This window comes from Rutilus rutilus, assembly GCF_951802725.1.
Source record: "Rutilus rutilus genome assembly, chromosome: 10".
Taxonomy (NCBI): domain Eukaryota; kingdom Metazoa; phylum Chordata; class Actinopteri; order Cypriniformes; family Leuciscidae; genus Rutilus; species Rutilus rutilus.
In genome coordinates, this window is record NC_140215.1 from 38,461,106 (window position 1) to 38,533,194 (window position 72,089).

Below are 72,089 nucleotides of genomic sequence, written 5' to 3' on the forward strand. Positions count from 1 at the left end.
AATATCCAAGGAGGAATAGCAAACGATGAAAGCTTGAATAAACTGGGCTTATATAGGCAGAGTTAACAAGGTTAATGATACACAGCTGACAGCAATCAGATATGATGAGTAGTGAGTTCTGGGAAATATAGTCCATGTTAGAATGACAATGAACAAGAGGGAAGTGCCTTCTGGTGGATATCAAGGGCACTTCAGCTGGTGGTTGTGACAACAATACTCCACTAGATGGCATTGGAATGTCACCGGCAAAACTTCTTATGGGAACAAGGTTGAAAACCAAACTGCAAACTTCTAACAAAATTAAGTCTAAAAGGAAGAGGAAAAATTAAGAAAAAACAAAAACAAAACCTCAAACAGAGACAGTCAAATCAAAAAAATGTTACTATGACAAAAACACCAGACAGTTGTCGGAAATATCGCCAGAAGACAAAGAGAGAGTGCAGCCAGGACTAACCTGAAACCCTGCACCCGTTCTGAAGAAACAGGATTCGTCAAGATCACACATTCTTTGCACACCAGATGGAAATCTCAACAGAAGGAACAGAAAGCATCTGTTAAAGACAAAAGAACAAGAATTTCCATTAACAAGTGATCAAGATGACTTAAACACTGAGTCAAACACAAGTGCAACACTGGAGAGAGAAATGAACCCAGACTCACCTGTTGTGGTAAAGCAAACATGTCAAGAAGAGTCAGAGCAAGCCAGTCATCATCACCACAAGATCAGGAAGAGAGGTTCAAATTCCCTCAAGATTTAGAGACTATACAATGCACTAGAATAGTTACTGAGTAAAATGCATCAGAGTAAGTGTTTATTGACATAGTTGAGTAATAATGCTTATGTTGGTGAATGCATTATAGAATGTTGAGATAATAGTTGAATTTAAAAAAAAAAAAAAAAAAAGGGGGATGCATGTATTCTAGTGTAATGTGTATTATGAGATGATCTAAGCTGTACGTTGTACAGAAGTATGTAACTAGATGTACCGCATCGCGGTACAAAATATGACCGCCGCTCAGGCCTGCACTGGCTTTCCACAAAAATAAATGACGTGGAGTAATTTGGCTGTATTGCGTGTTTATGTATATACCTAAAAAAAGTAATAGTATGTGCATGTCTGTCTGTGTGTGTGTGTGTGTGTGTGTGTGTGTATGTGTGTGTGTTTGTGTATGTGTGTGTCTGTGTGTGTGTGTGTGTGTCTGTGCGTGTATGTATGTGTGCGTACATGTGTGCGCGTGTGTGTTTGTGTGTGTGTGTCTGTGCATGTGGATTTGTATGTGTGTGTATGGGTGTGTGTCTGTGCGTGTGGATGTCAGTGTGTGTGCATGATTGCGTTTGTTTGTATTCCTGCATGTGTGTGTGTGACAGTATCATCCTAAACCAGCAACCCTTCGCTCAACAGCACCATCTACAGGCCGATGAGTGTACAGTCACTAAATGTGCACATAAATGAATTTATTTAATACCCCCCCATGGATGAAATTCTACAAAACTTAGCAGAGGATACCCCCAGAGGATGTCAAGTTAATCATACACATGAAATATGGTGCAGTTCTGAACATCTCCACTGAAGATAGGGGCGATTAAAGCAGAATAATATTGCATTTTCATTTTTTATGGGAGGGGCGCAAATCACAAATGAGTGATTATGGGCTAGGTTGATGTGGGCCCTTAAGAGCAACATACCATAAACATTTCTTCATCCTCGGTGCCACGGTTCAGGTAGTTATTTAGGAAAAACTGAATTTTTTGGGGTTTGGGGGGGCCCAGCGCGGGGGGGAGTGGCCCCCGGGGACCAAACGAAATTTTTCCGTAGAAGTCTAGTGGGGCTACATGCCCACCAAATTTCATGTTCCCCGGTGCTTCGCTTCATGTTCCCCTGGTATCGTTGACGAAAAATTTACGGGGGCCCCAGCGCGGGGGGGGAAGTGGCCCCCGGGGACCAAACGAAATTTTTCCGTAAAAGTCTAGTAGACCAACATACCATAAAAATGTCTTCATCCTCGGTGCCACGGTTCAGGTAGTTATTTAGGAAAAACTGCTTTTTTTTGGTTTTGGGGGGGCCCAGCGCGGGGGGGGAGTGGCCCCCGGGGACCAAACGAAATTTTTCCGTAGAAGTCTAGTGGGGCTACATGCCCACCAAATTTCATGTTCCCCGGTGCTTCGGTGTCCCTGGTATCGTTGACGAAAAATTTACGGGGGCCCCAGCGCGGGGGGGGGGGAGTGGCCCCCGGGGACCAAACGAAATTTTTCCTTAAAAGTCTAGTAGACGAACATACCATAAAAATTTCTTCATCCTCGGTGCCACGGTTCAGGTAGTTATTTAGGAAAAACTGAATTTTTTTGGGTTAAGGGGGGCCCAGCGCGGGGGGGGGAGTGGCCCCCGGGGACCAAACGAAATTTTTCCGTAGAAGTCTAGTGGGGCTACATGCCCACCAAATTTCATGTTCCCCGGTGTTTCAGTGTCCCTGGTATCGTTGACGAAAAATTTACGGGGGCCCCAGCGCGGGGGGGGAAGTGGCCTCCGGGGACCAAACAAAATTTTTCCGTAAAAGTCTAGTAGACCAACATACCATAAAAATTTCTTCATCCTCGGTGCCACGGTTCAGGTAGTTATTTAGGAAAAACTGCATTTTTTGGGGTTTGGGGGGGCCCAGCGCGGGGGGGGAGTGGCCCCCGGGGACCAAACGAAATTTTTCCTTAGAAGTCTAGTGGAGCTACATACCACAAAAATTTCTTCATCCTCTGTGTTTCGGTGTCCCTGGTATGGTTGACGAAAAATTTACGGGGGCCCCAGCGCGGGAGGGGAGTGGCCCCCGGGGACCAAACGAAATTTTTCCTTAGAAGTCTAGTGGGGCTACATGCCCACCAAATTTCATGTTCCCCGGTGTTTCGGTGTCCCTGGTATCGTTGACGAAAAATTTACGGGGGCCCCAGCGCGGGGGGGGAAGTGGCCCCCGCGGACCAAACGAAATTTTTCCGTAAAAGTCTAGTAGACCAACATACCATAAAAATGTCTTCATCCTCGGTGCCACGGTTCAGGTAGTTATTTAGGAAAAACTGAATTTTTTGGGGTTTGGGGGGGCCCAGCGCGGGGGGGGAGTGGCCCCCGGGGACCAAACGAATTTTTTCCTTAGAAGTCTAGTGGGGCTACATGCCCACCAAATTTCATGTTCCCCGGTGTTTCGGTGTCCCTGGTATCGTTGACGAAAAATTTAAGGGGGCCCCAGCGCGGGGGGGGAAGTGGCCCCCGGGGACCAAATGAAATTTTCCGTAAAAGTCTAGTAGACCAACATACCATAAAAATTTCTTCATCCTCGGTGCCACGGTTCAGGTAGTTATTTAGGAAAAACTGCATTTTTGGGGGTTTGGGGGGGCCCAGCGCGGGGGGGGAGTGGCCCCCGGGGACCAAACGAAATTTTTCCTTAGAAGTCTAGTGGGGCTACATGCCCACCAAATTTCATGTTCCCCGGTGCTTCGGTGTCCCTGGTATCGTTGATGAAAAATTCAGTAAGGTGACGAAAAAAAAAAAAAAAAAAACTTTGACAATCCCTATATGATCATGATCATAATAAGGAAGTACGTGATATACACGTGTTGAGTGACTGCTAGATAAAGCATGTCAGTCCAGTAACCTCCTGTGTGTCATCTGACTTATTCATGATAAAAACACAACAATACAGATATCAGGCACAGGTACACCGGCCCTCAGGTGGGTACAGTTGTTGCAGGACCCTTGAGGATTTTCTCCTCAGCGTAAAGGTTAAGAGGACCATCTATCACTGTTTTACAGTACATGTTCGTAGAGTTAGTTTCTGGAGTAAATGTATAGGCTATAATCTGTGTGTTTACACAGCTATTTTAAAATGGCTGGTGCTGGTGTTTCACGTGCGTTCGGCCAATCAGCGAACACTGGCGCCACTGTAGTGCCTATAGTGCTGGTTTAGACCCTACTCTGAAGTAGTAAAAAATCCTGCACCCACCTCTTCTAGCTCTTCACCTTGAGGAAGCCGAACAACTTTTCTTAGAGGCCGAGGACAGATTCCTATAAGCCTGTGGACTGAGAGATGTCAAAGGGTGAAGCGACCATCCTGTAGGATGCAGCATGGGCCGGCCAGTAGATGAACAATAGCACCTCTCTTTCTTTTGACCATCCCTGTTGAACCTCATTGGGGATTGCAGTTATCAGGTGCAGTGTGGATGCGCTGCTGAGATGCAGATCAGGAGGTCAGACTCCCCATCAAAATACTGCCTCAGGATGAGGACAGTGCCATTAACCTGAGAGTCTGATGTTGGGTTTCCACTCTACAAAACCACCAATAAACAATACAGTGTCATTCAAGTGCCCTCTCGCTTGCTGATGTACGATGTTTAATTAAACTAATGAATTATTTTACAGTGTCTTTGTTATACATATTACATGTAGTTACTATAATATATATAAATGATGCATAATTACATGCAACTGATCCTACAGCAATACGGAAAAGTGTAGTCTGGAATTGGCTATTTAGTCCATAACAATAAAAGTCAATGAGAGTTAAATCAGTGATATATGCAATGTCCAAGAAGTGTCCAGTATCCTCAAGCTGGTGGTCAGGTCTTCTGTAATGCTGGGTGAAACTCTGACACAAGGAGAGCAGGATCCAGAAGCAGTAAAAGTTTTATTCAAAATAAAAATAAAGATAATTCAAATCAGGAACATAATCCAAACAGGGGAACCAGGAAACCAGAAACACAAAAACAAAACATCTTTGTCATGCTGTTGATTACCACAGAAAATGTGTACTTGTATTAAAAAAACCTGTTTATCTGGAACAAATGCTGTTGTAATTTGTCATCTGTAAGCTCTAAAGAAACTTATGACAGAAAACTACATGACTATTGGCCAGTCAAACACACTACACACCAGCTCTAACACTGATAATCCCTCGTGAAAAAGAAGTTTACTTTAGCATACTTTTGAAAATAATACTTACAATAAGAACAACCTTGTGTAAACTGGAGTTAAGGTTTTATACACTTAATTGAAATTAAATTAAAATCTTTTATTGTTTAATTTTATATTAAATGCAATTAGCTGAACTTTAGAGTGTGTTTTGACCCAATTAAGCAGGACTTAAGTACATATGTATATGATATATAATATGTAAATCATTTCATAATTATTTTGTCTTTAAAATATGCTTAAAGTGTGCTGCCAAATGTTACAGCTGACAAAAAGTAGACAGTAATGAAAAGGTATTAGCGTATGCCGTGTGGTTGATGTTCTCGCTAGTTGAGCAGAAATACATAATCATGCTTCTCTTGGTTTCCCTTAAAGTTGTGTTGGATTTTCTCCTCAGCGTAACGGTTAAGAGGACCATATATCACTGTTTTACATGTTCATAGAGTTAGTTTCTGGAGTAAATATATAGGCTATAATCTGTGTGTTTACACAGCTATTTTAAAATGGCTGGTGCTGGTGTTTCGCGTGCGTTCAGCCAAATATAGTGCTGGTTAAGACCCGACTCTGAAGTAGGAGTAAATTAGTTCCTCCAAAAGGAGTTCCTAGAACTGAAATCGCTCCTAGTTCCTGCAGTGCGAACACGCCAAAAACCGGGAACTTACACCAATAGTTCTAGGCACTATGAAAAAGTTCCTCCGGTGTGAAAGCTCCTAATGGCTCCGACTGCCGCACTGAAAACAGGAGATTCTCTCAGCCTGACAAATCCTGCACCCACCTCTTCTAGCTCTTCACCTTGAGGAAGCCGAACAACTTTTCTTAGAGGCCGAGGACAGATTCCTATTAAGCCTGTGGACTGAGAGATGTCAAAGGGTGAAGCGACCATCCTGTAGGATGCAGCCTGGGCCGGCCAGTAGATGAACAATAGCACCTCTCTTTCTTTTGACCATCCCTGTTGAACCTCATTGGGGATTGCAGTTATCAGGTGCAGTATGGATGCCCTGCTGAGATGCAGATCAGGAGGTCAGACTCCCCATCAAAATACTGCCTCAGGATGAGGACAGTGCCATTAACCTGAGAGTCTGATGATGGGTTTCCACTCTACAAAACCACCAATAAACAATACAGTGTCATGCAAGTGCCCTCTCTTTCCTTGCTGATGTACAATGTTTAATTAAAATTATGAAATATTTTACAGTGTCTTTGTTGTACATATTACTTGTAGTTACTATAATATATATAAATGATGCATAGTTACATGCAACTAATCATACAACAATATGGAAAAGTGTAGTCTGGAATTGGCTATTTAGTCCATAACAATAAAAGTCACTGAGAGTGAAGTCAGTGATATATGCAATGTCCAAGAAGTGTCCAGTATCCTCAAGCTGGTGGTCAGGTCTTCTGTAATGCTGGGTGAAACTCTGACACAAGGAGAGCAGGATCCAGAAGCAGTAAAAGTTTTATTCAAAATAAAAATAAAGATAATTCAAATCAGGAACATAATCCAAACAGGGGAACCAGGAACCAGGAAACCAGAAACACACCAACAAAACATCTTTGTCATGCTGTTGATTACCACAGACAATGTGTACTTGTATTAAAATACCTGTTTATCTGGAACAAATGCTGTTGTAATTTGTCATCTGTAAGCTCTAAAGAAACTTATGACAGAAAACTACATGACTATTGGCCAGTCAAACACACTACACACCAGCTGTAACACTGATAATCCCTCGTGAAAAAGAAGTATACTTTAGCATACAAATAATACTTCAAAACAACCTAGTGTAAACTGAATGTAATGTTTTTGGACACTTAATTTAAATTAAATGAAAATCTTTTATTGTTTAATTTTTATATTAAATGCAATTAGCTGAACTTTAGAATGTGTTTTGACCCAATTAAACTGGACTTAAGTATACATGTATATGATATATAATATATTAATAATTTTATTATTATTTTGTCTTTAAAATATGGTTAAAGTCTGCTGCCAAATGTTACAGCTGACAGAGTCAAATGTTAGAAAGAGTTACACAGATGAATTTAAGTTGCATGTGAAATAGATTTGTTGTTGGCGAGAAACTGGTGAGACTTGATGTAATCTGGGCGAATCAGAAACACTTTCCACATGTCACAAATGCTGTTGATCAAGCTTCACTTAATAACTGGAAGCATTCTTTAAGACTTCCTTAAGATTGTGTCTTCAGTATGAATATCTTTCCGTATAAAATTTGACATTTGTTTCACTGGTAGATTTTGTATTTGGTTTATTTTTCCAACAGCCATATTCTGATATGCATATATGAAGAGTTCAGATGCAAAAGCCTCTAAGTGCCATCTGAAATTTTCTTCTAGAATGATCATTTTTATCAAGCTCGTATATTTAAGTTCAGTAATTTCACTTAAATTACAATTAATAGGTTATTTTCATTGCCATTTAAGTGAAATTACTGAACTTAAATATACGAGCTTGATAAAAATTATCATTCTAGAAGAAAATTTCAGATGGCACTTAGAGGCTTTTGCATCTGAACTCTTCATATGTAGATATGCTGCTTTTACTACATAAATACCAGTTGTATGCGGTGGTGTTTTAAAATGAGGAGGAAAAGTCTGCACAGTTTTTATATACTGTATATCAAAAGTAAATTTATGTCAGTTACACTTAATTTTCCTGGTTAAATAATCATTACAAATCTTTTTTTTTTTTTTTTTTTGCAATTAATATTCTATTTATTAAAACCAAGTATAAATTTCATCAAGTTTTATTTACGCATTTTACATTTATTCCAAAATAATAACAAAAATGTAAACAATATATTATTTGTGAACTAATGTTCAGCTTTTCTTTTTAATAGTCATCTTACTTTCAGCAGTCGTCAAGCTTGAAGACTCAACACACTGCTCACAGACACGAAGATGTAACTTTAATTTCCCTAAGCTGATTGCTCACTAAAAACCCCCACAGTCATCATGTTTTCAGGCAGTGGCGGCACTGGGAATCATAGAATATCATAGAAGCTCCTCATCAACAACGATCATATTGGAGAGCTATGAAATATGAAGAAAAAGACTGCAGACTTCAGACACATCTCTGAATAGTTCAGAAGATAAATGAGATATTGTCCTCTTGTAATCTGCTCTTGTAATCCATGAGTAACTACCCTCTTTTTGAACATTCACTCACATTATAAACGGAAAATAATATAGATTTGAATATAAAGTCTTGCACTTTGTTCGCCCTAACTAGCCTAATGATGAAAAAATAAAGAGAAAAGTATTGCCTGTGTATTTAAGTCCCTGTGTTTTTAGTTTCAGTTCAATTTGAATGCCCAAGAAAAAAATACTAGAGCCGCCACTGTTTTCAGGCTATTTCAAGTTTGATTTTGACATGAAATAATACGGTGATATCTGAGTGGCTGAGTTGTTTACTAACTTTTTAATTAGTCTTCCCATTAAAGGCATCATTGTCTTCATTCAGGTCGATTCGAGAACGCCCATGAAAACAAGAGGCAGGATTTATTGCATGAACCAATCATACCCAATCATAACCGATCATATCCAATCAAAGTGCAATGGAGGCATAGCCCCCTCTCATGTGACTTTCCCCCATTCATTATCAATTACCCCCGACTAAAACCACTGCACGCTTCACAGCCTGTGGTGAAAATCCAGGTTTTAATGTTGTTTATATGTCTGTGTTGTTTTATAAATCTTTAAAGTTTCTGACGTCACAAACTACCTTGTAACCAATCAGATCAACGTGTGATCGTCAACGAGTGGATCTCTGAGCTGTGAGTGAGTGGAGGCGGGGCTCATTTGCATATTTATAGAACCGCGTATACTAAATGAGGGAAGGGTTACATTCGAGTTACATTCAAGCTATTTTAAGGCATGAAGACTTTTAGTTTTCAAGGAAAACTTTTTTAAATATGTAATTTGGGTGATAAAAGATGATTTTTAAGGGATAAAATTATTGACTACAGGGTGACTTTAAGTCAATGGAGCTCAGAGAAGGCAAGAGAGACGCCTCCCGTTGTAACTTCACCTGCGGGTGTCGCCGTTGGACACAGTTACTTTATAAATACAAGTGACTTTTACACTTTTTAATGTCACATTTAATAATATTTGTGTTGTTTTATTTTTTGTAATGTCAATTATTTTCTCATCAATGGGCAAAGGACCGCCTGATGCCAAAAGCAGGATCCAGACATAAAATGTGTAATGCATTTCATTTCACAGCATTACCTTAAATATTTTCATATTTGGTTGACACAGCTTTGGACTTCTGTTAATATTTCTTAATAAAAAACATGCTTTTAAATGATTTACATTGAAATTTTAATTCTAATGTCAATTATATTGCACATTTTGCAGACATGTTTATCTAAAGTAACTTACATTGCATTCAAGAAATACATTAATGTAATGCTTTCCCTGGGAATCAAACCCATTACATCAGCATTGCTCTACTGTTTGCTACAAGAATGTCCAGTATACAATAATATAAATGCTAAATATAACAGTAAGCAAGAAGAGAAGCAGACTTAGAATTATCAAAACATGATTACAAAGAGTTAAGAACTCTGCATGGTAGCAGTACTAAACAGATAAAAAGATCAGCATTGTTACTTGAAAAGATCCTCATGATTGTCTCAGAGGAACATAGTCTGTAATTTTAAGCTACTTCAAGAAATGTATTCTTCTATTTTTTCTAAAAGCTTTGTTGCAATATCCAGTGCACTTCTAGCATTATCGAAGCTGAACTGCTTGTTTGGAATGTGAGGAAATGGGTGATAGTTCGGATACTGAGTTTTTTTGCCATCAACACCAAGTTCAGTCAGTTGCCTCACAGTGTTTGGTAAAGAAGTCAACTGTGGGCTGTAATGGGACACCTGCTGAGCAAGGCTAGTTATTGAGCTGTTGTTGGGATGCTCTCCACTTCTCCTGTACATTGCTGCTATCAGGGCTTTTTCCACAGCCTGATGCACCTTAAACAGACACCACTCTGAGCAATCTCCTCCAGTGTTATTGTGAGCTGCTCTGATGTCACATTGAGCCTGTTCATACCAGCGCTTTGCCTCTCCTGTGTTTGGCCTTGGTGTTTCTCTGTGGTATGACCAAAAGTTATAGTGTCTTCTAGAGTAGTTCTGATGGAACCTCTCGCGTCCCCTCCTGTGGCTTCGTGCCTCTGTGTTCCACGTGTCATAGAAATCTCGAAAGTCTCTCCAGGTTGAGGATGTGCTATGTGCAGTTTTCCCTTGTTGTAGTTCCTCAATTCTGTTTTGCAGGTATTTGAAAGCCTCATTGGCAAGTTCTTTATTGTCTGGGTTTTTGTCTGGATGCCACTGGAGGTAGAGACGTTTAAGGGCTTTTTTTTTGTCCTCACTTGACATATTCCAGATTTCATTTAAGCTTTGGTCAATTTCTTTTCTGATCTCTTCAAATGTCCCTGGAAAGACTCTTTTGGGTGGAGGCTTGGATGTCAAAAGACGTTCTATATCTGTACAAGTGGACCCTGTTGACACAGTTGCCTTCTTTTCCCGTTTAAATTGGTAAAGGTCAAGAGAGCTTACTTCAATGAAGTCATCACTACCAACTTGTATTTTATATCTGGCAGGAAATTGTCTCATTTGTCCCAGTGGATCATCCAGTCGGTTGATAATAATGGCATAGAAATATTCACTGGATTCGTCCTTGCTGAAGCCAACATACTCTCCACTTTCAAAGTTGTTGAGGAAGTTCATATCAAGGCAGTCATGCCATTCTTCAGGTATGAGACATCCAGGTTTCGGTAAGGCATTGTGTCCTTCCTCGTGGCCACTGTTATGAATGCCATGTTTTGCCAAGGTTTTCTCAACATCCTCCATGTTATCACACAGCAGAAGTTGCCCAAGGACTGGAAAGCTTGAGGTGGTCAGACAGTTCTTTAGAAGAGCATTGATTTCTTTAGTAAGACACATATTAACTTCATTTACTACTTTGGGGACCATGTCATTACTGTGTTTCAAGTAGAAACTGCATCTATCTTGCTGTTTTTCCACATAAACATCTGTCTCAGCCTTACTACCTTCAAGTGGCTCATGGTTTAACAGAAGTTCAGTCTGAAGAGTTTTGCAACAGATAATCTGAATCTTGGAAAAGATTTCTTCACACTTTCCTACAGCTTCAGACTGTGAAACCCCACCTTTGCTGTCTTCTCTGATAAGACAGACTAGTCCATGAATAAATGCAGCAGAAGACAAGTGTTTGTCAAACCAGCCACTAAATTCACATTCCCCTTCATCACAATATTGGACACTTGCTCCCTCCAGATTTTCAGAAACTACATCCGAGAGAAGTTTGGGGCGAACTTGCTGAGGAAGGAACTGCAACAATGTTTGATGTTCATAGTGATCATTTCCAAGATGACAGCAGTTTAATTTTTCCAGCAGTTTCAACTTGGTTTCCAAAGGACCCTCAAGTCTTGCAGGCTGGAAGACTGTGTCGTTGAAAAACAAAGTGATGGATTCATAGAGTCTTCCATCTGTTGATGGAAGATAAAGTGGGTCATTTTGGAAAGAGGTTTTGTTCTGTTCCTCTTTCAGCAGGCAAAACAGCTGTTGTACAACACGCTTCACAGTTATCTGCTGGTTTGCCTGAAGGCTGTCTTTGTCAGAACTATCAGAATAGATTTCTTGAAGAACAGTGATATATTGATTGACGGTGGGCCTCTCCTTTACACAGATCTTCTTAAAGAAATCTTCAAATTTCGTATAGTTTGATGGAATGCGGTACAAATAAGGCCTAAACTCAAGTGCATCATGTAGCACAAGTGCTGTCTGTTTGGCCTTCACAAGTTTTGTCCCTTTTTCCACCAAGATAATGGGGAGGTCTGAGAACAGAGAGGCATCAAAATTTATTGACTGCAGGTATGCGTATGATTTGCCAAATACTTTTTCTCTTGTTTCCAACAATCTGTCACTGTGGCACTGAGATATACAGATGTTTTTCAAATTAGCAGCTATTTGTCCAGGGGGTGGCGTCTCCAAGGCTCCGACATCTGTCATTTTCCTTATGAGATGTGAAGAGCAGAGTTCTGAAGGTAGAATTGGCATAGATGTCCATATCAGATAATGGTGATCATTGTCTCTGTCAATCAATGATCCACTTATTGCAACAACCTCCCTCTCTTGAGCAAATGCCTTGTGATAATCACAAAGTGTTTGGTGAATTTGCACTGGGAAGATGAATTTAATGTTAGCAATTCTTTTTAGTAAATTTGAATTTTTGTCATTACCCATGAACAAAACAGTCTTGAGCAAAAGTTTTGATCTTTTCTTAAGAACATCTAGAGGAGTGTTGCCTGTAGTTTCATATTCAATTTGTTTTGCAAACTGAATGATTTCCTCATCAGACACTTCATGTTTCGATCCAAGGTCCTTTAAGAGACGATGTGCTTTAGTTTGTTTACCTTGGAAATTGTCCCAAAACTTTTCTGGCACAAATCTCTCTTTTGGAAGCATTGCACTGTAAAGGGATACACTGTCATCATAGAAGTATGAAGCCACCTGAAGAGAGCCATGGATGTCTCTAATAAATCGGACGTCTCTCAATGCAGAGACAGTTCTGGGGTCCACTGGTCCAAGTTCTACTAAAAAACGCATTAAATCAAGAAGCTTGGCCTCTGTCATCATGTGCACAGAAGGAAGGATAAACTGTACACAGAACTCCAAGTCATTTAGAATCTTAATGTTTAGATGTTCTGCCAATTCTTGGTTCACCCAGGTGTACTTGAGGAATATACTGTCACATTCTTCAACCTGATACAAGCTTGGAAAATCATTGTAATGCACAGAATTCAGTATAAATACCATTCTGTGTAAATCAATCCTTTCCCGTTTTCCAGTTATTGACTCAAATAGGGGCAAGGACTTGAGCATACCCACATGTTGACTCTTGTTATTGGAATCTCTGATCCCTTGTTGTAAGAAGCGTTGCAGATCTACACATTCATCTTTTGACAGCTCCTCAAACTGTGAATGAGGTACATCACAAACCTGCCCCAAAACAGCACTGCTGTCTGCTGTTTGCAGGAGTTCTGGATTCATATACTTGAGACGGAACTCAAGTTTGAGATCCATGAAAAAGCTGAAGTCTAATTTCATGAACCCCAGTTTAAGGAGAATGGATGCTATTTTTTCATCTTGATACTGAATCACTTTTGATACGTTCCCCATTGTTTGTAAGAAATGTGTGTTATTTTGACTGGGGCAGATTACTGGTAAGATAGGACTGCTGTTGAAATGCTTTTTTATCTCACTGAAGACATTCAGATTTTCATTTTGGTAGCTTTGCTCTTGATCCTCAAAGAAGCTCCATAATGTTTTTAGCCATTTGATCGTCTCTGACTGCGCTTTGTACAGCGGGCACCTTTGATCAGGTAATGACTGACTGAGGAGTTGAGCAAGTTCTGGTTTCAAATACGCTGCTGCTATGTCAATTGATAAGTCCTTAATAAACTTTCCCTCACGCAAAATTTGGACATGACTTCTATTGACATAACTGTCTGCAAACATTTCCTGATGTCCTTGGAAAAGACTGCTAAATTGTGATATCAGCTTTGGGGATTTAGATTCAAAGACTCTTAACATCTGATCTTCTGTGAGGAGTAGAGGCAGCCCATTGAGGTCATGAACATTTTTCTCATCAGCATTTGTCAAGCAGAAGCTCAGAAGTTTTGAACATCTTGTTTTGTCTTTGATCCATGTCTGGTTGATGGGCAAAGGCAAACCACCAGTTGTCTGGGAAGGATCATTCAACGATCTTTGCTTCAAGAAATTTATCACTGTTGAAGTGCTGACTTCTGTAACATCCACACCAGATGATTTGAAATTCTCTTTTATTTCATTAATTTTACTCGTGTTTGGCACTAATTTCATGCCGATGTCATCTAAAATTTCAAAAAATCCATCATTGTCATCAGTTGAAAAATATGGACAATTTTCTGAATGTTGTTTCGATGGACTGCACCAGGTAACTGTGTATTTTTGTAGTGAGCGATGTGATGACTCAACAGAAACAGTGTGTACAGTGGGTATGACTGGAAGATCACGTTGGCTGATTGATCTATAGACCTCATGGATCATCTCATGCCAGACTTTGTCTACTTTCTGTGAAGTGCTGGGAAAGTACTTAAGGCAAGAAGTATCTAGTTGTGACTTGAGGAATACAAGAGCTGTAGGTGTATCCTTCATGACTGAACACAGACGTAATAGCAGATCAGCATAGAGTGGTGAAATAATTTTTACTTTCAGTGACTGGTTCCACTCTGTCTTCAGACTATCACCATCCTCTTTCCACAAGTCCCTTCTAGAAGAATCTACTTCAAAATTTGCATTCATATGGACTGGTAAACCAGTTTCTCCAGGTAATGGCAAAGAACAAAATACCCTGCCAGTAAATGTGTGGTTAAATGAGCTTTTCCAACATGCAGCAAGAGCAGCTTGAGGAACTTTAAAATGATCCTGCTTGTTTATTTGCTCATAGTTTTGTTTTGAAAAGCTAAAGCACTCTGCAATGACCCACTGACTTTGTTTATTTCCAGATGAGATTTGCAAGCCATAGATGGTTTTGCAGGGTTCTGCTGTTCCTAACATGAGGGATTCTCGAACATGTCTGTGAAAGTTTTCCTTGCTTAACATGCTCTTCTCTGAGTGTTTCTTTTCAATAAGGAAATAACTTTTTTTCCCCTTTCCATCGTCACTGATCTCCAAGAACTGTATTTTTGTGATGTGTTTCAAGAAGAGAATTAGTCCTTCGGGATCTTCAGTCAAGGCATAGTAAAGTTCCTTCATGTCACGGTCTGTGACTGTGTGTCTAGATATTTCAGATTTTTCTGCCATTTTCTCTGTCCTGAGAGGGAGCCTGAACATGGTTCCAGAATTGAGTGGAAACATTTCTGGAAGAAAGGTATGATAAACATCCTCAAAAGACTTTTTAAATTCATCATCAACTGAAAACATGCAGCCTGGGGACTGTTTTGTTATGCCTTCCACATATTTTAGATTTGGATCAGAAATGCAGAGCCATTTGTCAGCGGTCAGGATAGATGGACAATCTGTCAGATGATACACAGAATTGAAGCCAAGTCCATATTTTCCAGTTCTGCCTAAAGTTCCATGTTTTCCTCCTTCCCCCAGCTGCTGAATCCCCTGCAGATCATCATCAGAAAATGTTCTGTTGTTGTACACGCAAAGAGCCGGGCCTTGAACCAGTTCCCATTTCTTTCCAAATATCTTTTCTGTCTTATGTTTTCTTTTGTCCCACACAAAGTGAATTTCTGTTGCCTGTGCATCATCAGCATTTTGAATGAGCTCTTTCAGAATATCCTTTTTAGATGGATATGCATCAATTATATTTTTTATTCGGACAGTTAGTTTCTCAGTTTGTCCAAATTCTTTGGCATGAAGGGAAAATCCACTGACTAAATGATTCTTCAGAGTATGGTGTCTTGTTGTCATTACACCAAAATGACAGGCCACAGAACGAGGTATCAGATCATGGGCGAGCTTGACACCAGCTGAGACAGGCATCCATGGGCTGTCATTAAATCTCAGCTCTTTAGAAGATGTCAACACACCTCTCTCATCAGGTATGAGACAGTTTGTAAGCTTTTCCTCTTTGATTTTGTATAGCCCATTTATGAGTATTGCAACACACTTATGGAGATCTGACAGGGATAGAGGTTGAGATCCATTTAAAGCCTTAATTTCATCAAGTTTAGCAACAAATTGCTCTTTTGTGAATTGTCTGTTGACACCAATGCAGTCCCAGAGCCTCTCAAATTTGGAGAAGATGACTGGAAGCACATAGAGATATGGTTTCTCCTCAAATTGTTCACTTCTGGCCACTGACCTTACATTTACAAAGTGATCCTCAATAAAAATGAATGGAAATGATTTTGCATGACCACTAATGGGATTGGAATCTTTCTGTTCCAACAAGTAATTGTTGAGATATTCATAGCAGGACTGGGCAATGTTGAAGATAGCCATCTTTTTAATTGCATTGCAGTGTTGGTGTGCTTTTAACAGCTGCTGAAGAACCGTCTCAACTGGTGGATTTGTCCGTACTCTCAATTTTTGGAGAACTGGATCATAATTGTATATTTCAAGGTTTGAATGATCAACTGTGAATTCTGTCATGCTTACTAAATTGTGACAACTGTCATTATAAACTTCAGAGGGTTTTTTAAGAATGGTGGTGTTATTGTTTTGCTGAACTAAAGGAACTAAGGCAGGAAGGAATGGTATTTGAGACAGTGTGTGCCAGTGCAGAGAATTCACATCTTCTGAGGAGTCTTTCATTGACTCCACAAGGCACTGAAGACGTTTACGATATTCAGATTTATCCTGTTGCCAAACACTGGATATCTTCTCTGCTCTTTCTATTATGTCCTCTAAAGGGAGGTGGTCACTCAGCATTCCCAAATCTGAAAGTCGTTGAATCCTTTTTGGTGAGATAAAGTCTTTTTCTGTTCCTTCAAGAAAGCGTCCTTCCTTAAGTTCATACAAACAAGCCATTTTGCCAGAATGATTCACAAGTCGCTTGATAAATTGAAGCTTCTTACAACTCTGTGTTGGAATACAAGGGTAGCTTTTCAGAAGGTCATCAACAGCTGGATCATTCAAATCAATGGCATTCAACACAAGAGTATTTCTGCTGTGTGTGTCCACAGAACTCAAGTTCTCAAAAATAATGTTGTAAAACTCAGGCCAGTTGATTGTTCTTTGTTTGATCTCTGGCTCAAAGCCACAATCGATGAAACTCTGTCTTACCCATGATGGGATTGAAACAACACTGGAATATGAAGCTCCCAAGCTCAAGAACACTTTCATGGCAATGTCTCCATTTACTCGGCTCTCCTCAATTTTTGGATTCAGAAATCTCACATTGTCCATAGAACACCAATTATGTCCATTGCTGAACAGCTCCAGAGATTTGCCATTGGCATTCTGCACAACTGCTGAGTAGAAAGACTCAACCATGGGTAAAAATGCTTTGCTTACTCTCTCTGTGTTAGGCCAAAATGTATGGAAGGAATAGTTCTGGATATGTCCATTTTGGGCCATTTTTTTCAGCTCAAGCAGTGTAGTGATATAAGCAGAGGTTACAGCATCTTTCAGTAAAGCTTTGTTCCACTCAGACTTCACTCCTTTTTCCCATAGACTTTTCCTATTAGATGTGACTGCAAAAGTTCCATTGACATGGACTGGAAGACCTGTCTCAATTGAGAGAGGAAGAAAGCAAAAAGCCTGGCCTTCATGCTTCAGGCTTTCATCAGGAGACCATGAATTAGTTTTTGCCTCTCTATGCAAAGGTACAGCTATACCTCCAATTGGAAATGAAAATACATGTTCTTGTTCAGTTCTTCTCTGGAACATTTGCAAAGAATCATGCGTCCCAAAACATGAGTACAAAAGCCAGTACTGAGTGAGGGATTTATCTGAGTTATCCTGAACCATTTTAACAATGTGTGCTTTATTGACATCAATAATGTTGAGGCATTTGATATCACTATTTCTTAAGGTGTTCTCGACCTCTTGTAGACGTGTGTTATTCGAGACAGTAAATGAATTCATGTCTTTTCTGTATAATTTTAGAGGAGTCTGAATCTGATCATTCCATGGAGGAGTCGATGCGTTTTCAGGGACAATTTGAAGGGACATAGATTTAATGCTCTTCAGAAATAGTAAGTGTGTTTGTGAGTTGTCAGTCAAATGATTTTTAAAACTCCTAATTCGCTCCTCATCATATACCTTTGAACTGATCTCTGACTTGTTGGCCTCCTCTTGAGTGCGAAATGGTAATTTAATCAAGGTGCCATTGTAAGCTTTCTTGCTGTTTTGCACTGACAAATCACAATCAAAAATTCCTTCATAAGATTTCAACTGTCCAGGAAACCTTTTGAACAGTCGTTCCTGGAATGGATCAAGTTTAATTCCTGGGTTTCCTTTGCTGAGAATGTGCTTTTCCAAATGGGTGACATTTGGATCAAGTATGAGAAGGGTTTTCCCACTCAAAATTGAAGGAATATCACTCACATGGTAAACAGCATTAAATCCAAGCCCAAACTTTCCAATCATCTCGACTTTTTTTTCCTTTGATGCTGACCCAACTTTGACAATGTTTCTCCAGTCTTCTTGTGAAAAAAGCTCATTGTTGAAGATCCAAAGGCATGGTCCATTGCAGAGAGCCATTCCATGATCAAAGAGAGTTTCAGGGGGGTCTTTGTGTTTTCTGAAGTCAAGGAGGAATTTACATGTGGTTGCCCCAGCATCCTCAGCATTTTGTAGGAGTTCTTTGAAAATGTCACTTTCTTCATCATACTCTTTCAGAATGTTTTTAATTCTTTGAGTAATTGGTTCAGATTGTCCACACTGTTCTATACCAAAGGACTCTTGCTCTGCTTGAATGAACTGTGGTTTTAAGATGCGAGTACTTAAGGATGGGACTTTCAACCACTTTGCAGTGATGGGTAGAACTTCTTCATGAATGACATAGAACTCCTCATTGTCTTGTTTCAGATCATCAAGTCCTTCAGCACTGATGTCACAGAAGACTGTTTTGGACAAAGACTGCAGAGTAAAGTTTTGACTTTGTGCCATGACAGGCACAGGGGTACTGTCCTTTAAAAGCTTCTCATTCTTTCGCATCCAGTCAAGAATAGCAATTGACACTTTAAGTTCTGTCAAGTCTCCATGAGGAGGATACCTGCAGTGAATTCTTTGTTTTATGTCATGGAGTATGTCTTCAATCTCTTCATCGGACAGTGTTTTCTTCACACCAAATTTTGTTAGCAGGTTTTCATATTGCAAAAACTCTTCAGGCACTTTCTTGATGTAGGGGCTTAGATCCAATTCAGGTGGATATGCTAAAACTATATCTCCTGGACAGACAAACTCACTTTTATTCCATATCCAGGGGATGCTTTTTGTGTCCATTAAATCTGTGAAATTTCTCATGTTGTCTTGCATGAATTTGTAAATACTGTGCAGCTCGGTTTTAAACTTAAAATCTGAATTTGTGTTGACCATTGGTCTCAGTGCAGAGAGGTTCTCCAAGACTTTTTCAGCAGGAGGGGGCTCATAAAGTCCAAGATTTTTGCAGACATGTCCTGTTAGCTCAGAGGTAAGTGGCATTACATATCCAACAACTGAAGAATACTTTGAATCCCTTACTTCAGTTGGCTTATACAGGCCTCTCTTGAGATTTCTACAAATGCTTCCATTCAAGAACTTTGGATTTTCACAGGGCACCCACTGCCTTTGCTTCAGCTCTTCTATCTGCACCTTGGTGAATTTTGAAAGGAAATCATTCTCATTCAGGACTCGAACTAGTGTATGTGCTTTTTTGAATGCCTTATCTGGTGAGTGGACAAAAAGCTTTTCAGTATGATTTATGACTTGGAGTATGTTTTCTGTTGATATTTGTTTTTGCTCTGTCCTTAGGCCAAGGCGCCGCAAACTCTGAAGCATTTCCTCTGTCTTTGTGTAAATAGGTGGGGGAAAGAAATCTGCCTCGAAAATGTCCTGAAATGTCCTGTTTCTTGGGTCAAAAACGTTTGAGGCTTGTTTGATTTCTCCCCGAGTTGTCTCAATAAAATTGAGAAGTTTGGTTTTCGCAAGAAGCTGCTCACTTTGTGAGAGTAAAATGCTACCATTAGTCAATATCCAAGTCATTACTGTCTGTTCCTCACCTTTTTTGAAAGAGGCTGTCTCAATAGAGTCAACCAAACAAACAGCCAACTTAGCGGCATCTAAGAGTTCAATATTCAGAAGAGTCAAAAGTCTGCGATCAGCTTCATTTGCACACTGTACAATGGTCTCAGGCATTGGCAGATCATTTGGAATGGCTGGTTTGGTGGTTGAAACAACTGCTTGCTTTGATTGAACTGCAACATATTTCCCAGACATCATTCTGAAGATTGGCAACATGGAAAGCAGGATCTTTTCAGCATTTGAGAGAGAATCCAAAGAAGAGAGGTACACTTTCAACTCCTCTTTTTCCTGTGATGAAGCAGAGGCAATGCCTTCGATGACCTGATCGCTGTGTGAGTTCACAAAGACTTGTAGAACACTTCTTGGTGAAGCAGGAAGAACATACCTCTCAATGTCATGATGTCTAAGACACACATCTCTTTTTATGACTGTACACCCTACCATTCCTAACAATTTCTGAACATGATCTGACAAGCTTGATGCTGTGCTACACTGAAAGATCAAAGTTGTGTTACTCTGCAACCTTGCTAACAGTACAGAATTGCCTGAACTCTGCAGTGGCTCAAGTGGTATTAAAGGCACATCTATAAAGCTGTTTAACTCAATCAATTCAGTGCTAAGAAACTTCCAGAATTCAGCCAGCCAGCTCTTTGCTGTTTTCCATGTCACATGACCTTGGGTCACCTTCCAGTCCATGGGTAAGTGCTTCTTGGTGAGTGCAACTACATGTTTAGCATCCAAACTGATTATGTTGTATATGTCTGAAAAAAAGTGAAATGGTCAAGACCAAATTTCACAAACATGTATGATATTAATTAAATATTTCATAAGCACTCTCAATAAAATATATGAAACAGTTTTCTTACTCTCTGTTGCTAGTTTCCTTAGTTGCTTAGTGCAAACATGGCTCAGATCGTTGGGTATAAATCTTTCTTTACAAAATGGCAGCAATGTTCTAAACAAAGAAAAAACAGATTATTAGTATGTTGAAAATATAATATAAATACACTAAAAAAGTAAAGTAGGAAATAGACAACTGTATCACACCTTACCTTGGAAACTTTTCATTGTCGATCAAAACAGTGTTCTGCACTTCATTGCTAAATGAAGTGAAGGTTCCATCACTGAGAGGCAGAAGCTTAAGACCTTGTAGCTCTGTGTACTTCTCATCACTAAGAGCTAATTCAAGAAGAGAGTATTTGTCATCTTTACTGAGGTTTTCAGCCTTACTTTTGTGAAGGACATCTCTAACATAAGATGGAGTCACCCATGTCAAGGTATCACTTTCAGGGAAGATTTTTCGAACATCTTGCAAAACATGTTCTGGGACTGTGACCAGGTTCTCTCCTTCAGCAATCAATAATCTTGACACTGCAGACATTGTGTCACTACATATATTGTTAACTGGAAAAACCGCATCTGAGGGAGACACCCAGATTTTCTCATCTTTGGCAAGGTGAAAGATCTTGCATTCAATTAGACCCTTCAGAGTATCTGTTGCAACTTCATGCCATCTGTCTTTATGTACAGTCTTGGATAGGTCAGGCCAAAGATTGTACACAGTGGTAGCAGGCAGGGTCAAGTTTCTGGATAAGTGAATGGCATCCAGGATCATCATAAGATATACATGAGGAAGAATATCTTTTATAAGTAGCTCATTCCACTTTGCAGACTCGTCGTTCTTCTGATCCTCCTCTTGCCACTTAATGAACCTTCGATTATCTGTCAGGCCAAAGCAAGCATTGATGTGAATGGGAAGCCCAGTTTCATTTGATTCATTATTTGGAAGTGGCAGAAAGCAACTTAGTCGCCCATTGCAAAGTGATCTGTCTTCATCTATTCGAAAAGCTGCATCAACTTGAGGGTTGAAGCTCAGCTTACTGGCTAGAAAGTCAATCTCTGGTTTATATCCGTGTTTCAGAAGGCAAGTTGTCACAAGCCACTGGGATTTTGTTTCTTCCATTTGATGGAAAATGTGTGATACTGTTTTGAAACACGTTTTTTTGTCAAATGATTCCTGCTTGACATGAGAAAGGTCAGTTTCAAATTTATTTGACACTGAAACTTGTAGCCTATTGTTGCAGGAGCTATTGGTGTCAATATGCTTCAAAGTAATGGATGACACATTTCTCAGGAAAAGAAGACTGATGTCTGCATCAGCAATGAAACTGTCAAAAAGCTGTGTAACTTTTGTGGAGTCATACAAGTTATCTGAGATCTCAGAAGCCTCATTGCGCAGAGGGAAACGGAAAAGCGTTCCTTTGAAGTATTGCTCCTCGCTGATGACCTTCTCCCAGGAACAACTGTTGACTTGACTGACTACATTTTGAAAGGGCTGGAACTGATCTCTCAAGTTCAAAAGGCTCTCTCTGTCCTTCTCGTCATCTAAAGACCATCGATAGCCTTCTTCATCATCTCCAAACATCATCTTTTGTGGGTCAAAAATGGCCAGGTGTTCAGAACTGAATACACATGGCAAGTCTGTAAATAAACAATAATAATAATTATAAATATTGTTAGCGTCGCCAGTGTTGTGCCAATTTAAATGTCAGAATCCGACACCACAAGTACCCTGAGGGGCAGTTATTTCTAAAAACTGATGCTGCAGCTGATTAGGGGTGTCATTTATAAAACTGTGTAGGATCCTTACTAAAAGTGTATGTGGTCCCGAAAGCCAAAAATGGCATACCATATACTTATATACTTATAAAACTCCCTTTATAAAGCCCAGTGTTTAATGGTACAAGACATTAGCTCAGCTGACAGGTTAGCTCAGCTGATGTCCAGCTGGCCATTAGCAAGCTATCCTCTAGCAGTGGACCTGGCCCTGACGGCATTGAGGGTAAGTTTATCAAACTTTCTTCACATGTCCTATCCTCTCCATTGGCTGAGCTTTTCAATCTGTCATTTCTAACCCATGTAGTGCCTTTGGCATGGAAGTGTACCAAAGTCATTCCATTGCATAAAGGAGGGGACACCCAAAATATGAACAATTATAGACCTATCTCAATAATTAATAGTATTGTGAAAATTTTTGAGAAAATAATCTTTAATCAATTATCTAGCTATCTCTCTCATAACAATTTACTATCTCATTCTCAATGCCAGTCAGGTTTCAGGAAACACTTCTCTACTACCACTGCTCTTTTGAAATTTACAAATGATATTTTTTCTAGTTTTAATAACAATATGTGTACTGGTGCCATCTTCTTAGATCTTACAAAAGCATTTGATTTAGTTGATCACTATCTGCTCCTGGATAAATTATATTCAATTGGCCTTTCCCGTTCATCTCTACTGTGGTTTAACTCATATTTCCATCATCGCCGCCAGTGTGTGTCCTTCAGGGGCAGTCAGTCGAATTTTACAGGTGTAGATAAAGGCATACCTCAGGGTTCTTCGCTTGGGCCTTTGTTATTTTCCATTTTTATTAATGACTTACCACTATGCTGTTCAGAATGTGACATTCATCTTTATGCAGATGATACAATTATTTATTGCTCCAAACCAAATATTCCCGAAATAAATTATTCTTTACAACATGACTTTGATTCTGTACAGCAGTGGCTGTCATTTAATAAACTCCTGCTGAATAAATCAAAATCATATTGTATGCTTTTCCAGAAGAAGAAAGATAGAAATAATCTTAATCTGCATTTTCTTGATTTTTCTCCTTTAGAGCCAACAGAAAAATTTAAATATCTCAGTGTTTGGCTAGAAACTGATCTTTCATTCAAAGCTCATGTACACGCACTTAACAACAAACTTAGCTTTCGTCTTAAAACATTATATCAATCAATAGACTGCTTTACCTTTCAGGTTAGAAAAAGGATAGTCTCTCAGTTGTTGCTGCCTATTCTGGACTATGCAGATATTATATATGCCAACACTACTGCTATTTGTCTACATTCTCTCGATGTGGTATACAACAGCCTGTGCCGATTCGTCCTTCGCTGCCCCTATAGGACACATCATTGTGTGATGTATGAACAGTTGTCCTGGCTTGCACCCTCAGACAGAAGACAATATCATTGGCTTCTGCTCATTTTTAAATGTATTTACTTTCAATATCCATATTATTTATCACAATATTTAGCGCCTTACAGGTCACAATATAGCCTTCGTCACAATGAACAGGTCTTCTTTATTGTCCCTAGAGTTAAGAGAGAAATTGGGAAATATGCTTTCTGTGTTAGAGCCCCTCGTGACTGGAACAGCCTTCCTGCATACATTCGCTCGCTTACGTCTTTTCCTCTGTTCCGAACTGCTTTGTTGACATATCTTCAGAATACTTGTCTGTGTTTCTAGCATCTCGGATTTGGCATCGATATGTGTCATGTATGTTTTTATACAGTATATATATGAAAGTCAATCTGTGATGGGTCGGGTTAGTGAGAGCTTGTGTGTGTGTGTGTGTGTGTGTGTGCGTGTGTGTGCAGGTGTGTGTGTGGATGTGTGTGAGTGCGTGCGCTAAGGTTTTTGGTTTTCTTTTATTGTTGTTGTATTATTATTTTATTATTATTATGATTTGATTGTATCTACTCTGTTGTTCTGCTGTTTTATGTTGTTTGGATATGATCCTGAGGACCCCCATGAAAACGAGATGTTTCATCTCATGGGGTTTATCCTCTAATAAATGTTCATAAATAAATAAATAAATAAATTAGGAAAATGTGAGATACGGATGTGCCGTCACATTCCATTGCTAAAAATGATTGAATCTTTTCCACTGACCAAATAGTATTTTTAATTGCTTTATATATTTAATGCAAACAAATAGGCCTTATTCTGCATTATTGATTATTAAGTGCACAAAAATATTTTCTCAGACCATGAGTTCTGCTATTATCATGCGCTTTGCAATCCTCGCTGTAGTTAATACATTAAAACACAGCATGCCACAGGAAAAGTGTTCAAAAGCATTGCATCCCATACAAATATTTATTAGAATATAAAAAAAAAAATGTTAGAACTTCTCGTTAATGATTTCATGTAATTTAAGTTCTTAACTCCATTAATAAGAATGGCATATTTAATCTAAATGAGCTTATCAGATGTAAAACATAGTTCAAATCATTTTTTATTTATTTAAACTGTTATTGTGAACATGCACTGTATTTATGATTAGGACTCATAATGAGGATTTAAAGTGTTTTTCCTTCATCTGCCGTCAGTCTCTCAGCTCACCATCGGTGTCTCCAAAATGTGCGTACGCATGGCTGAGAGTTTACTTACAGGTACACTTTTGACACTTTTCCACTGCATGGTATGGTACGGTACACATTCCATACCAGACAGAGGCTAGGTGGTGGTGAAGAGGTGCTGGATGATTGGGAAACTTCCGCAGGAGTGATGAGGGAGGCAGCTAGAAAGGTACTTGGTGTGACATCTGGAAATAGAAAGGAAGACAAGGAGACGTGGTGGTGGAATGAGGAAGTGCAGGGGAGCATAAGGGGAAAGAGGTTAGCAAAACAGAAGTGGGATCGACAGGGTGATGAGAAAAGTAGGCAGGAGTACAAGGAGATGCGGCAACAGGTAAAGAGGGATGTGGCGAAAGCCAAGGAAAAGGCATACGAGGAGCTGTATGAGAGGTTGAACACTAAGGAAGGAGAAAAGGATTTGTACCGATTGGCCAGGCAGAGAGATCGAGCTGGGAAGGATGTGTTGCAAGTTAGAGCAATAAAGGATGGAGATGGAAATGTGTTGACTAGTGAGGAGAGTTTGTTGAGAAGATGGAGGGAGTATTTTGAGCAGCTGATGAACGAGGAAAATGAGAGAGAGAGAAGGTTGGATGATGTGGTGTTAGTAAAGCAGGAAGTGGATAGGATTAGTAAGGAGGAAGTGAGAGCAGCAATTAAGAGGATGAAGAGTGGAAAGTCAGTTGGACCAGATGACATACCGGTAGAAGCATTGAGATGTTTAGGAGAGATGGCAGTGGAGTTTTTAACCAGATTGTTTAACAAGATTTTGGAAGGTGAGAGGATGCCTGAGGAATGGAGAAGGAGTGTGCTGGTACCGATCTTTAAGCATAAGGGAGATGTGCAGAACTGCAGTAACTACAGGGGAATTAAGTTGATCAGTCACACCATGAAGTTATGGGAAAGAGTAGTGGAAGCCAGGCTGAGAGAAGAGGTGACCATCTGTGAGCAACAGTATGGTTTCATGCCGAGGAAGAGCACCACAGATGCCATATTTGCTTTGAGAACGTTGATGGAGAAGTATAGAGAAGGACAGAAGGAGCTGCATTGTGTATTTGTGGATCTAGAGAAAGCGTACGACAGAGTGCCAAGAGAGGAGTTGTGGTATTGTATGAGGAAGTCAGGTGTGTCAGAGAAGTATGTGAGGGTGGTGCAGGACATGTATGAGGACAGTGTGACTGCAGTGAAGTGTGCAGTAGGAACGACAGACTGGTTCAAGGTGAAGGTTGGACTGCATCAAGGATCGGCCCTGAGCCCTTTCCTGTTTGCAGTGGTGATGGACAGGTTGACGGACGAGGTCAGACAAGAGTCTCCCTGGACTATGATGTTTGCGGATGATATTGTGATTTGTGGTGAGAGTAGTGAGCAGGTTGAGAAGAGCCTGGAGAGGTGGAGGTACGTGCTGGAGAGGAGGGGAATGAAAGTCAGTAGGAGTAAGACAGAGTACATGTGCGTAAATGAGAGGGAGGGCAGTGGAGTGGTGCGGTTACAGGGTGAAGAGGTGAAGAAGGTGGAGGAGTTCAGGTACCTGGGGTCAACAGTGCAAAGTAATGGAGAGTGTGTTAGGGAAGTGAAGAAAAGAGTGCAGGCAGGGTGGAGTGGGTGGAGAAGAGTGACAGGAGTGATTTGTGATAGTAAAGTATCTGCAAGAATGAAAGGAAAAGTTTATAGGACTGTGGTGAGACCTGCGATGTTGTATGGGTTAGAGACAGTGGCATTGAGTAAAAGGCAGGAGGCGGAGCTGGAGGTAGCAGAGCTGAAGATGTTAAGGTTTTCGTTGGGAGTGACGAGGATGGACAAGATTAGAAATGAGTTTATTAGAGGGACAGCGCATGTTGGACGTTTTGGTGACAAGGTGAGGGAGGCGAGATTGAGATGGTTTGGACATGTGCAGAGGAGGGACATGAATTATATTGGTAGGAGAATGCTGAGGATGGAGCCACCAGGAAGGAGGAAAAGAGGAAGACCAAGGAGGAGGTTCATGGATGTGGTGAGGGAAGACATGCAGGTAGTTGGTGTAAAAGAGGCAGATGTAGAGGACAAGGTGGTATGGAGACGGATGATCCGCTGTGGCGACCCCTAATGGGAGCAGCCGAAAGAAAAAGAAGAAGAAGGTATGGTACGGTACAGTTTACTTCTGCTTGTTTTAACCCTCTGGGGACCAAGCTGTTTTTGGGGTCCTTGAGATGTTCTGACATGCTCTGACATTTGTGCTTTTTTCAGTTATTTATAAACATGTTAATGGCAAAGGTGTAAAATCACTCTATATAGCACAAACAGGCCTATCATAATATGCGAGCAACGTGTATGTAGATGTTTGTATTTTTAAGAGAATAATGTTTATGCGTGGTTATTGGAAAAAAATTAAATGAAAGTTGCTGAATTAAGACCACAAAACACATATTAAATATGTGTCCACAAGACTTTTGACTAATTGATGTTGTCCCTTTGAGTTCTAGCTTCAAAATTATGTGAAAATAGTCTTGCTTTATCGTTCACAAAAAAAAAATACATTGATTTAAATGGTGTAAAACAGGTTTTGCTTGGAAAGCCAATATGCGAGGGGGAGGAGTAGTTTACACCTTAAATTACAAGGTAATTCTCTGCATAATGACTCTGCATAATTAGCCATTCATTCAGGTGTGACACTGACTGAGCCACAATGCAAGGACAAAATATGTATTTAGAAGAAGACTTATATTGACCATTTAAGATTTCGCTTACATCTATCTTGTAAATATGTTTTGCTATTTTATTAAAAAGGTTACAATTACAACAATAATTACAATTTCAACAATATTTCAAGTGTACTCTTTCTTTGTAAAAAAGAAAAAGAAAAAAGATTATAGGCCTACATTTTATCATATGTATTCATTAGTTTGAATATAGCAATATATATATATATATATATATATATATATATATATATATATATATATATATATATATATATATATATATATAATATATATAAATAATATAGTTATATATAGTTATATATATATATATATATATATATATATATATATATATATAACGTTAGATATGAGCAGAAATTGCTTTGATGTGGCAGTATATTCTACAGTAGCCTAAAAACTGTACCCAAATCTAGTCAACAAGTGACTGACTGTAACGTTGTTTTTATGAAATATTAGGGCATATAAATGCTAATTTGCAGTTTAATACGTTGCTTATACAAATACATTTTATTTCAACATATTCCAGTCGATTTTTACTCATCTCAGTAGGCTATGGCAAAGCAGTTTATTCTTTCACACACAGACGCGCGATTCATATTTAGGCTAAACAGTCTTTACAAATATGTACCCTTCATTCATCTCACAGAAAGGCGAGTCATATTATAGAAATGTGATTCATCTTTTTGCGGTTTGCATAGACCTACACTAACGTTATTCCATAACGTTATTCCACACTTGAGAAAAGAAAACAGCCTACCTTACTCCTCAGCGGGATCTGCTCCTCATATCAGGAGATATTGCTCCTCATATCAGAGGAAACTTTTCTCCATAAACTTTTCTCCATAAGGTAAGTTAGGCTATATTATGCCTCTTTGTTTACAGCTGATGTAAGCGTTTCACAGACTGAAATGGTTCTCAGAATTTGCGTTTGAATAGCACGCGCTCTCCGGGGAGTGGTCAAATTACTGTGAATCATCTCGTAATGAGCTCGACTGGAGTCGCTCTCTTTTTATACAGATTACAGAAGCTGATAATATTTGTTTTTTATATAAATTACTTCATTTAAAAGCTGCGATCTCAAGCTTTATGCCCGTGGGTCTGTTTCCCTGTTTGACTGAATTTTCGCGGAGTTATAGATCATTTTCGAACGCGTTTCAAATGGGAGTTTACTGACAGAGAGAAGGCAGAAATCGCATCATGTTAATATTTCTTTATTTGTCAAAAAGCAAAACACTTTATTTTTATTGTGAGTATACAGAATAAAAATAGAAACTGAACAGGATCGATTGATGTATTACACGAAAATGAAAGATCAAAATTAACAGAGCATTTAGTGTTTATTTTCATTGCTAAAAAAAAAAACGAGCAAAACGCGCGGGCGCGTTTTTGGTCCCCAGAGGGTTAAATGGTACCTGGTCTGTTGAGGTTCCAAGCGTACCGTACCGATACTAAAATGTGAAGTGAAAACACTGCAGATCACCGATTGGTCAGACAGAATCGTCACTACCAGCGTCATTGTATTTGCGACACAAGACACCAAACCTGCTAGACTTAAATAGCCAGTAACAGCCACCGCTGAAGCACCTATTTTTAAACTACTTGCTTGACTTTCTTGAAGAAAAAAAAAAATTCAAAAAAAGAAATGGCTGAATCGTGGTCAGTGGACGAAGTGCAGACGTTCCTCTCGTTGGTTGCCGCAACAATAACGATCAGTCTGTAATTCCACCCACTTTGAAGCAGTACTAACTGCAGTGGAAAAGCAAACCAAGCTAAAGCGAACAGAGCCGTGCCGAGTTGTACCACGCAGTGGAAAAGCAAAGCGAGCCGAACCGTGCCGCACTGAGCCGAACCGTGCCGCACCGAGCCGTACCATGCAGTGGAAAAGCGCCATTACATTCTCCCATCAAGTTTTTTAATAGATCACAACTTTTGCGTGGGAAGTGGCATACGCACATTTCCAGCCCCGTTTTGTGCATATGCCATGTTTATAAATGAGACCCCAGGTCAGTCAATGACGTCATTAGTAAACAATTAACTGAGTGCTGATAGCCTATAATTAAGGATGCACCAATTATTAAAATGTTGCCCAATACAACAAGTCAATATTAATTCTTTCCCCGCCATTGACAGAATTTTCTGGCTTTTTGTTTTTTTCACTGTTATACAGTAGGGGGCGTTATGACAGATCTCAACTAGTAGATCATAACACAGGAAAAAAGGAGCAAAAACACACAATAAAAGCTTTGTGTAATGATTCCTGTCTTGTGTTTCCCTTGTCTTGTGTGGACTTATTTCCCGTCATGCTTTGTAGTCCTTTGTAGTTTTTCTAGTTTATTAGTATCCCCAGGTGTTTCTGATTAACCACCCCCCCTTGTTATCTTGTTTAGCTTGTTAGTCTCTGTATTTAAACCCTGTGTCTTGTTTCAGTGTTGGTGGGTTCATGATGTTGTGCCGTTCCCTATGTCTGAGTTTTTGAGTCTGTCTAGTCTTTAGTTTATTTAATAAAAGTACTACTGCTGCATTTGGATCCTGCTTCCTACTATGTTCCAGCCTGCCACGTTACACATTGCATGTGCATGTTGTATTCTTTGAAAACAAAATAATTTAGATTTTTTTTTTTTTTTTATGAAACTCACCCACATTCAAGTGATGATAAAAAAAAATGAACAAAGCTAGAATAAAACTTTTTTAAAGATGAGACTCTGTTCTTTCTTTTGATATAGAGTATTGAATGTTCAAATATTCATGACAAAGTGTTCTGGGCACCATGAACTTTTTGTAAAAAATAAAAAAATAAAAAAATAAAAAACGCTGGCGGTGGGTGGTCATAAATGACATACTCAAAATAAAAAGGTTGCTGCTCACAAGTCATTCTGAATAGACACACAACTAACATATATTTAGAAAGCCAACACTTGAGACTTTACCGTTCAAGACTCAGAATTACTCCGACTGTTATTAATAACATAGAGATATAATGTTAAATGTTAGCAATATTTATTTTAAATGTATTAAAAAAATGATGTGGCTGTAGTGTAGTAACTTAGAAACACAATGAAGCTGAAGCCACAAGTTTACTTGAGTACTTAATTTAAACTAAATAACTTTTTTACAACAAAAAAAAAAAGTTTGAAACAATCTGTATTGTAAAAAGCACTATATAAATAAATGTGGCTTGACCTGATTTGACAAGTGTGGTCATGCTTCATTTCAAATCTGAGAATCTCTAAAACTATGAATTTTATGAAACATTTTCTAATACCATGTCATGTGTTTTTTTAGAGAAGGCAAAAAGTGCCCTCTGTAAGCTCCCTTGCAGTCTATGGTCTATGTCTGGTGTGGTGAACTGCTTTGTTGAGAACCTATTGTTCTCACTTGACAAACTGTTCTCATGTCTGCAGGGTATGAGACCTAATCTTCATTATTCTTCTATTATTATTCTTTTGTTTTTATTCTTTTTTGTTCCTTTATTCTGGCATTACCCGGCTTGGCCATCCACATCACTTTGAATCCAATATACATTTATCCACCTATTATAAATAGTCTTTCTAGAAAACAAAACATTTTCTTATGAACTTATTTGAATTATTTAACAAAACAAATCATTATTATTATTATTATTATTATTATTATTATCAGCATTAGAGCTACAACTAGCATCAAGCTACATAAGACAATTTATACGATTAATCATATGCTTTTACTCAAAACTCGCTTAAAACCACCAATAACCACACGAGTGTTTGCATTAACTTTCTATTGCGATCTAATGTGTGTTTTGGTCATATTATGTTGTTGAAATGTGTTATTTATAACCTTTTATTAGAATCGCTGCACCTGGGGCCTGTTTCAATAAGGAGGTTTAACCAACTCTGAGTTAAAACTTGAACTCTGAGTTGACTTACCCTGAGATGGGAAACTCTGAGTTTTCGGTTACAGAACAGCTGAAATGAGTTAGTTCAATCAACTCTGAGTTGACTGACTCTGAGTTAAGCGCGTGCACCACAACTATAAAAAGCCATTATCAATGGAGCGCAGATATTATGAGTCACCATGGCAACAGCGCCAGACAAAAAGAGGAATTACTGTTATACAGTGTTGGGTGTAATTAATTACCAAGTAATCTAAATATTGTGATTTAATTAAAGGGATAACTCTTAATTCTTCTGTAATTTAAAATAAAATCTGATGTAATTACATTAAATAGGCTACTGCATAGACTATAGAACAATTCTGTATAAAACAATAGTGGATTTAACATACATTTTTAAAAGGTATATTTTTTATGTAACCTTCTCCCTCTACACACTTTGGTCAATTCAAGAATAGTTCATGCAATTGTATATTGTTTATTTGAAAGCATTAAAAGTGCAGTTTCTTGTCTCTCCTTGTATTGTTCAAGTGGTTGAGGTTGATATGGGATTTAGTAATTAGTAATAAGTAGACCAATACTTTCTAAAGATAGTAATTATTACATTAATCTAATTACATTGTTGAAAATAACATTAATAACTATTTTAGAGTAACTTACCCAACTGTTATAATATCAGAGGTGAAAGAACAGTGTTATTCAACCTAATTTTAATTTTCATGTGGAGCAATCCTGCAGGCATTAAAAGAACATGGCAGCAGCTGAAAATTAAATATAAAAACATAATTCAATCAGGTAAGGCTTGAGCATATCATGGGTGAAGGCTACCTGACTTCACAAACATTTGACATATTAAATAACTAAATAGCATCCAGTGTCTAGCAGTGCAGCAGCATTTACAGCTGAGGGAATTCCTGGAGGGACTTCAGAGCCAGTCCCGAAGATCCAAGGGCCTCATAAAATGTAAGAGGTTTACATATGTGTTATTTTTTAGATAGGCTATTATTTTACTTTGAGGTTGGGTTTTTTGTTGGTCCCAACAGATTCTGATGGTAATATCTGTCTTTTGGAGCCTCCTGTCCCAACTGAACCCCCGGCAGTTGTAAGTACCAGAAATTATGACAAAGAGTGTTATAAAGTGCAGTCGACCAAATGCTCATCTTCACAGGACGATGAGGATAAAGAGTTTCTGCTGCCACAGAGAGGCCTACAGAGGTAATGTTAATATTATGTGTCTACACAAACAATCTACACATTCAGATTTTTTCAAATTTTTATGTGGATAATCTAAGTTTAAATCTAAGTATAAATGGGTATTCTTATCAACAGCTGGAGGACGGTCCATCACCTTCTGTTGCACAGATGAACAGTTCAGTGATTTCCAGTAAATGCCACAGTTTAATTAAGTAGAATTTGTTTAGAACTGCATTATGTAACTCTAATCTACTACTGTATTTTCAGTTGCCAGTTAAGGAGTTATATAGACTTCATTTTATAAAAAAAAAATAGAAAAAAACTGCAGTAAAAATAGCAATATTTTATTTATTAATAAAAGATTAATTTTATTAATAAAAATGTACTGAAAGAATGAATGAGGTGTTTAAACACCACTTCCTCTTTAAAAAAGGGGAGGAGACCGATAGAAACTCTGGGTTTACCGAAGAAAACCTGCTCCCGACCAGGTTAGGTTCACAGAGTAAGTTACCATGGTAACTGACTCTGAGTATAAGTTACCTCTCTTTCTGAAACAGGCTTGACTTACTCTGCTTTCTCAGGTTTGACATACCTCCCATTCTGAAACAGAAAACTCAGAGTTTCCCTCATTTCAGGGTTAACATACTCAGAGTTTTCACTTAACCTCCTTTCTGAAACAGGCCCCTGCTTAGAATTTCATGTAATCCTTTATTGTTATGAAAATAAGCCAAATCGCATGAAAATCACATACAAATCATTTACTATCTTAATTGTGTGTTTATTAGCTTCATGTTTCAAGTGTAGAAGCATTTTTCTGTGTTTGTTGTGTACAGAATTGACTGTGGAAGTGTAATGGAAGTGTAAGTTTGTCATCGGGAGAGACAGGATGGGTTATGAACGCGTAATATGAGTGTCATATGTGCAGCAAATGATCATAATAGTGATCTGGGAAGAGAAAACACAGGCAGACGTTGCTTGAAGCAGCTAACGCTCATCAGATAGATATTGAAGCTGGAGTCTTAAATATTTCTAATGATGCTCAGTTTGTCCAGATCAAGTAAGAGTTGTTAAAAAACAAGCAAGTTTTTTTTTTTTTTTAATGGTGGCAGGGAAAGAGTTAAATTTATGTGTTTATATAATTATTATATAATATGAAATGTATACATTTTATGTTATTTTAGTTTTATTTAAAGTTTAACTTTAAGCAAGTGTTAGATGATGGAAAAGACAATCTAAATGTAAAAAAAAAAAAGGGAAATAAGCATACGCATTTTACTATTAATAATAGACTTACCATTAAAAAAGGTTACTGTATTCTGTTACAGTCTTTTTCTGTACATCATTCTGTGAAGGTTTGCTTTTCTAGTAACTTGTTAGTCTAGTTCACCTGTAATATGATAAACAGAGTTGAAGCCGATCCCAAATCTCCCGACTTTTGTTGGGTCATCCTGCTTGATGCTTCTGCCAACTCTCTGGATTCCCTCCCAGTCTTCCTCTGTGAAGGCTGCATCATTGAAGGCATAGAGAGCCGGTCCTGCGATCAAAGATACAAACAGATGATCAAACACAAATGACCAAACAACTTTGAAAATAACACACTTTGCCTATAGCTGTTACGAACTGCTCCGAGACACGAAGGTTGAGATCCAAATGCAGCTTTAATTAAGGGGCAATCCAGACACGTAATCCAAAATACAGGCAATAGGTCAAAACACAGGTAGGCCGTCCAAACAAACAAACAAACAAACAAACAAGGCAGGGGTCAGAGGCAAAAAATCGTAAAACCAAGAGACACGAAACCAGGGAAAACGCTGGGAAATGCAGTGCAACAGCATACAAAACTTTGCAGTGAGTGAATGAGTGAACATGGTATAAATAGGCTGAGACTAACAGGGTAATGAGACACAGGTGAAAGCAATCAGTGATGATGAGTCCGGGCAGTGAGTTCTGGGAAATGTAGTTTGTGAGGGAGTGATAATAGTCTGGTGTGGAGTGCCCTCTGGTGGCTCTCAAGGGCACTCCAGCTGGTGACCGTTACAGTAGCGCAGTAAAGACTTTCAGTATCTGGTCAAATACTGGTCATGACAGAGAAGAATGAGTTATGTCTCCCATACTGTATTTACTGAATTCCCTTATTTTCAGCTCATTTTATTTTATTTTAGGACGAAACTGTGATTTTGACCTGGTTTTGAGATACAAAGAGTTTTGAGACACAATACTGGTGACTGGAGCTTTTCAAGAGAGAAGCACAGATGGCAGATATTAATGGCAAAATGGGTCCAATTTATTATTTTGGTTGCTCCTAAATCAACTAAGCTGCCAATTATCATCAATGTCCAATCAACAATCAGATAATTTTTTCCCATGCAAATAGTTCTCATGATCCTCACAACCTTTACAGAGCTTCAGTTGAGCTTCAATCCACTCCTACTGATATAGTCACATATAATAAAGCTTATACTTATACTTAAACTCTTATACTGTTATTCACTAAACTTAAAGATAAGCATATAGCCCATCTTGTTGACATAGTCTATTTGCACTAACTCCGCCCACTGACGTCTGTTTGGGCCAGACTAAATCACTGCATTATTAACAGTAGCAATAGTGTAGGGGTAAAGTGTGTGGCAGAGAGTTTTGACCCAAATCGACCTGAGATCATAATCCGCCTTTTGCTGAACTCGCTCTACTTCCTTTTCCCATCGCATATCAGATCAGAAAGGCATGTATATTCAATAAAAATGAAGAAAACATTCGAAAAGCGGAAATAAAGTGTCTAACTTGTGTTTAAAAATAAAGTGTTTAGGGTTAGGGGTCGGTGTAGGCAGAGCCGTCGCAATTGGGTAGGCAAGGTAGGCAGCTGCCTGCTGGCCGCACGGTCGTTTAGGTTGTGTATCTGCCCTCGTCAAACAGTATCAACCACTGTAAACAAACCACCACAGTGAGACAGCGCTATCACTTTCCAGTACTGCTCCGTGAGAGGGTCCCCCCAAACTAGAGGGATTCCCCCATGCAACGACAAATACTATGAGTGCCCTAATCACTGTAATGTTGAAGTGACATCCACTAGCTGTCAGTGGAAGAGAAACTGTCGTTCCCACACTCAGCGCGCTACGCGGGCATTTAAATTTAAAAATGTCATCATGAAGCGCTCATACCTTTCAGGATTTTCCAAAAGACAGAAAGAAAGAAGAAGAGGAAAAACGCCAAAGAGACAGTGGCAGGTAAACCATTATTATCTCCAAATACAACTGTCTGACGTATTTTCACATCTCTGCGAATAAAGGCAAAAGCTAGAGAAGTGTTGTCACGGCTGTCTGCCCGCGGTCACAGTAAAAACTTTGTCAATTCCAAACAAAATGAGCTGGTCCTATGACTCCCATGCAGTTAGGTCCAAACAAAATAATACATCAAGTCCGGTTACATTTTAGGTGTACGCAGGCTATCAATTTCCGTTGGTGGTGTTTCTATTCCATCTGGAGAAAAATGCCCCTTTCCTTCGCGTTTGTCCTTCTATTCTTTTCCATCAACACTTTGTACCGTACGCAACAGGTAGGCCCTTGCACACTGAGTCCGAAATCCGAAATTTTCGCACGTTAAAAAATAAATACGACCTCACGTTATGTCAATCACGCTTGCACACTGCCTCCGAAACTTTCGTCCGTCAAAAAAAAAAAAAAAAAAACGGTCTGCGGTTTTCGCGTCCGTAGCAAGCATTTTGAATGGTGTTTTGACAATTTAGAGCCACCGAATCACGAATATTCATGAATACGAAAAAACGCATGCGAAAATTTCGGACACAGTGTGCAAGGACCTGTAGTTTTGCGTATGACGTTGCTGTCTGTGACATTATGGGAAGTGAAGTTCTTTTCCTGTAAAGTAAATATCGAATCCTCCACACTTCACTTTCATGATATGCTATGAGAATAACAATAAATGTATGGCTATTCACCAAATGTTTTTTTTTTTTTTTGCTTTATTAGGTGCTTTGCTTAAATTTCTGTCTGTGCCAATTGATAATTCATGACTCTTAAAATGCACCAGAATACAAGAAATCCCATCTGAATTTTAAAATGTTCCTGAGGGAAGACTTGGGACCTCACTTCACTCTTTTGTCTAGGGCCCCCAAATATCTTGAAACGGCCCTGGGTGTAGGGACGGCTTTATTGTCCCAATAAGGCAGCATCCATTTAATAATTTTAATAAATATAATAATTTACACTCTATGTTATTATTGCATACCGTGTAATGTACAGCAACACTGAGGTGCAAATGCTATCTGCCACTATTTGAAGTATAAATCGCATCTAACTACTATTTACACTTATTGTAGTGTAATTACAATCTATTGCTACTTGCACGGTGTAAATATCATCTATCGCTAAGAAAGTATGCTATTTTTCACACAAATAGCTGCTGCCAAAAAGTTGGATTTAATATAAAAACATACTGTAAATTTCAGAGCTCAAAACTCGCTTCCCATTAAAGAAAGGCAGAAGGTGTAGCTGCAAAACTCTTCATGGTTGTGACATATGAATGAGGACAAATGTAAAACCCTAGACTGTAATATCCTTTGTTGCAGGCTCGACAGTAATTTTATAAAGTTTAAGTCTAGTGTGATTTAAATCTGTTTGCAACACAAATACCTTGATACTTTCCGAGCTCTTCAGTCCACAGGCTCTGAGTCTCATAATGCCTCTCGTCATGAATAAACACCACACGTGAAGCTCCTGCATCATCTGCATTCTGGATCAGCTCCTGGTACGTTACAGGATTAATATTAAACACTGATACGATGAGATATTTAAGATACATATCATTTAACAATGATGTGAAAGTATTCAGGCAACATTTAAACCTTTTTTAGCCTACCTTCAATATTTGTCCTCCATCTGGGTACCTTCTCAAAATCTCTTTCAGGTAATCAATGAATGGTGGAGACGTCGCACCAAATTTATTTCTGCATTGAACAATGTAAAGTTAATCACAAACTGCACAAAACACAGACAGAGCAAATTCAAGGTTCATGTAATTGTCTCGTCTATTCAATTTTGCTTGTCCACTTGCTTGTTCAAATGGTTGTCCACTTGAAGTTAATCATCAATTACTAGTGTGTTTGTGCAATTTGCATTTACAAGATATAAGCATTCAAAACAATGATTTTGATGGCATCACTCTGCACTTCAGCTTCATCAGATTTTCTGTCCAATCAAATGCTCTCTAGAATTTGAAGCTCCGCCCCCTACATTATAAATAGATGCTGAAGCTGCAGCACATAGTGCATTCAGACAATGTAAATATGCTTTCCATTGGGGCGAATGAAGAGTCGGCACAGACCAGAAAACTTATCAGACCCATTTGAATTCTGCACAGAATGCTGTATTTTAAAGCAATATGGAGGAGATCAGGAGGAGAAACGGTTAGAGATTAGGAGGAAACTGAGGCTTTACCGAGCTCAACGGCTCTGGCTGAACTGTGATTTAAACTAAACACTATTGGCTATTTAAAAAGGGGAGGAGCTGATCGATATGCCCCGCCCTGTCTTCCTGATTCAGTGGACATTACGTCAACACATTGAATAATGCTGTGCGTTTCAAGGCACTCAGTGGGACTCTAAATGCAAACAGGGATGATTAACGTAACCAGGAACACGTGTGAACTCAATCAAAAAATGTGGAGGCAAACTAGCAAAGGGGAACACAGGCAAACAGGAACAAAACTGGACATAATCGTTACAAAAACATGTAGTGAATAAAACTACATACTTCTTTTTCTTCTTTTGCCTCGATGCTGAACTCATTGTTCTTCTTTTACATTCTCCTGTGTGGTAAAAAAAAAAAAAAGAAATCTGTTTAAAAAACAATTAACTTTAAAATTCTCCAAATTCTTAAAAGAAGAACTTTTCGAACAGTTATTCTGTGGAAACTGTTACAATACTGTAAATGTAATCTCAATAAAAAAGTAAAATATAATGGTTAAAAGATTACACACACCTCTCAGAATCTGCTAAATGTTAATCTTTGAAAAAAAAATAGATTTTTGAAGAATTTTTTTTTTTTTATGCGATCATAAAAATAAAAATAAATTCTTTATTTTGTACCGCTCTGAACAAGCTAAACAGCATAACAGATTTTTCCGTACAGTCGACAAGAGAAAATAATAACTGAATTTACACAACTGAACCAGGTCAGAGCACTGTGTGTTGTTGGTTGATCTACGAATGTTTTCATGTTTTGTGATGGTCTAGCAGTGAAACTGTCCGCTGTTCTTCAGAAACATCCTCCAGCTCCTGCACATTCTTTGATTTCCAGCATTTTCTGTTGCGATGCGTATTACTATACGAAAGGCGACGTTGGAGGAACTAAATCAACCAAAACGCCACTGCCTTAAACTTTTTAGCATGATTAGAAATTTGCGTCTGAAAAAACATTGATCTTATGAAAAGTGTTTTATATTATGTGGGTTGTTTTATACCCCTTTATAATTTTTGTCATGACTTTTTAAAATATTGGATCTTTAAATATTAATGGTTGTCGTAGTACAGTAGAAAGAAGTGATCTTTTCAATTATGTAATTCTTAAAAAGGCTGATGTGATCTTCAGGAAACGCACACAGATTTGCAGAATCAGTCACAGTGGTTTAGTGATTGGAAGGGTAATGTGCTTCTGAGCCATGGCACAAATGTTAGTGCAGGGGTAGCAATTTTGTTTTCACCCCGGGTTTGTGGTTTTTTAAAGAGTTATGAGATAATACCAGGGAGAATATTATGATTATGTTAAGGTTTTTCTCTGTTTAATGTGTATGCTCCAAATGATGGCCGTATTGCTTTTTTTTTTGAAAAACTATCAGATGTGTTATTGCACTGTCTCTGGGATAATATTATTATACTGGGGGGATTTAATCACACTTTAAATCAGCAATTGGATCGGAATCATAATGAACCACATCCTCCTTCAGCCAAGATTCTGAAAAGTATAGTTGATTGTTATAATTTTGTTATAAATTTGTGTAGAGATGCATTTTCTGGACTTAGACAGTATACTTATAATATACAGCCAAAGCTCCGTCGGCCGTGGAGCGTGGTCAACCGCAGATTGCACCATCAGCCAGCACAATTGCGTCCACTGGACCCGTCCGAGGGTGGAGAGGACTGGTGTCCAAGCTGGCTGATCTGCCACTGACATCTGCCCGAGCAGCCGATATCCCGAGATTTTCACTGGTCTCAGCGCTCTCAATTCCCCAGGCCCCCATGCCAGAATCTCGTTCCGCCAAGACCACCAATCCAGAGACTGTTCACGTCACGTCTGCCGATCCAGAGACTGTTCAGGTCTCGTCTGCCGATCCAGAGACTGTTCACATCAAGTCTGCCGATCCAGAGACTGTTCAGGTCTCGTCTGCCGATCCAGAGACTGTTCACATCACGTCTGCCGATCCAGAGACTGTTCACGTCACGTCTGCCGATCCAGAGACTGTTCAGGTCTCGTCTGCCGATCCAGAGACTGTTCACATCAAGTCTGCCGATCCAGAGACTGTTCAGGTCTCGTCTGCCGATCCAGAGACTGTTCACATCACGTCTGCCGATCCAGAGACTGTTCACGTCACGTCTGCCGATCCAGAGACTGTTCAGGTCACGTCTGCAAATCCAGAGGCTGTTCACGTCACGTCTGCCGATCCAGAGACTGTTCACGTCACTTCTGCTGATCCAGAGACTGTTCACGTCACTTCTGCTGATCCAGAGACTGTTCACGTCACGCCCGCCGAGCCAGTGTCTCCGTACAAGATGGCCACTGCCGCCGAACCAGTGTTTCAGGACAAGATGGCCGCCGCAGAGCCAGTGTCTCCGGACAAGATGGCTGCCGCCGCCGCCGAGCCAGTGTCTCAGGACAAGATGGCCGCCGCAGAGCCAGTGTCTCAGGACAAGATGGCCGTCGCCGAGCCACTGTCTCCGGACAAGATGGCCGCCGCCGCCGCCAAACCAGTGTCTCAGGACAAGATGGTCTCCGCCGAGCCAGTGTCTTCGGACAAGATGGCCACCGCCGAGCCGGTGTCTGTTCCTGTGCCTGAGCCGGTGTCTGTTCCTGTGCCATGGTCGCCTGCAGGGGCGTCTCCTCCCTGGCCTCCTGAAGGGTCGTCTCCTTCCTGGCCTCCTGAAGGGTCGTCTCCTCCCTGGCCGCCTGAAGGGTTGTCTCCTCCCTGGCCGCCTGAAGGGTCGTCTCCTCCCTGTCCGGCTGAAGGGTCGTCTCCTCCCTGGCCGCCTGAAGGGTCGTCTCCTCCACCCTGGTCGCCTGCACTGCCTGCTCTGCCCTGGTCGCCTGCACTGCCTGCTCCACCCTGGTCTCCTGCACTGGTCGCCTGCTCCGCCCTGGTCGCCTGCACTGCCTGCTCCGCCCTGGTCACCTGCACTGCCTGCTCCGCCCTGGTCTCCTGCACTGGTCGCCTGCTCTGCCCTGGTCGCCTGCACTGCCTGTTCCGCCCTGGTCGCCTGCACTGCCTGTTCCGCCCTGGTCGACTGCACTGCCTGCTCCGCCCTGGTCGCCTGCACTGCCTGCTCCGCCCTGGTCTCCTGCACTGGTCGCCTGCTCCGCCCTGGTCGCCTGCACTGCCTGCTCCGCCCTGGTCGCCTGCACTGCCTGCTCCGCCCTGGTCGCCTGCACTGCCTGCTCCGCCCTGGTCGCCTGCACTGCCTGCTCCGCCCTGGTCGCCTGCACTGCCTGCTCCGCCCTGGTCGACTGCACTGCCTGCTCCGCCCTGGTCTCCCGTCTTGCCGCAGTCTCCAGGTCCTCTTCCATTCCACGGACCTGGCCCTCCATCCCTCCCCCGTTTCACCTCTGCTCCACCACCCTCCTTGACCTTTATTTATTTTTGTGTGTGGAGCGTCTGGAATCCGCTCCTTAAAGGGGGGGCTCTGTCATGATTCCTGTCTTGTGTTCCCCTTGTCTTGTGTGGACTTGTGCCTGTTCTGTGTCGCCTTGTCCTGTTCTGTGCCATGTTTTGTAGTCCTTTGTAGTTTTCTAGTTTATTAGTCTTCCCAGGTGTTTCTAATTAGCCACACCCCCTTGTTATCTTGTTTAGCTTGTTGGTCCCTGTGTATTTATAGCCCTTGTGTTTCACTTGTTACTTTGCCAGTTGTTGTACGTGTAATGGTTGTATCTCTCTGTGATTCCCAAGGTTTTTTTCTTTTGTTCCTTTGTTCTTTGAGTTCTGTGTTCTCTGTTTTGTGTTTCTTTATTAAATCACCCTGCGTTTAGATCCTCGTCTTCGTCTGTCTTCCTCCGCAACATTACAATATGTCTGGAGCTAGACTTGATCGGTTTTATACTGAATTATGTAATAGGGGAAGTTTTTTTAGAAATTCTATTTCACCCACTTTTCTCTCAGACCATCATTATATTTCTATTGCTATTTCTGTTGACTCCACTAAATCTTATAACTCACTTTGGCACTTTGATAACGGGTTACTTCAGGATCACTGCTTTATCCACTCTTTTCACCTCTTTTGGGATTCTTGGAGAGAGGAGAGAGTAAGATTTCCCATCTTTAAGTCAGTGGTGGGATGTGGGCAAGGTGCACATCAAGATATTTTGTCAGCAGTTTACTGCACATACCAGGGGTGCCCTAGTGGAGAAAATGAAAGCCCTTGAACAAGAAATCCTTGGACAAAGCAGTCACAGTGCCACAGGATTCATCTCCACTGATTCTTTTGAAAGAAAGACATTTCTTTTACGCAGCTTAGCGGAAGGCTTTAAAGGGTTAGTTCACCCAAAAATGAAAATTCTGTCAGTAATTACTCACCCTCATGTTGTTCCAACCGCATAAGACCTTCGTTCATCTTCGGAACACAAATTAAGATATTTTTGATGAAATCTGAGTGCTGGATCACTCCTCCATAGGCTGCTAGGTGGCTGAAACTTGCTGGCCCAGAAAAGTTATTAAAGAGATCGTTAATAGAGTCCAAGTGACTACAGTGGCTCAATCTTAAGTATATCAAGCGACGAGAATACTTTTTGTTTGCAAAAACAAACAAAAATAACGACTTTATTCCACTATTCATTTCCTTCTCTCTGGACCTCTAGTTGGTTCACGTAGTGTTTTTGCCCAGCGCGTCTGTGTTACACATCACCACGTAGGCTCACTATTGGCCGACGCTGGTCATGTGTGTGATGCGTGATGACGTAAAACACAGACGCAGCGCAAAAACACTACGTGAACCAACTAGAGGCCCAGAGAGAAGGAAATGAATAGTGGAATAAAGTCGTTATTTTTGTTTGTTTTTGCGCACAAAAAGTATTCTCGTCGCTTGATATACTTAAGATTGAGCCACTGTAGTCACTTGGACTCTATTAACGATCTCTTAAATAACTTTTCTGGGCCAGCAAGTTTCAGCCACCTAGCAGCCTATGGAGAAGTGATCCAGCACTCAGATTTCATCAAAAATATCTTAATTTGTGTTCCGAAGATGAACGAAGGTCTTACGGGGTTGGAACAACATGAGGGTGAGTAATTACTGACAGAATTTTCATTTTTGGGTGAACTAACCCTTTAAGGGCCAATTCCACCTGCCTAAATGATATGGATTCTCCTACTGCTTTTCTCTCCGCATAAGTATCTTCATCAACTGAAGCTTCCAGATGGAAGAGTATTACAACACAAACAGAAATTAATGCTTTTGCTATTTCTTTTTATTTCTTTTTAAGATTTTTACCATTCAGAGCCATGTAATGGAGTAGAAGCTGATGTTCTACTGAGTGATTTACCACAATTATCAAACAGGGAAGAGATGGATCTTGAGAGCCCTTTGACAATGGCTGAACTTTCGAGAGCTGCCAGGAGTTGAATCCCAGAAAGTCACCTGGTTTTTGGCTGCAAGTATAAACAGTCATGGCGCGAACAGTGTGTGCTTGCCAATTTTTTAATGGGCCGAGCTAAGTTAGCAATCCTGAAAACACATCAATGTAAAAATGCTGGTCAAGATGTTGATTTGTTGTCTCTTTTTAAATCATTGGCAGAATTTAGACTTGCTATTGAATTTGCATATTACAAACACACTTATGTACCTTTTTTACAATAAGGTGGGGTGTGAGAGATGCTTTAGTGAAAATGAGTGAGTTTGGAAATATGGTTTTTAATTGGTAATTTAAAAAAATATATATTATTATTAAATTTTGTGTGGGTTTTGTACACTAGCTCTGTAATGTTTTTGAGAATGGGGTAAATGGGTTTTAAAAGTTAAAAGTCTCTCTCTCCATTATGATTCCAACCTGTGTTTCCCTTGTGTCTTGTGTGGACTTTTATTTCCTGTCTTGCTCCATGTTTTGCAGTTCTTTGTAAGTTGATTAGTCTCCCCAGGTGTTTCTTATTAGCCACACCCCCTTGTTATCTTGTTAAGCTTGTCTGCCTGTATATATATAGCCTTTTGTTTCACTTGTCAGTCATTGAATGGACATTTCCTGGTTTAGTGTGTTTCCTCCTGTTATGTGTTTTCATCAGTTACTTTGTGTTCTGACTTTAATAAATCTAACCCTGCACGTGGATCCATGTTACGCACTTTCTCTCCCTCCCTCTCCTGGTGTGATTCTTGGGGGTGAATGTGTGGAGTGAGCGTGGTTGGATTTGGAGTGAATCTTTTTTCTCTTTGTTTATTGTTTGTGTGTTTTTTGTTTTTGTTTTGTTTACGTTGTAGTTGTTTTTGGCCAGGAGCTATCTATTTTTACCAGGAGCATGATGGCCCTCTGCCGAGTTCAGTGTCGTCCGCAGGTAGTGTAGAGAAATGCTGCTTGTCAGTGGGCCATTTTGTTGGGCATGATATCATATTGTCTGCCTCCAGGATGAATAACGCTACAGTTATATTTCTCAGCACTGCTGGAAAGGCTAACAAACTAGTTGAAGCAGGGATAGTTGTTGATGATCTTTTTACCCCTGTCCTTCCACTTTCTACACCATCAAAGAGTCACATTATCCAATGTACAGTACCACCGCTCTTAAGTGATGAGATATTAGCCAAAACTTTGTCTCGTTATGGCAAACTGGTCTCTCCCATTAAAAAGATCCCTATTGGCAGTGAATCGCTTTTTTACTAAAACATGTTGTTTCGTTTAGGCGTTTCGTTTACATGATTATGAATGACGATGCTGATTTAGATGTTTCCTTGCATTTTCGGGCTGATGAGTATGATTACATTATTTACGTAACAACTGACAAAATGAAATGAAAATCCGTCAGCTGATGGTGACAGTCGCTGTCGGAAGTGATGTGGTAGTTAATGCTGAACCCAATGAAGCAGAACCGTCAGACGAGGCTCCGGGTGTATCATGGTTACAAGCAGTGAAGGACAAAAATGATGATGATTTTCCTGTGATCACGGTAACTGATGGTAAAGAATTAGCAATTGAAAACACCGTTATCAGTGTAGAAGTGTCTAATGTTCAGGCAGGTTAGGTTCAGTTTCTTCGTTAATAATTCGTTACACAGAACTTAATTATATTAAATATTAATAAAAATGATTCACACCTTCACAAACATTCAGTGTAAAAAATGGCATTACATTATTTATAGAAAGTTTATTTGATTCACAGCTTATTTAGAGTTTTGACCTCGACAACCCAACTGCATTTACCGCAAACAGTCTAAACTAAAAGATTTTGGTAATCGTTCTACACATTGTCATATAGATAACCTGAAAATACAGTTGTTTATTAAGGTTAAATCTTGCTAACCACTCTTACTAAAAAAATGGGGCACACTTACATTCTCATTTTAAGAGGTGTTAAATGTGGTTTGATTTGTTTACATTAGTTAACATATTAGGCTAACAAACATGAACCACAAGCAATACATTTGTTACTGTTATTTATTAATCTTTGTTAATCTTAGTTGAACAAACAATGAACAGCTGTATTTTTATTATGTTACTTCACACAGTGCATTAGGCTAACTAATGTTAACAAATACAACTTTTGATTTAAATAATGTAGGCTACTAGTAAATGGTGAAAAGTAAATGGTGAAATTAACATTAATAAAGATTAATAAATGCTGTAGAAGTGCAGTTTATTAATAGTTAATGTTAACTAATGTAGTTAACTAGAGTTTAATAAATGGAACCTTATTGTAAAGTGTTACCGATTTGTTATACACCGATTCAGTGTTGGACAGATCAGTTGTTTTAACCATTCATTAAATGGAATCGGTTCAAAGGAGTCATAGTTCGCGAATCGGACGTGTCATTTGCGTACTTGTACGCGTTGTGTGATTCATCCAGCGGTAGTTCAGTAAAAAAAATCTCTGAATGCTCCACGTGAAACTTCGGTCTTTGGATCTTTTACCATTGTGTCAATTCTCAATTGATTTTGATTAATATGCGCGAGGGAGCGAGAGAGAGAGCAAGACAGTTTGAAGACGCGCGCGCACAACCGGGCCTCTCTCTCTCTGCTCGTTCTTTCAGTAATGTGCGCCCTATCGCAAGCGCAGCAGTCATATACATCACTCACTGATCAAATAAGGCTTTGGCGAGACAAAAATTCGCTTGTGAGAGAGACGCGTGAGTGACAGAGAGACGGAGGGAGAGCAGGGAAAGGAAATGCAGCTGAATGAATACGCTGCGTGTTTTAAATAGTGTAAAAAAATGTATTTATAACGAAACGCAATATGTGGCGGCCGGTGTTGATTCTGTGGCGCACCGCCACGATTTAGTCTTTGTGTGGGAAACACTGTACCCAGCACGCAGGGTGGAATGTTTCAACCTTGAGATGGCAAGAGGGGTCTTGCCGAGGGAAAACAAAGCCAATCATGAGGGCTGACCAACTGGGCATGCACTCTGGTGACGGTATCAACAGTGCTGGAGGAACTCAGGGTTTAAGGAGAACTCATCTGAGTGAAATAATGCACGTATACAGTCCGTGGAGTGAAATGGCGCAGCAAGCAATGACTGGTCCAGGTCCTACTTACTGGCTAGTGGAAGCGAGTACATAAGAGGACACTGGCTCTACACGGAGATTATAGAATCTCGTGAAAGTGTTGGGTGTCACCCAGCCGGCAGCTCTGCAGATGTCTGTTAGCAAGGCACCATGCGCTAGAACCCAGGAGGAAGCCACACTCCTAGTGGAGTGTGCCTTCACCCCTGGGGGGCATGGTCGAACCTGCGTCTGGTAAGCCAAGACAATGGCGTCCACTATCCAGTGAGACAACCTTTGCTTGGAGAGAGCCTTTCCCTTCAGCTTCCCACTATAACAGAAAAAGAGCTGGTCTGAGGTCCTGAAACACTGCATTCTATCTATGTAAGCACGGAGGGCGCGTACTAGACAGAACAGTGGGTCTGCCTCCTCCAAGGGCAGCGCTTGCAGGTTCACCACCTGATCCCTGAAAGGAGTGGTGGGAACCTTGGGCACGTATCCAGGCCGGGGTCCAAATTCTAGGCACGCTTCGTCAACAGAAAATGCCTGCAGGTCCCCTACCCTCTTGATGGAGGCCAAAGCGACCAGGAGCGCTGTCTTCATCGACAGGAACTTAAACTCCACTGATTGCAATGGCTCAAAGGGAGCACTCTGCAGGGCTGATAAGACCACTGTGAGGTCCCAAGAGGGTATAAGAGGAGAGCGAGGAGGATTTAGTCCCTCGCCCCCCTCAGGAACCGGACGACCAGGTCATGCTGTCCCACCGTTTTTGACTCCACAAGGTCGTGGTGCGCAGAGATGGCGGCCACGTAAACCTTCAGGGTGGAAGGAGACAGCCTTCGTTCCAACCCTTCTTGAAGGAAGGAGAGCACGGACGGTCGATTTTCTGGAGTCTTCTCGGCAAGAAGAACACCAAGTGATGAAGAGGTTCCACTTCACCGCATAGGCGTGTCTCGTAGGAACGCCTAGTGCGAGTGATGGTAGCCACCACCTGAGGTGGTAGGGTACTCAAACCTGCCGCATCCCATCCAGAACCCACACATGCAGGTTCCTGGGACGTGGGTGCCCCGTCTCTGAGAAAGGAGGTCCTTCCTCAGAGGAATTGGCCAGGGAGGGGCTGTCGTGAGGAGCACCAGCAGCTGAACCATCTGGGGATGGAGTCTCCATTCCCCAGGAAGTGGCTGAAACTGTGAGAGCTCATCGGCTGCACGGTTCAGCTCTCCCGGGATGAGAATGGCTCGAAGCTACCTCAGATGCTTCTGACTCCATAGGAGGAGATAGCGGGCGAGTTGCGACATATAACGAGAATGTAGACCACCTTGTCGGTTGATGTACGCTACTGTCGCTGTGCTGTCTGAACGGACTAGTACATGTTGGTCCTTGAGCAACGCCCGGAAGAGGTGCAGAGCCAAGCGTACTGCCAGCAACTCGAGGCAATTGACATGCAAAAGACGTGTCCAGGAGCTCGCAGCAGAATGTCCATTGCACATGGCACCCCAGCCCGTGGTGTAGGCAAACACGATCCGGCCGACGTGATCTCTATGTGGCATTGGGACCATTATGAATTAATAATTGAAAGTATGGATAATCAAAGGTCGAAATTAAGTCAATCAATATTTATGAATGTTTTATATAAGAAACGTGATCTAAATTTGATAATCATTTGAATTTGGAGTCAGATTAAGCGCAGAGCTAAAGTAATATTGAAACTAAATTCTAATAAATTAAGTGAACTTCACTGGAGCGCTGAAAAGACATTCACGCATTATCCCTTCGCCCACATTGGATCGTTGGATTCCATTGTTGGGTACTGTATATCACTGAGCGAAACTTGATGCAAAACTTTAACTGCAGAGGGCAAAAGATCTCAAGGTGGCCAGTTTTGTTGAAGCCAGAATTTCTCGTAAGAGACAGATGGAGAAATCTGTATAAACCTCCAGTAGAGAAAAGAACAGCAGATCTTCAATGGAGAATTATTCATGGTGCAATAGCTGCAGACAAACATGTGGCGCACCTGAACCCAGCAGTAGGGGTGGGATGTAGGTTTTGTGGAGAAGAAGAGAATTTAAAACATTTGTTTTTAAAATGTAAAAGATCGGGAGGTCTTTTTGATGTTCTTAATAGAATATATAATTTTTCAAAAAGAAGGAAGATGTGTCTGTTAAATGATTTAATAGGAACTGCGAAATTGGCAATATGGAAAACCAGAAAAAATCAAGGGTTACAGCTTAATAGTATTAATGTTGATTATTATGTATTGATTTAATCTATAGTATTAAAGTGATGTTAATGAAATTAGTAGGTGATTGACTAAAATAGAATTTGCATACTATAGTCTTGTAAATAATGAGATGGGTTTCAATGATCTGTGGTGTGTTAATGTTTTGTGTATTGTTTCTGATGGACATCTGGCTTTGGAAATTTTTTTTTTTCATATATATATATATATATGTATGTGTGTGTGTGTGTGTGTGTGTGTGTGTGAATTGTTGAAGATTATGAAGTGTTGTTTTTTAAATAAAGTTTTGTAAATCTCTCTCTCTCTCTCTCTCTCTCTCTCTCTCTCTCTCTCTCTCTCTCTCTCTCTCTCTCTCTCTCTCTCTCTCTCTCTCTCTCTCTCTCTCTGTGGATCTAATCAGTGAAGCTAGAAGGTCCAACAACACCCTACGCTCCACCCCTTAGATCCACAGAGCTCCCCTTTGGATCTGCACCACTTGCATACACACATTCAATGTTCAAATAAAATGTTAGATCTCATTCTGAACAACTTTCCCTCAAGAACCAGTGGTTTCAATCAAAATTTGAAATAAATATTTGAAATTATATTTAAAAAATTAAAAAAAAATTCACTCAACCAATCGTTAGCCTATATTTTCTGTCTGAAATTGCAAAAAAAAAAAAAACTTTCATTTAAATCATGCTTAATGATTTAATCATTATAAATAATACATTATATTTGCATGCATGCACTTAAAGGTCTTAATGCGCTTGAACCTCGACAACTGGTATTAAATACATTTTAAAGATTGTTTGTAAAGACAAATGTTTTTCAGAAGACAAAATAAGAACAATTGTGGACTATATATATAAATCTGTTATGTAAAATGGCTTATTCATATTTGTGCTAAATAAAAACAACAACAACAATTATGATCCCTCTTTTTACTTTTTAAAGAAAAATACATATTATTAATGTTATGTTGTTGAGTTATATTATAGTCTATTACATTATAGTATTATATTATATTAATAACATTTCAAAAACTTCCTACTTCTACATGCGGTAATCTCCTACCTTCAGTGGTCCTGATGCTGAGTGAGTGCAGAGTGCAGAGTGATGCGATCAGGAGGAGACTGATAAAGCCTCTATAGGTTTCTGTTCACTGGAAAGATTCTGTTTAGCAAAAACGAAACTTACACTCCTCCTTCGCTCATAGTTCAATCAATGAGTTGTCAAATAAACCATTTTTCATTCAAAATAGCACCGTTTTTTTACTAAACCAGACACCTAAAGTAACTGTTGCAAACCAAAAACAGGATACTTGAAAATCATGGTTAATTTGTGGTTACCATGGTTCCCTTTTCACAATCCCGTTTCAGTCCCTGATGGTAATTATAGGTGTGGACAATGTGCACAATGTAATTTTACAAATAAATGTCATACATTTAGCCATCCCCATTCTGGGAAACAGTTAAAAATTAAGGGAATAATTTTGTGTAACACCAAAAATGTAATTTATATGATTAAATTCCCATGAGTTTTAGCATACATAGGTAAAACTCAGCGTTGTTTGAAAACGCGCATTGCAGAACATAGAAGCAATATACATTTGAATGACCAAAAGAATCCCATTACTGTCCATTTCAATGCAATGAGAACGCTCGCGGGTGAAAACGCACAAATATTTTATCAAATGTGCCTTTCGTTTAGACGACGATGGCATTTTTGGGGCTTAAAAACGCAAAAACCACCCTCCAGAGTGGAAATCTTAAAAACGCTCCACAGTCACGTCTAAAGGGTAAAAGCCATAGACTGTAAAAAAAATATGGACGTAGCATCCGTGTCGTCACCCGTAGGTTTCTGAAGAGCATTTTTGAAGCCTAAAGTGGGCGGAGCATCACTCATCTTGGCCTTGCGTCACTCCTGGATAACAGACAATGGGCAAAGAGGCGGGGCGTGAGTGGAGCTGAGGAGCTTGGCTATCTGAAATCACGCCCACCTAGCTCTACGTGATCGAGTTAGCTCAGGCTGGGGAGGTAATGCTAACGTTATGCTACTGACAGTACCAAGTCTGCGACTGCACAGGGCCTCGCGCTAAAGCCCTTCGAAATATTATAATAGTTAAAAGACATGGCTACAAGTGAGACTGTGTATCGTGATTCTGTACTATTCTGCTAGTTGAAAATGTATTATGCAGTAACTTAATATTACTCTGAGAGAGTGTGTGTGACAGTGATTTATGTGCATAACGTTACATGTCAGTCACTCTTTTTTATAGTCTATGGTCCGTCAGCGCGGCATCGCTCGTCAAGTTTGTAGAGAGCTTATTCAGTCCATTTTAAATTCTGATTTTGGCCGCCTCTCAAATGGGTTAAACCATAGATATATTGCCTATGAAGTTCAAGTAAATGCGCTAGAAAATCCGCGCTCATTCAAGGATGTGCATTTATTGCATGGACAGAGAAAGCGCCGACACCTGCAGGATTTCACCTGATGGTACATAAGCATATTATAATCTATATGTTCCGTGAGAGCAAAACGAATGAGCCTTTATTGACGTTTTTAAATCTGAAAACTGCAAAAAGCAACAAAATTGTCAGACATCCATTAGTGCATGTTCACAGAGGAAAACAACTGAAATACAGCGCTGGTTTGTTCTCTCGAATGATACTCGATGACAACGACGGAATCCTAAGCCGTGGGCGAAGTAATGGGTGTATTAAATTGTATGAAATAATCCCCAAAAAAGGCACAAAACACGGCAGAGAAGGCAAGTTCAGCAGCTAACACTTGCTGAGGTGAAGTGACGGCTAGCATTGACATCAGCGGCAACCCACCTGTCACTCAAGTGGCCACACCCTTAATTATGCAGAACTTTAAATATTAATCAACGAAACGGATGAGTTATAAAAAAATTCACCCCCTCACAGTTGTTATGAAGGTCAAAATTAGCTGTATAGACCAAAGCCACATAGAGAACCAGGCTGTAAACATGTTTTTTTTCTGCTGTAAAATTGGTCATTTCAACATGGGGGAGATACAGATTTGACTCACTTGTGCAGTCAGCCTCAAGCGGCTAGTCAATGAATTGCAGTTTAACTCACTTCCATGTTGGTTTCAAGAGAGAGACGGGGAGGTTGCCGCTTGGTAAAAACGCAAAAGTCTGCTAGACTGCTAGGTTGTACGCAGGCACGCGGACATGGTGTTGTTGTGTGGCAGTGCTTCACATTGCCACCTAGCTGCCTGGAGTGCATACTACATCGAATTTCACACACGTTTGCGTCACCATATGCACACATATTTCCCCCCCATAATGCTCGTCTAAACGCAGAATAAAAAGTGATAACGCAACGCCACGTTTGAGTTTTCTCTTCAGATCGTTTCTGTGTAAACATAGCCTCAGAGTACCCAGGAGGGCTGATGACATTAATAAGATCTTACTACAGAGGGAAGCTTTTTATATACATACACTTAATACTCTTTCTCCAAAAGGTTTAAATATGGAGTTTGACTTGAAAATCTTCTTGTGAATATCTTTTGTGTTTTTTTTTTTTTCTCTTTCTTTCAATCATGTTGGTTCAGGATCATGTATCAAGTGGTTATCTGTGTGTGATTAAGTCGTTACTGCACGGAATGATTGAGTAATTAGTTCATTAATGAGGTCAGGTGTGATGGTTCACACTGATATAAATTGAATCTGTCTATGATTGTTGCTTGCCTGACGAAGACCCTTTGGGTCGAAACGTTGCTCTTTTAATAAATCTTTGGGAGCAGAAGTAGCAGTGTGCCTATTTTTGTTTATTTTGAGTTACCATGGTTTAACAACCATAACCTTATTTATTTGTGTAGTAAAACCATGTTTCATTTTTGTAAGAGAAATGACACCTAGATGACTAAATAGAAAAGAGCAGAACATTTAAAGAACAGGCTTATACTATATAGGCTTATACTAGTCACTCTTCAAAATCGAAAAGAGAAAGAAACAAAAGAAACAAGGATTCTGAAAGCTTTGTAAAACGTTAGAAGGAGATCCTTTTTAATGTATTATGATGTACCTTGCAAAAAATACTGTAATAAATGTAACATGCTGGAATCTTTACTCTAGGGAATAACTAGGCTACCTAAGTAAATATAATTAGGCTACTTTTATTTTGATAGCATGGCAGTGACTAGGCTGCTTTCTGTATGGCTTCCACCATGAAAGAGAGAAACTGATTTCCCTTTGTTTACAGTGTATTACATCTAGCAGTGACAATATCGCTGTCAGCACGTGTGACTTTCACCAAAAACCTGAAAATGCTGAGGTGTATTTCATGGCGCCATATTCTACATCCATGTTCGTTCATCTGTGGTGAATTAGCTTATCTCACCATAACCAGAGTCTGACTCTTGTGCACTGAATAATGTAACGAGATACTCTGAAAGCGGTGAGTCTGCATTTTTGCAGTCTTGGATGTTGTGTAATCACGAACAGGAAATTATTCAAATGAATGGAGATCCTCATGTAGGCTACTATGTGTAGAGGAAATTAATTCTTCCCTCCTTTATTAAGTCATTTATTAATTTTGAGTTATTTAGGATTTTGGCTAAACTTGAAATAAGAAAATCTGTAATAATGTATGATAACAGCTGAGACGTCAAAGGAAGTAGATAAGAAATAATATGTCACACTTTTAAGAGCCCTTCATAAAATTCAGCCACTGGAAAAACATCTGCTATGTGATGAAATATTTGCAATTTAAATGTAAAAATCATAATGCAGTGTAGCAAACCTTTCGTTTACCACAAGCTGATTGGTTGGACAGATTTTGTCATTAATATCCACCAGCTAACAAAAATATGTCCTAAGAACATTTGGTAACATTCTCATTGAGTTATGAAAATTTAATTTATTAATTTTCTCTGAAGGTTCAAAACATCCAGTTTTTTAAAATGTTTTTTCTTGGTTATGCGAACATTAAGAGAACATTGCATTTCATCGTTTAGCAAGCAGTGTTACTTTTGAATGTTCTCTGAACGGTCCCGAAACAAGTAGCTGACATTTAAAAAATGTTAGACAAACGTCAAACCAAAAGCTTTCAGAGGAAACGCTCCATGAATGATGTTTAAATAATGTTTTTGAGCTAACGTTTTGAGAGCATGCATTATTAAAGACCAGATAACTTTGATCAAACATTCTAATAACGTTATTCAGGGATGCAAACTTGTCACCTTTCGGCGAAATTCGCCGCTTTGGAGCCAAAATAGGGCGGTTTCACGGTCTTTGGACAGGGTCACGGTGAATGACAGCATAAAAAATTTAGAATCACGCCTTCTGAGTTGTCAAAAAAACAAAAACACCCGCCTCATGGCTTTGAAGAAAGTGCATCGCTCCTGGGAAGAGTGAACACGACAGAAGAGATCCATCTCTGGGAGATCTGCCCGCATACCGTAGGGTAGATGTCTCTTAAAGTAATGTTATGATATTTAATTCATTTAAAATAGTAAATATTTTTAGCAAAGACTGATTTATAACATTTTAGACATTTATAAATAGACTAATTTTTATATTAAATAGAACATTTTGTCAGAACCTCAAGTAAATGAAGTGTTATTTTGTTTAGTTGTCTAATAGTTTGTTTTCAGAGCCGTGATCTGTATTTAGAAAAGAAATCCAGATTATCCAGAATCATAAATTAAGATTAAAAGAATTTAATATATTTGGCTTCCAATTTATACCATTAGCACTGTTTCTAATATTAAAATGTACAATATTGCAGACTAGGACAAAGTCTTTATGTAGTTACATTAACAAAGCTTTGGGACAATTGTAATGCATCGAGGATTCTGAAATATTTTCTTATTTTCAAGACGTGGTGTTTCGCATCCAGTGTGTGAAGCTCTGCAAACCACTTTAGGTATGCTCCTCTAGAGCCCTGAAGAGACACATAACCAGCATAGATTTAGAAAGATGACACTTGAGAGTTTACACAAGTGTGATCATGTATGATCATGCCATACGGTGTAAAAATTATAGTAAAGTTATGAATGAAGTGTTTCGTTTTGCAAAAGATCTGAGGTGTTCTTCTACGTCTGCTTCTTCTACTTCTACTACTGCTACTGTGTGTGAATTGTGTGTAGTGTTTAGACAAAATATGCCTCGTTTTTAAAATCGTGCTTAAAGGAATAGTTCACTTAAAAATACAAATTATGTCATCATTTACTCACCCTCAAGTTGTTACAACCCTGTATGAACTTCTTTCTTCTGCTGAATACAAAAGAAGATATTTTGAAGAATGTCAGTAACCAAACAGTTGATGGACCCCATTGACTTCCATAGTATTTTTTTCACTCTGTGGGAGGGCTGTGCAATTAATTGAATTTCGATTTCGATTTTGGCTCCCAACAATCACCAAAATAGTACAATCGAGTAAAAACGATTATTTTGCCATGTTCTGTTTTGTAAGAACACTCTTATTTTGTCTTGTGTTCTGAATGACAAGCGCACGTGCAATGTCTTCCCGAAACCATAAAATCTCTCAGCCTATACAGTCAGGGAGGCGAGTCGTGTGGATATCATCCGCTGAAATTTAAAAACTCGGCGCGAGTAAAGATGGCAGAAGGAGGGCAGCCACAGCAGCGTTTGCTGAGCAAAAAAGGCAAAACCAACTCCTTTGTCTGGGAGCAGTTTGGATTTGAGGAATCAGACGACGAGCAGAAACATGCTACAGTACGTGCAAGATTTGCTACATGGTAGTTGCTGCAACGCATGGGAACACCACAAATTTGTTCAACCACTTGAAAATTAAACACCGAGTGACCTATGACAATCTAATAAAGAAACAGCAATCCACAACCCCTTCAAAATCCTCCGTAACTCAGGCATCCATAACAGACACACTGTACAGCGAAAAAAAAAAAAAAAATTTGATTCCGTTGCCTATTATTTAGCTAAGACATGCGCCCCACTAGCATAGTTGACAACCCTGGATTCAAGAAAATTGTCAATACGTCGGATAAGCTCTATGCTTTGCCATCTCGACACCATTTCTCAAGAGTTGCTCTGCCATATTTGAACAACAAATGCCATGCAGAAGTGACTAACAACGTGACCAAAGCAGAATACTTCACAATCACGACGGATCTATGGTCTAGCCGAACCATGGAGCCATATATTAGCCTCACAATCCACTATATTGATGCTGATTTCCGTTTGAATACCAAATGCCTCCAAACGGCATTTATTCCCGAAGACCATACGGGCCAAAACATCACCAATGGACTGAGGGAAGCTTTGGCTGCATGCGGTTTAAATGAAGAAAAGCTAATCTGCATTACTTTGGACACTGCCTCAAACATAAAGCTGGCGGCTGAGCTAAATGGATAAGGCTTCAGTGCTTCGGGCACAGACTCCACTTGGCTATAGGTGAGTGTTATAGGACGTTACTTATGATATGTGGTGATTTAATTATGTGTAAAACAACAGTTACAACAATACTAGGAATACTAATAAATAATAATATGACAGTTAGGCTACATGTGATTGTTTTTCTCACACTAGCCTTATTCTACCATTAGGCTACTACTACTAGCTTAGGCTAGTACTAGGCTAGCCTACTACTATTATATACTATAATAATAATAATAATAACAACAACAACAACACACACGCCACAAATGGCAAGTAATGCTTTGATGAAGGTTGTGATAATCATAGTGATGCTAAATATGTATTTGTTGTAATCTTAGAGAATGCAATGAAGGATCCCAGGATTGACCGGGCGATGGGGGTCTGCAAGAAGGTGGTCAGTAGCTTTTCCTACAGTTGGAAAAAGAAGAGGGCTCTGACAGGCTGAAACTGCCTGAACACTCGCTAAAGACTGAATGTGCGACTAGATGGGGATCTAGGCAGGCTATGGTCGACAGAGTCCTTGAACAACAGAAGGCCATTGGCCAGGTTTTCTCTGGTGACCGGAAGGCTAGACATCTCACCCTCACATGGCAGGATATTGATGTGCTGGAGGCCATCAACAAGTCACTCAGCCCTCTGGTTGAGTTCACTGATGCCCTTTCTGGAGAGAAATATGTCAGTGATTCTTTCCTGAAACCAACCCTCCACACCTCTTCAATAACCAAATAAATATTGGAAGTGCAGGAGGAAGACACGAACCTTGCTTAAAGCATCAAACTGAAGATAGTAGATTATCTCAATGACAAATACAGTGACACAGCAACACAAGAACTGCTTGACATGGCCTCTGCCCTGGACCCAAGGTTCACACTTAAATATGTTAATGAAGACAACCAATTCTCCATTGAATACAGACTGATAGCGGAGATAAAGACTGTCATGGTAATAATAATAATATTAATAATAAAATATTAAGTGCATGAACATGTTTGTTGGGAAATATTGTGAACATTAATGCCACAATGGTCAGGTCAGGTTAAAAATAAAAGTCCTAAATTCCCAAATTTATAATTTGTTCCCTCCAGGAGAACGTCCCTCTTGAGACTGCAGCAACGCCTGCTGAGGATACAGAGGATGCTCCAAAGAAGAAGAAGAAGGGCCTAGGCAGCTTCTTCAAGGCCACAGTCACACCTCCTCAGCAACAGGACCAGGCCATAGCTAGTGAGCTACAGTCTTACCTCCAGAGGGAAATACTGGATGCTGAGGAAGACCCACTGAAGTGGTGGATGGAATCCCAGAGGCTATACCCTCGGCTTTCAAACCTGGCAAGAAAATACCTCTGCATTCCAGCTACAAGTTCCTCTTCAGAGAGGGTCTTTAGTACATGTGGAAACACTGTCACCTGCTTGCGTTCATCCCTTAAACCAGATCATGTTAACAGACTGGTGTTTCTGGCTAAAAACCTATAAGAGATTATATTAGCAGGCTAGCAGCCCTACCAACATGTTGACTTAAATCATTTTTATTTTGTCTTACATTTTAGTTAACTTATTTGCTGTTATTGCTGGGGCCTGATGGTGGGCCATCCTTTAATATTCTTGGATTGAGTTACTAGCTGGAATTTGTTGAATATATTTTGCCAAAATGTTGTCTTTTTTCAAGAGATTGTGGAAGTGCACTTTATTGTTGATCTTATTTATTTGTGGTCATAATTTTTACTTGAATACTTTTATACTTAGATTTTAATATCTGTTATATTATTTATTTTAATAGTTCAAAAAGTACACTAAATGGTACAATTTTGATTGAAGAATTGTTGAAAGGTGTCTTTTTAATAAATGCACAAGTCATGTGAAATAATCGTCTTACATAATCGTGATTTCAATACTGACCAAAATAATCGTGATTATGATTTTTTCCATAATCGAGCAGCCCTACTCTGTGGTCATAAAAAATCCCAGGATGTCCTTCGGAAAAAGAGTAGGGGTTTAACCCTGGCATCCTGACCAAATTTGCCCATTGCCCTCTGTCCATCATGGCCTCCTAATCATCCCAGTATATACATATATTTATACGTACATTAAGGGTGTCACAATATATATATAATATATACACAATACAAAAATGCTTTAAAATGTATCATGGATAGTGACAATTATGTATTGTGATTAATTCACCCAATAGAGTTTTAGTGTCAGTACTACATTAAACTACTATATATAATATTGAATATAATGTATAATAATGCAATGGGGGAATATGTGTGGGTAGAGATATCAAAAATAACATGCATTTATTTCCAAAAGGGTTTTAGCGTCAGGGGCAGACAAGGCCAAAATAACAAACAAAAACAATCTTTTGTATAACCTCTACAATTCCTAAAACAAAAGAAAACAAAATACAATTTAAACTTACCTACCTCCCTAAACCAAAAACAATGTGAAAAGATATGCAAAATAAAATGGCGTCAAACCCCCTACCTCCCTTAATTTGCCCCAAAAAATAAAATTAATAATAATAATAATAATAATAATAATAATAATAATAATAATAATAATAATAATAATTATTATATATATATATATATATATATATATATATATATATATATACAGGAGATTAATGTACAAGTCTGTAGCAAACAATGCAAAACAAAATCCAAAATGGTAGTCAATAGTCAAACAGGCGTGGGTCAGTTAACAAGGATAAACAAAGGTTCAAACTCACAGTTACAATCTCCAAATATCACTCAGAGCACAATCTCAAATAAACACTCACAAACTCTCTGATACGACACTCTAGAATAGACGATGATACAAAACAATAGCAAAGTGGTAACAATCAACGATGGCACAATAGTCGGCCCTGTTGAGTGTTTGGGGCGGTCCTTATATCTGGATCAGGTGTGGAGGAGAACCAATCACAGCCTCCAACAAATTATCACCAGATACCACCCACCTGCAACACAAACAAGCACATGCACATATGTAGACAATACACAGGACAGAATGGAATCAATGAGAAAATGACAAATGACTCAGGCTCATAACACCTGATAATGCCAAATGTCTTATATTACCAGTAAAAAGTGGTCTACATTATTTTAAATATATCTAGTCAGTGACAGAGTGCAAGCATATTCATCTAAAATAATTCTGTTTTTTGTTTTTTAGCTTCAGAATCATGAATATTTTAATTCTGTTGTCACCATTGTCCTGTGCACTGGGTACATTGCATTGCATTGTAAAGCGCTTTGAGTTTCCAGAAAAGCGCTATATAAATGTAACAAATTATTATTAAACCTGATTTACGTCCAAATGTGCAAACCAAGCAGTGTAGCCAAAATCCGAAACTGTCTGCACTCAGGACCCTGCAAGTTGGTCAAAATGTGCTTGCTAGATATTATAGAGAATCACACCCAAAGTAGCAAACCGGTACAATATTGTCTGGATCTGATAAGACTGGATCTCTCACTTACACTGTACGAGTGGGAACTAACAGGGTTTGGCTTAGAAACATTGATCAGCTTTTGGACCTGCAACACAGGTTAACTCTTCTTAAAACACCACAGAGAGTGCAGAAAGCTCACAGTCCTGGGACGAGTATCCCCTTATGACACCAGAGGCTCCATTAACAGTCCAGCTCACCATCTATTCCCCAACATGTAGAGTCTCAGGCAAGACGTTATCCTGAGACTGTTCGTAGACCACCTTGTAAAAAAGGCCCCCTTGTGGCCGCTAAGCATCAGACACTTTACTGTGACTCTCTCTCTCCTACTGGAAGACGCCTCGCTTCACCTGGACTCTTAGCCGATCACAAGTTGACTCAGGATCGCTGCACGCTGGCAGCATTCTGTCCGAGACTTTTGCCAGTAGTGTATGCTATCTGCACGGACTTACAACCCGCCTTGATACAACTGCTTTATTCTGTGTGCGTCTTTACAAGTAAGAATCGGTATTATGTTGTTCTTTTACTGTCATTGCTAAGGCTAGTTTGGTAGTGTTTTGTCTGTTTAGTGTTGCTAAATGTAAACTCAGGCTTTTCCTGCCCGGCTAGGCCTCGTGTCGTGATGCTTCTTTCTATCGATGTATAGGTTGCCACACGCTTTTGTCTTTGGTTACTCATTGTAGAATACCAGTTAAGCACCCTCTGCACATAGTTTGTAAGCTATCGCGGTGATATTCGCCTTCAATCCAGTTAATCGTTATAGGGCAAGTACCTCCCGCATGTACACTGGTCGTCACATGACACCTCTCAGAGCGGCCGGGTGTAGTTATTTATGTGACCAGCAGGGGGAGCCATTGTATTGGGAATGGTTTATCCTTTCTCGTTGTTATAGTTGAAGCTGTTTAGACCCACAGAACAGCCTTTTTCATTCTTTTAATGCCAGTTTCGGCCATGTTATAATATTATGGTATTTTATTCCTGCTATATTATTAGAATAGGATACAGTTAATACAAATAGAGATTTGTTGCATGATAATCATTCATTTGCATTCAACTAATTGTGTTTGTTTTATTTCTTTTATTTGTTTCAGAACCATACATCAATGTACATATTCAATCATGCAGTTCTAAATTCAATAAATACTTCCAATGAAGAAATCTTGCGTGATTCTGACCGATCACCCGCTGTGAGCTCTACCTAACGATCCACAAACTATCTAAATCAAAGAAGCCAGTCCTCTTCTGCACACACCTAATAGGCTGGACTTGTTGTATACACACTGTAGATTCCATGAACAAAAAGCAAGAGAGGTTATATGAAAATAATGGTCATAATTGTTGACATAGCTCAATAAGCTGTTTTGCTGTCTTGTAGAAGAAAAGAAAGAGACATTTCTGTATACCAGTGTTCTTTGTGTTCAAAGTAATTCTGCAAGTGAAGTGAGTACATCAAGGCTGGAGAACGGTTGTGTATTGAGACAGTAATCAAAAAGTTACTCTGTATTGGTGCGCTCTAGTGGAGAGTGCTATAATTGCAATTGTGCAGTAAAGACGTGTTCAAGTTAAGCTCTGATCTGAGTGACTGTCTTATTGTTGTGTAACTGTACAACATAACAGAACTGTAAACAAAATACAGAACAGACAACAGGGTTGACATTTTATCACATCACTTTATTAACAAATCATTTTGAACCCATGATATTTGGTGAAAATACCTTATTTTAAATAAGGAAAAACACTGAATACCTTCTAAAAGTCTTCTGCATAAAAGGATGTCTTGAAGTGGTTAGGGAAACCTTCAGAAGCTTCAGAGCTTGATTTTCATAAAATGTTAATATTACAATGACACGTGCAAGTGTCTGACCATAGCTATATAAAGCCACAATACCTACTTCGATGACAGTGTTTGATTAAATACGAGGTTTTCGTCCGACAGCAATTTGTAAATTTGTTGTTTTATCATCACCAACAACATCATACTTATTGTGTTCCTACCTGCCTTACACTTTTACATTAAAAGTAGAGTTCTACTTTTAATATAGCCTAACATCTAGATTTAGATGCCACTTGAAGCAATGCGTGTTTGTGAAATTGTTATATTTTTATATAGTGGTGTGCCGTGGGATTTTTTACTTATCAAAACTGTCCCGTGGCAAAAAAAGGTTGGGAAACACTGGTCTACAGCCAATATATATCCATAAGTAGACTCCATAAATATGGCATGGAAATGGTTGTAACTGTGGATGCCCCAAATTAAATTTGAAGAATGAAGGTGAATTTAATTAAATTGTTTGCGCGCCAGACAAATCAAGTCAAACCTTGTAAAGTAAAAAAAAAATATATATATATATATATATATATACAGTGGGGAGAACAAGTATTTGATACACTGCCGATTTTGCAGGTTTTCCCACTTACAAAGCATGTAGAAGTCTGTAATTTTGATCATAAGTACTGTACTGTACCAAAAATCCAGAAAATCACATTGTGTGATTTTTAAGTAATTAATTAGCATTTTATTGCATGACATAAGTATTTGATACATCAGAAAAGCAGAACTTAATTTTTGGTACAGAAACCTTTGTTTGCAATTACAGAGATCATACGTTTCCTGTAGTTCTTGACCAGGTTTGCACACACTGCAGCAGGGATTTTGGCCCACTCCTCCATACAGACCTTCTCCAGATCCTTCAGGTTTCGGGGCTGTCGCTGGGCAATATGGACTTTCAGCTCCCTCCAAAGATTTTCTATTGGGTTCAGGTCTGGAGACTGGCTAGGCCACTCCAGGACCTTGAGATGCTCCTTACGGAGCCACTCCTTAGTTGCCCTGGCTGTGTGTTTTGGGTCGTTGTCATGCTGGAAGACCCAGCCACGACCCATCTTCAATGCTCTTACTGAGGGAAGGAGGTTGTTGGCCAAGATCTCGCGATACATGGCCCCATCCATCCTCCCCTCAATACGGTGCAGTCGGCCTGTCCCCTTTGCAGAAAAGCATCCCCAAAGAATGATGTTTCCACCTCCATGCTTCACGGTTGGGATGGTGTTCTTGGGGTTGTACTCATCCTTCTTCTTCCTCCAAACACGGCGAGTGGAGTTTAGACCAAAAAGCTCTATTTTTGTCTCATCAGACCACATGACCTTCTCCCATTCCTCCTCTAGATCATCCAGATGGTCATTGGCAAACTTCAGACGGGCCTGGACATGCGCTGGCTTGAGCAGGGGGACCTTGCGTGCGCTGCAGGATTTTAATCCATGACAGCATAGTGTGTTACTAATGGTTTTCTTTGAGACTGTGGTCCCAGCTCTCTTCAGGTCATTGACCAGGTCCTGCCGTGTAGTTCTGGGCTGATCCCTCACGTTCCTCATGATCATTGATGCCCCACGAGGTGAGATCTTGCATGGTGCCCCAGACCGAGGGAGATTGACCGTCATCTTGAACTTCTTCCATTTTCTAATAATTGCGCCAACAGTTGTTGCCTTCTCACCAAGCTGCTTGCCTATTGTCCTGTACCCCATCCCAGCCTTGTGCAGGTCTACAATTTTATCCCTGATGTCCTTACACAGCTCTCTGGTCTTGGCCATTGTGGAGAGGTTGGAGTCTGTTTGATTGAGTGTGTGGACAGGTGTCTTTTATACAGGTAACGAGTTCAAACAGGTGCAGTTAATACAGGTAATGAGTGGAGAACAGGAGGGCTTCTTAAAGAAAAACTAACAGGTCTGTGAGAGCCGGAATTCTTACTGGTTGGTAGGTGATCAAATACTTATGCCATGCAATAAAATGCAAATTAATTACTTAAAAATCATACAATGTGATTTTCTGGATTTTTGTTTTAGATTCCGTCTCTCACAGTTGAAGAGTACCTATGATAAAAATGACAGACTTCTACATGCTTTGTAAGTGGAAAAACCTGCAAAATCGGCAGTGTATCAAATACTTGTTCTCCCCACTGTATGTATATATATATATATATATATATATATATATATATATATATATATATACCAGAGGTGTGGACTCGAGTCATGTGACTTGGACTCGAGTCAGACTCGAGTCATGAATTTGATGACTTCAGACTCGACTCGACAAAATGTACAAAGACTTGCAACTCGACTTGGACTTTAACATCAATGACTCGTGACTTCACTTGGACTTGCGCCTTTTGACTCGAGAAGACTTGCTACTTCCCATGAAAACTGGGGGAAAAATGTCCACATGACCGCGCCGCTCTCAGTTTATCTGCATCTGTGAAAAAAATGTGCACCACCTGTATGCATGCAGCGAGCGCGCTGCCTGCACGACATCCAATCACTGTAGTCCAACGTTGTTTTGATTCGACAGCATCTAACGCCCGTTTCACATTCACACATACTCCGTTTGCAGTGCGTATGCGCCAGCGGGTGCGTATTTTTTTCCGTACCCATGTTAACAGAGCTTTCACACTGCACGCGGTTGCAGTCCGTCGATCCGTTCCAAACGCACCGAGTCTATTTGCTGTGCTGCACATGTGCTGCACGCGCTGAATTAAAGTGACAGCGCATGTTTCGTGGTCAACATGAACACAGATTGACCTAAAAATTTAGTAATTTTACCATAAATGCGATTAATTAAATAAAATGTAGTAATCTCACCATAATTGTATTTAATTAAATACTATTTTCACTTTAAGACCAGGGTAAAGCAAGGAAAACTACAATTTACCTCAACAAGGCGACATAATGAACAAATCTCGTCTCATTCGTGGAGGTGGAAAAACATGTTCCTTGTGACATGCAAGATTTATTGTATTAATTTAAATATAAAATAAAAGGCATGAGTCGGCTGTTTTTTTTATATAAGTAGCCTATATGGTTAAATATTTGACCACTTGCTTTAGGAACTTCATATAAGTAGAAGTAATGCATTGAATAATAGGCCTACGTTGTTTAAATTGTGTTTAAACGTGCATACGTCTATTAAAGAGTGTATGTGTACAAAGAGAATCGCAATGCTGAGACGTAAGACCAGGGTAGCCTAAATCAAGGGAAAATACATATTTCAACAAGGCAACATAACACTCGTCTCATTCGTGGAGGTGGAAAAACAAGTTCTTTGTGACATGCGAGATTTATTGTATAAAGATTTAAATTATGCAAAAGAAAGAGTATGAGTCTGTTTTTGTCAATTTTAAGTTTTAATTAAAAATGTAGGCTATGCGATTTTAATATAAGTACATGGTTAAATATTTTACCACTTGTTTGAGCAACTTAATATAGGGTAGAGTGGGGGAAAACGCCCCCCTTAAGGAAAGTGTGACGTTACAGTGAAACAAAACATAAATGTGACTAGAATTGCCATCCCGGTTTTGATTGACTATGGCAGGAGTTATTCACCAAATATTAAAATTGCTCAGCCTTCATAATTAATTAGTATTTTCACTGAAAATATTTTTGTACAAAGGGGGCATTTTACCCCACAAGCTATGACTTTTTAAAAGAAATTTAAATTTGTTAAATATAATTATATTCCTTATAAATACCATATGATCTCAAACTACAGACTTCACTATTCATCTATCATACATCACTGCGATATCCTGCAGAACAATATTGTATTAAACACTTGTTTACTAATATCTGAAAATTATAGCATTTACCCTGTAATCCTCTTCTCTTAAAATATGTCGCTGGTGTCAGCTTCTCTAGAGATTTGTATATCCCCGTTATCAACGTGCATAGCAACAGTAAAAATGTATCTCGACTACTTTTAGTGATCATTTTGGGAAAAACAGGTGGGGGGCGTTTTACCCCACTCTACCCTATAATTATATAAGAGTAATGCATTAAATAATACGTTGTTTAAATTGTATTTAAACGTGAATACGTCTTTTAAAGAGTGTATACGTGTGTACAAAGAGAATCGCAATGCTGACAAAATTTTTTTTTTAAATAAAAGATGCTAATAACTTCTGGATTTGAAATACAAATAGTGAGTATTTGTGGTACAGCTGCGGATCACGCACTGCAAACGCAGCATATGTGAAAGCACTATCGCGCGTGGTCTTGCACCGCATATGCACTGCAACACGCATTCCAATTATATTATCAGGTTGGTCCAGTTTTTCAGAAGTGATAATTTTGAGGAGTGAGGATTTTATTGATGACATGTTTAAAAAGGTTTAGGCTAAACCGACCCATGTCTATTTGAAAGTTAAACTGTTTTGCAATATGAGGTTAATACAATACAGGACTGAAGCTGCATGCTGTGCATTGTTCTAGTGCAATATGCTGTTGAAATACAAGCATTTTTTGTGAAAATTAAATTATCTGTTTTTTACTGTATTTGATTATAAATCAAAGTATAAAAAGAGGTTTAAATAAATACAAATCTTACAGACGTACATGATTTGTATAAATTTTATTTCTGTGGTAAGAGGACTTGAAATGACTCGAAACTAAAATGGTAGGACTTTGGACTCGACTTGAGACTTGTTGGCTTTGACTTTTGACTCGACTCGGGACTTGCCTCATCTTTGACTCGACTTGACTCGGGACTCGAGGGCAAAGACTTGAGACTTACTTGTGACTTGCATAACAATGACTTTGTCCCACCTCTGATATATACTAAATATAAAATCAATTTCAGTTTACTGGTAAATAGTTCATTAACCACCGATACACAAAATGAATGCAGTCCAATACCCACAATAACACAAAGAATATGGACCTAAATTACACATTCTCAAATCAAAATAAAAACGTTAAGGAAACAAAAAAAAAGACTGTTTCACAATGTTCACTTTACAAACAGCATTTTTTTTTTTCTCAAATGACAAAACAAACAGTACCATCGATATTGCTGCTAAAGTTTAGTTCATACTTTCATTTGATTTCATTTGAATCAATGTTTCGGAGTGTGTATCAAACTGCCAGAGTCACGAGATTTCAGTAAACGAGGCTTCATTACGTCATCACTGTTTCGAAACACTTTGAAATTTCAACGGTTCACCGCGGGGGGGCGATAATCTCGGTCAACCCGTGAATCATGAAGAGTCACTGAGAACCAATGAACAAGTGTCTGTGGGTACTTACCTGATCTCTGATCAGTTTTATACATTTGTAGAAATTTTAATTAGACATTAGTATAATTAAAATTAATAATGGTAGTTAATTCAACTGTTTCAGTGTTCCACAAAGCCTTGATCTGCCAATCACTACCTTTAACAATGAAAGCTGCTGCTTCTTCTTCTTTAAATTTATTGGCGGTTGGCATACCAATTTGGTGCATTACCGCCACCAACTGTTTGAGGTGTGGAGCTTCAATGCGGATTTATATGCTAACATATATATAATTTTCTTGGTTATTCTTAAATTCGATCAAATAAACCTGTTTCTTTTAAGTATCTCATGAGAGCTGGCCATGCTGATGGTTTTGATGTAGAAAAAGAAAGTAAACCCTCTACAGATAATTGTGTATTACCTAATTATTTGACTTGTTCTAACAGTATGGTTCTCTCTGTGCTGTATGCTTCACAGTCTAGTAATACATGCTCTACAGTTACTCTCTTGTCACAGTTAATGCATAGTCCTGTTGCGTGTTTCCCTAAATGACTGAGATTAGGATTGAGACCTGCATGTCCAATTCTTAGCCTTGTGATCACCGTTTCTCCCCTTCGCTTCCAACCACCCTGCCTCCTTGCTGTCACTTGTTTCTGTACTTTATATAAAAAACGACCTTTGGTCTCCTTTTCTCATTGTCCTTGCCATATTGATTCCTGTTTTAATGACACTTTTCATTTCCATTTTACTCAATGGAACTGTCCATTGCAGGTCTGACTTAAGAGTCTTTTTAGATCAGCTGCTTCATTACCCTCTATTTCAACGTGAGATGGGACTAGGGCTGGGTGGTATGACGGTATATATCGTTACCGCAGTAGAGCACCCGTAGGACTACAGTTTAGAGGAGTGCACGATCGCAACGGGGAAAGCATGAAAGCTTACTTGACAACAACAGTTCATATATCAATATCGTAATGAATATAAATAACCATCCTTAAATAATGTATAGTTATCTTATCTGCATCTTTCCGTCTCTTATGTATAGTTACTTTTTAAACACAAAAATCGCATTCAGTATGACACGCGAGCGGTTGCCGTGTTAATGAACAACCTGCTTGTTAAAGCGAATGTATAATCCTGTAACTGAGGCAAAATTACTAAATATGCAGCGCGAGTTAGGCTATATGTTTCTAACTCAGGCCCGGCTCCAGATATGAGATGAAAGGTGGGCCAAGTCAGGTTCCAGGTGGGCCGGGTTTTTTTTTTTTTTTTTTTATATATATATTTTGCTACTATTTAGTAACTATATATAGAGAGATATAAATGTTTAACAGGTTTATTTTTACATTCTCTCTTTTTGCGTTTGTAATATTATTATAATTTTTTACCCCTTAACAGATCCTGTATCAATTAAGTAACTTTAGATTTGATAAAAAGGGACAGGTCTTTTAAAATAACTATTTACATCACTATACCATTTACAACATCAGCTTTTTGTTCATTTTAGAAAACTGTTACAAACTAAAATTGTTAATTTTATCATAAATGCTGTTTTTCTTGAGAATTATTCTCATGTCTGTTAATGTAGTATAACATTACAGATTTTTGGCCATTGTTATTTTTTGCATTTTTATTTTATGTATATTTAGAATCTTTTTTTTTTCTTTTTTTTTTTACCACACAACAGATCTTGTATCAGTTTATTAACTTTAGATTTGAAGAAAACGGGGCAGGTCTTGAAAAAGATCTACTTACATCACTATAATTTACAACATTAGCTTTCTATTCATTTTAGAGAATTCTGTTACAAACTCACCCATGTCCATTTCATGTTTTATTGCTTTTTCATGAGCTAAAAACACAAGGTTTTCCTTTTGGAACAAGAAATCTGTGCATGTTGTGTTTTATTAGGCTACAGAGTGTGGTAACTCTCGATTACAAGTCATCATGAAGATTCAAACTTCGCAGGAAGTTTGATTGACAGGCGATCTGACCAATCATAATCCGCCATATCTGCGTCCGACAAAGCAGTCAGGAGAGTTAGTAGATTAACGTTGGAGGATTTGAACTTGAATAACGGCGTGTACTGACGTCTTTCCGCGGTTAAAACAACTTTCCTTCTGATGTTCATTTACTGTATGTTTATTTGATGCTATAATGAACTAGAAGGAAGAGATGATCGGTTCACCAGCAGCTTTAACTGAGGCTCTACAGCAATCTGTCAGACACATTAAAGAGCCACAAAACGGTATTATTTTTTAAATTGCGTTAAAAAATGACCAAATTTGAAAGTTGACACTTTGTTTCATTTAAAGTAACCTGATCTGTCCTGTCTGTCAGCGCGTTGTCAGTGTCCTTTCTGCTCCACGATGTATGTTTCACTGCATAATAACATGGTGTGTGGCGTGAGAGCAGCGATTGAATATTGAAGATTGAACAATTTTGTGATTAGCTGTTATGTGGGGCAAGGTGGGCCAAGCTTCTCTAACTCCAAACAATTGGCCACTGAACCAGCTGATAAAATCTTCCTTTGATTCAATGCGTGATTTTACTGATGCAAAAGACACGCGCGTGCACACGCACTGACAGGGAGCGCGGTGTGTGGCAAATAATGTACTGGGAAAACATTTAAACATAACTAGTATTTACTAATATCCTACCAAATTAAAAGGAAGTAACTAATTTATTATGAATAGAATAGTTCAATTAAAAATATTCAGATATTATAAACTGATTGATGAAGTAAAGCAATAACATGAGATTGAAAAATTATTCAGCAACACTTTATTTAAAGTTTGAGTTGTATTTAATATCAATCAGTTGGGGGCAGTTAATCTAAAAGTTGATGAGAGTGTTTTGTTTACTGTATTTAGCTATTAAAAACAGTTTACCAAAGAAATAATTTACCAAATAAAAGAAAAAGAAAATTCAAACAAAGTGAAGTACTTTTCACTGCTAGCACTTTTCACAGTGCTAGTAAAATAGCTAATAGTTCCACAGTGTAAACTGCTAAATGGTCTGAAGTTCTTTTTAGTATTGATTTCTGAAAATGTGGTATACTGCTGCTCCCGTCTTTCCTGTATTTGGGTCTTTTGAGCCGTCTGTAAATATTTGAATACTATTATTATACTTGAGACGTAGATATTGTTTTACCAGATCGTTCATCCCACCATATTCCTTGCATTGTTTTAAAATGCGATTTCAAGATCCACAACTTATAATGGAAATATCCAAGGAGGAATAGCAAACGATGAAAGCTTGAATAAACTGGGCTTATATAGGCAGAGTTAACAAGGTTAATGATACACAGCTGACAGCAATCAGATATGATGAGTAGTGAGTTCTGGGAAATATAGTCCATGTTAGAATGACAATGAACAAGAGGGAAGTGCCTTCTGGTGGATATCAAGGGCACTTCAGCTGGTGGTTGTGACAACAATACTCCACTAGATGGCATTGGAATGTCACCGGCAAAACTTCTTATGGGAACAAGGTTGAAAACCAAACTGCAAACTTCTAACAAAATTAAGTCTAAAAGGAAGAGGAAAAATTAAGAAAAAACAAAAACAAAACCTCAAACAGAGACAGTCAAATCAAAAAAATGTTACTATGACAAAAACACCAGACAGTTGTCGGAAATATCGCCAGAAGACAAAGAGAGAGTGCAGCCAGGACTAACCTGAAACCCTGCACCCGTTCTGAAGAAACAGGATTCGTCAAGATCACACATTCTTTGCACACCAGATGGAAATCTCAACAGAAGGAACAGAAAGCATCTGTTAAAGACAAAAGAACAAGAATTTCCATTAACAAGTGATCAAGATGACTTAAACACTGAGTCAAACACAAGTGCAACACTGGAGAGAGAAATGAACCCAGACTCACCTGTTGTGGTAAAGCAAACATGTCAAGAAGAGTCAGAGCAAGCCAGTCATCATCACCACAAGATCAGGAAGAGAGGTTCAAATTCCCTCAAGATTTAGAGACTATACAATGCACTAGAATAGTTACTGAGTAAAATGCATCAGAGTAAGTGTTTATTGACATAGTTGAGTAATAATGCTTATGTCGGTGAATGCATTATAGAATGTTGAGATAATAGTTGAATTTCAAAAAAATAAAATAAAAAAGGGGATGTATGTTGTCTAGTGTAATGTGTATTATGAGATGATCTAAGCTGTACGTTGTACAGAAGTATGTAATAAGGAAGTACGTGATATACACGTGTTGAGTGAGTGCTAGATAAAGCATGTCAGTCCAGTAACCTCCTGTGTGTCATCTGACCTATTCATGATAAAAACACAACAATACAGATATCAGGCACAGGTACACCGGCCCTCAGGTGGGTACAGTTGTTGCAGGACCCTTGAGGATTTTCTCCTCAGCGTAACGGTTAAGAGGACCATCTATCACTGTTTTACATGTTCGTAGAGTTAGTTTCTGGAGTAAATATATAGGCTATAATCTGTGTGTTTACACAGCTATTTTAAAATGGTGGATGCTGGTGTTTCACGTGCGTTCGGCCAATCAGCGAACACTGGCGCCACTGTAGTGCCTATAGTGCTGGTTTAGACCCTACTCTGAAGTAGTAAAAAATCCTGCACCCACCTCTTCTAGCTCTTCACCTTGAGGAAGCCGAACAACTTTTCTTAGAGGCCGAGGACAGATTCCTATAAGCCTGTGGACTGAGAGATGTCAAAGGGTGAAGCGACCATCCTGTAGGATGCAGCATGGGCCGGCCAGTAGATGAACAATAGCACCTCTCTTTCTTTTGACCATCCCTGTTGAACCTCATTGGGGATTGCAGTTATCAGGTGCAGCATGGATGCCCTGCTGAGATGCAGATCAGGAGGTCCGACTCCCCATCAAAATACTGCCTCAGGATGAGGACAGTGCCATTAACCTGAGAGTCTGATGATGGGTTTCCACTCTACAAAACCACCAATAAACAATACAGTGTCATGCAAGTGCCCTCTCTTTCCTTGCTGATGTACGATGTTTAATTAAAATTATGAATTATTTTACAGTGTCTTTGTTGTACATATTACTTGTAGTTACTATAATATATATAAATGATGAATAATTACATGCAACTGATCCTACAGCAATACGGAAAAGTGTAGTCTGGAATTGGCTATTTAGTCCATAACAATAAAAGTCAATGAGAGAGATGTCAGTGATATATGCAATGTCCAAGAAGTGTCCAGTGTCCTCAAGCTGGTGGTCAGGTCTTCTGTAATGCTGGGTGAAACTCTGACACAAGGAGAGCAGGATCCAGAAGCAGTAAAAGTTTTATTCAAAATAAAAATAAAGATAATTCAAATCAGGAACATAATCCAAACAGGGGAACCAGGAACCAGGAAACCAGAAACACAAAAACAAAACATCTTTGTCATGCTGTTGATTACCACAGACAATGTGTACTTGTATTA

At 39.3% G+C, this 72,089-nt stretch overlaps 2 protein-coding genes across 2 annotated transcripts; one reads left to right on the forward strand and one right to left on the reverse strand.

The window, feature by feature from the left end:
* Window positions 1–8,708: 8,708 nt before the first annotated feature.
* LOC311298303 (sacsin-like) lies at window positions 8,709–49,888 on the reverse strand. Its single transcript, XM_084421111.1, has 8 exons — window positions 49,860–49,888; window positions 38,442–38,496; window positions 37,549–37,636; window positions 37,323–37,434; window positions 34,064–34,210; window positions 20,767–22,195; window positions 20,581–20,669; window positions 8,709–20,475 (listed from the first exon to the last, which is right to left on the reverse strand). Exons 2-8 carry the CDS (start codon window positions 38,474–38,476, stop codon window positions 9,641–9,643), a joined length of 12,735 nt encoding a protein of 4,244 aa, XP_084277237.1. The 5' UTR covers window positions 38,477–38,496; window positions 49,860–49,888; the 3' UTR covers window positions 8,709–9,640.
* Window positions 49,889–55,037: 5,149 nt separating this feature from the next.
* Window positions 55,038–57,923, forward strand: LOC311299065 (E3 SUMO-protein ligase ZBED1-like). The gene is made up of 3 exons (XM_084422454.1): window positions 55,038–56,190; window positions 56,514–57,117; window positions 57,261–57,923. Exons 2-3 carry the CDS (start codon window positions 57,016–57,018, stop codon window positions 57,642–57,644), a joined length of 486 nt encoding a protein of 161 aa, XP_084278580.1. The 5' UTR covers window positions 55,038–56,190; window positions 56,514–57,015; the 3' UTR covers window positions 57,645–57,923.
* Window positions 57,924–72,089: the final 14,166 nt, after the last annotated feature.

Coding starts and splice junctions, on each gene's coding strand:
- LOC311299065 (XM_084422454.1), top strand. CDS start 57,016: ATGGCCTCTGCCCTGGACCCAAGGTTCACACTTAAATATGTTAATGAA. Junction 57,118..57,260: donor CGGAGATAAAGACTGTCATG/GTAATAATAATA, acceptor TGTTCCCTCCAG/GAGAACGTCCCTCTTGAGAC.
- LOC311298303 (XM_084421111.1), bottom strand. CDS start 38,476: ATGAGTTCAGCATCGAGGCAAAAGAAGAAAAAGAA. Junction 22,196..34,063: donor CTCTGTTTATCATATTACAG/GTGAACTAGACT, acceptor GTTTATTTACAG/ACTTGCCATGTGTATTCAGT. Junction 20,670..20,766: donor GACAATGAAAAGTTTCCAAG/GTAAGGTGTGAT, acceptor TTCTTTGTTTAG/AACATTGCTGCCATTTTGTA.